This window comes from Mytilus trossulus, chromosome 8 (assembly GCF_036588685.1).
Source record: "Mytilus trossulus isolate FHL-02 chromosome 8, PNRI_Mtr1.1.1.hap1, whole genome shotgun sequence".
NCBI lineage: Eukaryota > Metazoa > Mollusca > Bivalvia > Mytilida > Mytilidae > Mytilus > Mytilus trossulus.
In genome coordinates this window covers 9673613-9745701 of record NC_086380.1, presented here as the reverse complement: position 1 = coordinate 9745701, position 72089 = coordinate 9673613, and the positions used below count along the sequence as shown (strand labels likewise).

General features: G+C 32.4%; 1 protein-coding gene across 1 annotated transcript; it reads right to left on the bottom strand.

Annotated features, from left to right (window-relative positions):
* Positions 1 to 42298: 42298 nt before the first annotated feature.
* Positions 42299 to 57692, bottom strand: LOC134728257 (malectin-A-like). Its single transcript, XM_063592801.1, has 4 exons — positions 57219 to 57692; positions 50607 to 50789; positions 48847 to 48904; positions 42299 to 46965 (listed from the first exon to the last, which is right to left on the bottom strand). Exons 1-4 carry the CDS (start codon positions 57615 to 57617, stop codon positions 46739 to 46741), a joined length of 867 nt encoding a protein of 288 aa, XP_063448871.1. The 5' UTR covers positions 57618 to 57692; the 3' UTR covers positions 42299 to 46738.
* Between the last annotated feature and the right edge of the window lie 14397 nt (positions 57693 to 72089).

Genomic DNA, 72089 nt, shown 5'->3' with positions numbered 1-72089 from the left:
TACAAATATATTCTTTATTCTTTAGATTGTTCAAAATATTGTTCACTGTCTAATCAATTGCGGAGTATTCCTGTGAATTCAATAAAACAAAAATAAAAGTTATGCATCGTTTAAAAATCTAGATTTTAAGTTTTACAATAAAAAAAATTATGAGCATATTAAAAAATATTCCAAGGATTTGTATATACATTTTTTGTAACACTTATTTCTTTTTTAAAAGTTTAATTGCTCTTGGTCTGCTCCAAATCTGCTTTGACAAACGGGAAACAAAAGACATCATCCAGGAGAAAGCTGAGTTTAGTTTCAAACATCCCTTTACAATAATATTGTCTTAATAAACCTTCGCTGGAGGTCATGAAAGAAAAGTTGCAAAATGACAGAATATTGTATTGCCTCCGTTCGGCCAGAAAATATCGTATGGTTTTACAACAGATGGCAACCCATCTACGAGTTAAATTAGAAAACAGTGAAATTTGTTCGTTAACCTCGTCCAATGTTATCATGTCTGTGTTGAAAATGAAGAGGTACTTTGTTCTATTCCAGAACTATAAATCTGATGTTATTCAACCACCAAATGCTGACATGAAAGTTTGTTTTTGTTAAATAAGAGACATACTAGTATCAGAAGCTGTGTCTGACACATTCTATGAAGACACGTCACATAGAAATAGCTATGTCACAATTAAAAAAAAATCCAGGAGGGATATTAAAACATGTAGCACCTGCAAACCAGCTTTTTGTGTTTAAAAGTTCAGATACAATGAAGTTGTGGAATCAAACAAAAATCTAGCTTCGAATGTCAAGAAAGGCACTTGAAGATATATTGACCGGTGTGGTTAACACAAGATTAACCATTAAACAATGTTGACGGACCAAAAAAAATACGCTATACTGTAGCAAAAAAGGAAGTCGATGTCTTTAGCTTTATAACATCAGACTTTTATCTGAACTTTCAAGAAAATGAATCGGGTGCGTGGTTAGTTTTGTTTTCTCAACTTGAAGTTGCAGCGAAAACAATATTTTGTGCACCCTTTATTTGACAGTTTGTAATCATTCTCTCTACTCAATACTTCATCGACTCCAATCTCTAGGATTGTCACTTTTCCTATCGGAGATCGTTAGTGTTCTCTGGCTTCCTCCACATATAAAATCTGACCGCCACGAAATAGCCTATCAGTGGCGCTTAAAAGTGGTGTTAAAACACCAACAATAAATCAAACTAAATGCTTCAATTTTGTTAGGGTCAGTCATTGAATTAAAGGAATTTCCCACAGCTGTTTTTGATAAAATCGTCCACATGAGCATGAATTGACTCGAATGACAATTGAATATCCAGATCGATAAAGATAAAACATCACATGTATTCCCTTATTCAACATAAACATGATATAGATTCATATGAATCTTTTTTTAGTTGTTTTTAATTAATTTCATTCAATCATTACTTTTAATTACTGTATCTATAGGTATGTATTGTTCACATAGTACCCTAAAATATCAAAATATACCTATGCACAGTTGTGCATAGTTACGTATCGGGGTATTAATTTGCTCGAGTAGATGCTGACGTCACACAACAAAACGTATTAAATATCAAAGGATAATTACAATAGTCATTAATTTATATCGCTGACAATGACACACCAGATTAGACAGAGGCATCGAAGAGTTGTCTAAATGTTTTTTTGTAAACGGGATACTTTAGTTGTATTGATTGCGCGAGTTAACTTGTTTATTAACCATTAATCGCTTAACATATTTGTTCACGTAAAACAAACATCATTCGAATTTTTCTTGGTTGCGTAATTGATAAGTTCTCGGAGGGACAAACCGTCACATGTACAGTTTACAACATTTCGAAAACAAAAAGGAGTAGAAAGTACACAACCAAAGTACACCGTCAATATAACAATGAAGAAATGCTATGATTGCCAATGAGACAACTCTCCACAAGATACCAAATAACACACCCATAAGTCACCTTATGCCCTTCAATGATGATTAAAGAAAGGCAACAGTAGTATACCGCTGTTCAAAACTCATAAATCCTTGGACAAATTCAAAAAAACAAATCGGGGTATCAAACTAAAACCGAGGGAAACGCTTTAAAAATAAGAGGAGAACAACGACATAACACTAAAATGTAACACACACAGACACGGACCGACCATCAGACAAAATCCCACGAGAAAAACAAATATAACATCAAAACCAAATACATGAATTTGGGATAGACAAGTACCGTGACACGTCTTATCGCAATGTGAATTTACACTAAAAAATAAGAGTAAACAAACGACACAACGTTAAAATGTAATACACACAGAAACGAACTATAATTTAACAATGGCCATATTCCTGACTTGGTACAAGGCATTTTTAAAGGAAAAAAATGGTGGGTTGAACCTGGTTTTGTGGCATGCCAAACCTCGCACTTTTATGGCCATGTGAACTATAACTTCAAAATGACAACACAACACCACATGACTACAATATAAATAAATTGGAGAACACAATTGACAAAGAAAAATACAAAGAAAATAGTTTGAAAGACGAAACAAGTACAAAGTTGAACAGCATCGAGGACCAAAAGATACAAAAAGTTGTGCCAAAAACGGCAAGGGTTTTCTGTTAGTTACCAGAACATCTCTATTATTTAGAATAATTTATACTTTCGCAAACAGTAAATTATAAAAATGACTTTACAAAAGATGTACATGATAAAACTGAAGTATTAACTGATTACAGACAACAACTGAAATACATAACATAACCAGACATTTGAAACACAAACGTAGACACATACCATCGTTAAAACCTTAACGCCAAGTGACGTCATATTTGAAACTGTAAGAAATGACGAAAAATGACGTCATTTGAATTTGTAAAAAAGATCATCAAAAAATGAAAAGTGACTTCACATTAGAATGAATAAGATAGAATTAGGATTGATTTAAGATTATATATTTGAACTTAAAGACCGTACCCTATAGTCAGTTACCATTAAAAATATGTGGTAACTTACCAAAGCCCCCGAAATGACAATTTAAAACAATGAAAACGTCCGTCTATCAACAATGATTTAGCCTTCATGGTTTGATTAGCTATAAAAGGTTCGGTATAAATGATAAGAAAAAAATCCGAAGAAAAAATCAAATCTCTAATTTAAAGTAAGGAGCAAATCTAGTGAGCATTGCAGAACACTCGATTGGCAAGAACACCTCAGGTAATCTGTCGATACATATATCCTTACTTCAGTTATTTTGGTATGAATTTTTGTCAACTCATGGTCGAAAATAGGCTGCTTGATATCTTAATATTTAAGCAAATATATGTCTTTTTCAAATTTATTTCACCTATTGATTATAGATACACAAACATTTGTATAAGACCGACTATATACCAAATGAGATACTCTCTATTGTATTTTAATTTTTCAAAGAAAATTGTTATTGTATATGACTTTCAATGAGATCTTTATTTTGGCATACTAGATATTTAGTTATATAAAGAAATAATATGTCAAAATCAAAGACAGCAAATAATGTGTAAACAATATCCAAGGTCAGACAAACAAGCTGAAGGTCAGCGTAATGTAAATATACAGTGTAATGTGAAAATAAGTGCAAAATCATACTTCCATGCAAGGACAAAAAAATGTCAACGATAAATCTAATAAGAAAATGAATACTTATAATGACTAGTTTGTAAATTTCAGTACCAGTATATTGAAGACGTTTATTAAATCTTTTGAAATCATTACATGTTTATAGTATGCAAATTAAATATCGTAGGGCTAACTTTTTGTCAGCATTTGGAAAGATGCATTTGTAGAGATTTAAAACAGACGCGTGAAGAAGAGAACCACTTATTTCGTACTTTCGAGATAATATTTGCATGCATATTGCGATGAAATGGTGAGTTTATCTGGCAAGATGAAATTCATACCGACAAATAAACTCTACCAGCAAATTGGAAGCGACAAACAGTTGTAAACTGTAATAGATTATCCAATTGTGAACTTCCTGTATGCATCTAGCCACAATACTAGTACTTGTGAAGAGTTGTCTCATTGGCAATCATACCACATCTTCTCTTTTATGGGCGTTTTTCAATAAAAGCTTAATTTTCAGACCTAAAAAAATGGGAAAATCAACTTGTCTAAAATTTAATTTCAAGAGTAATTTTGAATACTTCTATAATAGACCTGTTTGTAAACAAAAATTGCAATCTTAAATATTCTTTAAAATGATATTATTTTCATAATTTGTGTACTGTTTCGTAGGGGCCTTTTTTCCCCTACGAAACTTCTTCTAAACACATATATTGTTTGCAATATTAAATGTGTCCTATAGACATTCCATTTTTTTTACTTGAAAAACTAGAAAAATATCATTTTTTTTCTGAATTGGAAAACCATTTTTATCGATAAAGATTAGACAGTACTTCACATATGAAAAAAAAAAGTAAAATCACAAAAATACTGAACTCAGAGGAAAATCAATTTGGAAAGTCCATAATCACATGGCAAAATCAAAAAACAAAACGCATCAAAAACGAATGGACAAGAACTGTCATATTCCTGACTTGGTACAGGCATTTTCAAATGTAGAAAATGGTGGATTAAACCTGGTTCTATAGCGCTAACCCTCTCACTTTAATAACAGTCTCATCAAATTCCGTTACATTTACATGATGCGTTAAATAAACAGTCACAATCAATAAAATAGTCAAAATATGGGAACATCAGTCATCATCGTATAACAATTTAACAGGTCACAACAACATCTACTATCTACGAACACATGGATTGATTTGAGTGTCTGACGTCAGAAAAATTATATACGTCACATAAATTTGTCGTTCAATGTGCATACAATAGTTATCAAAAGTACCTGGATTATAAACAATTTTAAATTTTACATAGGCAATGAGCGCAGACAGGGTTAAGAAATCAAAAGTATGTAAGAATAAATTACAGAAATCAAACTAGTCCAAAAGGTATACATAGAATTTATGAGAATCCAAAACTTTTAAAAGGAACAATTTAACAGGACAAAAAAACCTATCCACGAACACATGGATCTACTTGAGTGTCCGACGTCAGAACAATTATATACGTCACATAAATTTGTCGTTCAATGTGCATACAAACAATTTTAAAATGTACATAGGCAATGTACGCATACAGGGTTAAAAAATCAAAAGTATATAAGAATAAATTACAGAAATAGACCGAGATTCAAACTAGTCCAAAAATTATACATAGAATATATGAGAATCCAAAACTTTTTAAAGGGAACAATTTAACAGGACACAATAACATCTACTGTCTAAGAACACATGGATTGATTTGAGTGTCTGACGTTAGAAAAATTATATACGTCACATAAATTTGATGTTCAATGTGCATACAAACAATTTTAAATTTTTTTTCCCCCTAGATGAAGGTTAAACTCATGTTACGTAGTGGACATTTTGATGCGTTTCGTAGTGGACAAAACCGTTTCGTAGTGGACAAAAAGTTTCGTAGTTGACATCAACCCTATCATATGTTAATAATAACATAATAAAAATTACATGAAACTGATCCTTGTTATTTGTTTTGCACGAATATAATTAAAAAAATATAAAAAAAAAGACTGCATGGTAGTGGTAGTGTCCACTACGAAACGTTTTTCTCCCATACTTGTTTCGTAGGGGACCGTTTCGTAATGGACGTATTTGCATGTTTTATTTTTCCCCCACAATCCCTATATTGCAATAGCAACAAGACTGAATGTATTCATCAAAGCATTTATCAAGCTGTACACTGATATTTTTTTCATAATTTTAAAACCAGATACTGAAGGAGATTTGACCCGTTTCGTAGTGGACATTATCAAAAATACGGTATCACTCTGGTCCATTTAATGTGCTCAATTTTTCTTATCAACAATTTAATTGCCGTTATAAAAGCATCACTTCTTTTGTAAGACCCTAATGTTTATATCTCTTGCAAACAAAAATGACATTGATTTTATAAAACTGTTTATTGGCAAATTTTAATGACTTCGTTTCGTAGTGGACATTTTGTGAGGGATACACCTTCTGAAATAAAAAAACCTATATTGAAAGCTGTTTATTAAAATATGTTGGCTCTGAACATAATTTTGAATTATCAAAGAACTTATGTAAATTAAAAAAAAACATTTATTTCTTCATTTTTTTACAATATTCTAGAGTATGAATGTTGAACAGGCGTTCTAGGGAACTGCCATTTTGGTTGTTTCGGACCATTCAAGAGTCAATATCTTATCAATCCCTCTAAAAAATAAACTGTTTCTTTGCTTAAACATGTTAAATCTAATTCAATGTACTGACTGCACAAAAAATTACTTGCAAAGATCAAACACATTTTTTTTAAAGTGGCTGGGACAGGAAATTACGTTTTTATTGAAAAACGCCCGTATAGTACTTATGTACGGAGTTCATAAAATTCAAATTGCGTGTAAGTAAAAAAAATCGCATCATCTACTTGGTACTGGTTTGTTAATTATCATCTGGCCTGCAAAATTTGATTTGAGTAGCCTTAACTTTACCATTTCAGAGAATGGTTATTACTGTACTTAGCGGTTATTCCAATTTCTTCCCACATTTTAGTACATATAATGTCTGCTATAAGTTTGTTTTACATTATGTCAACGGTCAATAAACATATGTATTATTTCTAAAGTTAACCTTCTTAACATTGTTGACTTGAATTGACCATACTATAAAACAATATTCAAAAACGTGTTGTACTATTTGTGAAAATAAATGGTGTTTTGTACAAATATTGAAAGAACAAACATGCCATTTGACATGACAAATATTTTCCTGCTCGTATATAAACAAAATATCATAAGTTAAGAAAAATTTAAAGTCCTGGAGGAACCAAAATTATTGACATCGATTTCTCTATGTGCAGTCCTAGTTGTACAAAAAGAAAACAAAAAACTGTTTGTTCTTCACTAGTTGTTGGTGCTCTTGGTCGACTGATAAAAACAACAAATACTGTTATCCATCTATTAGTTTCCATACACCAATACTACAATCTCAGCTGCAAAATAAATAATAGACAGTTATTAAATGTTAAATACTTGGTTGGGCAGATGATTCGTACGCATGTTACATGTAGCATCCGTCTTGTTGATCACGTACATGCAATAAAAAAATGAGTGAACCGTCTCATTCGATAATGCCACACATGAGCAAAGGAGGACGAGATTGAGGTTACGACCATTAGAAACACATATGGTATTATCAGGTTATGAGATATTTCATAATAATTATATTTTTTAATGTGTGACTTCCACTTTACCACACGAAACCTTCGTTTTAATACGTTTCTTGTAAGATCTTAGTTTTTCTATAAATTACTTTATCTTCTAAATGTTAATGTGTCCAGATGGGCGGTAAGATTGCTACATCTGTAGCTGTAATGATCTTAATGTCTTATTTTATTGTTCATACCAACGTTATGAATGTAAACAAATTGATTGATACACGGGTATTTCATGGTTTCTGACTCTCCAAATTAAACAAAAATGTGTCAATGCTGTTTATGCGACAACAGTCATAAGATATGAATGAATCTAAGGGATTGAAATGAAGTTTACAGATGCCAAATTTCGAACTAAACCAATATCTAACACAATAAATGTCACAACCTCACAGTGTTTTCCTTCGTTGCTGATCAGTATAACAATGATAACGCACTTTAATATTAAAACCTTCAGGTGTTACATAAACTTTACATTTTAAATGTCCCAAACAAATTGTTAGATAAACTCTGTCAAATCACGCCAATTAATACACCTTATCGGTATTTGTCCGCCATAACTGGATATCACACACAGGTTCCCGTAAAATATTGACGTCATGAAACAAAATATCTGACGCCACAATGGAAGTGATTGTGTATGACATCAAGGGTTCAACCGGCCGGTTCAGCCGGGATTATCGATAAGGTGAACTATCACATGAATGGTTTTACAGTGACTTGCCTATGAGTGTTAACGTTTACCTGTTCAACCAGATTTAAACATTGACAATACAATAGGGACATTTAAATTGACCAGTTGGTTTTGTAAGATTTAAATCTACCTGTAAAAATTTTATTCACCTTTTTCCTGAAATTTTTCTTGACCTAGGATTATTCTATCAAAAAATTGAAAGGGGAGAACTATTTATGGTTTTCATTGTTTTAAATCCCCAGTATTGATAATATTTCTAAAATTTACCATAAAATCTGAATCAGTTAATCAGTGTCTTTGTATCAAGTATAAGTGGTAATTTATTCATTCCATATAAACTAATTTAGATTTAATGCACATTATGTTATTCAACAAAGATAAAAATTGAAGCCTTGATGCCATATAAATATTATAAGTTTTAAAAAAACTATCTTAGTTATACCACATCAGTAACAGGTGAAGTAAAATGATAAAAAATACTTCAGGAAAAAAGCATGCTGAAAGTTTTGGTTAGGTGAATAAAAAACTGAACAGGTAGCATAAAGGTAGATTTTAATCTACCAAACCAACTGGTCAATTTAAATGTCCCTATTGTATTGTCAATGTTTCAATCTGGTTGAACAATAGCTACAGGTAAACGGTAACACTCATAGGCTAGTCACTGTAAGTTGAGTTTTTGTTGGGCTTCCAAGTGCTTCACGTAACCTATATTAACATCAAGTCTATAAGCAATCTGAACCGTGCTTCAAAGTAAAGTTATCGTGATTCTGCCTATATTAGATGTGGATACTAAACTAATTCCAAAGATCTTTTAGAGTACATACAATCTAACACTCTTTCATCTTGCAATAGTATTAAAACAATTTGAAATTCTTTACTTTTTAAAAAGACAAATTGAAAGACTTGATATGGCTTTGTTTCATAAAAAATAACGTAGATACAAGTATCTTGTCTAATGGAGGGAGACAACCTATTTTGTTAAACATCTGTTTTCTCCTCCAAAGCACCAATTCTTTTGGTGGAGTTCGTGTTGCTTAGTCTTTAGTATTTATGTTGTGTTTTTTTGTGCTATTGGAGTTTTCTTTTCCATGACGTTGTCAGTTTTTTTTCAATTTATGAGTTTGAATGACCCATTAATCTTTTGTCCTTTTTTTTTAAGTATATGGGTAACTGATTTAACCATAACTAGAGGCTCTAAAGAGCATGTGTCGCTCACCTTTGTATATGTGAATTAAACAACGGAAGCAGACAGTTGATAACAAAATGGTGTTTAGGTGATTGTGATGTGTTTGTACATCTTACTTTACTGAACATTCTTGCTGCTTACAATTATCTCTATCTATAATGAACTTGTCCTTGTAGTTTCAGTGGAAAATGTAAGTAAACATTTACAAATTGTATGAACATTGTTAAAAATTGATTATAAAGGACAATAACTTCTTAGGGGGTCAATTGACCATTTTGGTCATTTCCACGTATTTTTTAGTCTTAAATTGCTGTTTACAGTTTATCTCTATCTATAATAATATTCAAGATAATAACCAAAAACAGCAAAATATCCTTAAAATTATCTATTTAGGGGCAGCAACCTAACAATGAGTTGTCCGATTTGTTTGGGTTATAACTATTTTGATATGAGCGTCACTGATGAGTCTTATGTAGACGAAACGCGCGTCTGGCGTACTAAATTATAATCCTGGTACCTTTGATAACTATTTACCCCTTGTCAGATTTGCTCTTAATGCTTTGGTTTTTGAGTTATAAGCCAAAAACTGAATTTTACCCCTATGTTCTATTTTTAGCCATGGCGGCCATCTTGGTTGGTTGGCCGGGTAAAAAAACACAAATTTTAAACTAGATACATAAATGATGATTGTGGCCAGGTTTGGTTTAATTTGGCCTGCATGCAGTAGTTTCAGAGGAGAAGATTTTTGTAAAAGTTAACGACGACGGAGGACTGACGACGACGACAGACGACGGACGCAGACACCAAGTGATGAGAAAAGCTGACTTGAGCTAAAAACTTTTAGTTGCAATAGGTTTGGTATAGGTATAAGAAATGATTGGTAAAGACTGTTTTTTTTTACATAAGGAGGTATTTTCAATTGAACTAATTTACGATGAATGATATTGCCTAAATTGTTAGCAAAGGAAAGATAAAGGAAAGATCTTTTCCCTTTTTCATCTTTTCCAACGCAGACTGGCTTGAAACGTCTGTGACTTGCAATATCCGACATTATAGCTGTCAGTTTGTATTACTTTGAATGAGGGTTTGTAACATTGGCTTCCAAACATAAATTGAACAGAAAATGAACTTTTGAAAGGGGTAATGAATATAATTTCGTGCGAATGTGATGAATACCTGACGGCTTTTATATAAATGGCAGTACGTCATTATTAGAGTCATCATGCAGAGAAGGTGATGTATAATGAAGATGACCATGACTGCGTCTACGCCGAGGAGTAGAGTTGAAACTATTCATCACATTCACTTATAAATTATCAGTTTACAAAACTTTGATTTCTTTTTCGAAACACTATGGATTTTCTATAGCAAGACATAGATTACAATGGCTTTATATGATGAAATCTTTCAAAATTTTTGGGGCCTGAATTGAATGCCCTCCACCTTCGTATTATATTTGATCTTCAAACTTGATTCTAGCGTTACTGATGGATCTGCTGTTAGAGTCAACGTGCGACAGATGTGCACATTGTTTATACTAGTTTATTTCATATTGAAATACTTCCAATAACATGAAACAAGTGGTGCAAATTTTTGTGGATAAAGTTATATGATTTATCGTATTTTTTTAGATATAATTGCTGTATTAAACGTTTGGATTAATGTGTATGGTATTCAGGATATACTATTAATCAAAATATAGTGGATTAAGTGTGAAAATGACCGATTCTGAGATGAATCCTCTGAGTAAGCAGTCCGCCGACAATTATGTGCAAGTAGTAATGGCACCCGAAACGCCGAATCAGATTGCTGTCCCAGTTGAAATTCATGCAGAGAGACCAGTGAGTAACTTTAATATCTCAATTTCACAAGATAAACATAAAACTAGCTCAAAACGTCGACGATCAGGCGACCTTAACAAGCCAAACCTTAAAAAAACAACGAAGCGAGACTACCGTAACAGATAACGAAATTGGACACGAATCAGTAGTCGCACAGTGTATTGAAAAAGAAAATAGTGTTCAGGCAGCGATATCAATGATATAAAGGCCATGGTGATTACCTTAACGGAGACTATGAACACATTTTGTGATCAATTATCGTCAAGAATAGATAACATAGAAAGTAATATTTCAAAAACAATCGAACAAGTGGTAGATAAAAAGATTAAAAAGGTGATAAATGAAGAGCGCAAAAATACGAAAAAAGACCTACAGAAATTAGAGAAAAGAGTTGATGATGACATGTCAAAGTTTAAAAAAGAAGTTAAGAAGGATATAGAATGTGTACAGAAAGAACTTTCTTCAATGAGAAAATCCTATGCAGAAGTACCAAAACAGCCGAATGAGAGACTAAATATTGATGACCAACGAAATAACATCATCATCCGTAACTTACCGGAAAGCGATAATGAAAACGTCATGAACAAAGTCAACGGACTTTTAAAGGACGGAATACGACTAAAAGACATACGTATTCAGTCAGTTGACCGTAAGAAAAGTATGCGCGAAAACAAACCGGGTGTCATTATAGTAAAATTGGAAAGTACGGAGGACAAGCGCAAAGTCATGGAAGTGAAGAGGAATCTAAAAGACACAAGAAATTTCAGGGATGTCTTTATTGACCACGACCTACCAAAATCACAACGTATGTTAAACGCAAACCTACGGCACATTGTGAAAACGATCGGAAATGACAAGCTGGAAATCCACGGATCACGAATTCAATTGAAAAAGTTTAGCGATAATATTCACGATAACAGCAATACTAATGAAAGGAATAATGGATACATGAACACTAGATACGATAACGATAATCGCGATAATCGTGCAAATGGTCGCAGAGACTATACCCGTCGCAATAATGACTGGAATAGAGACCAACGTCACTCAAATGAGCGAAATGTTAGTAATAGCAACAGGAGTTATCGTTAGTGGCGTTGCGGGTTTTGGAATGTAAAAGGATGGAACATTTCTGAGATAACTAGGTCCGAAAATCACATTTTACGACAAACTTGTATAGAACAAGAACAATTAGACTTAATAGGAATCGCGGAGACGCATTTGACAGGAAACAACGGAATTGAAATGGCTGGATAAAAGTGGATAGGACATAACCGATCTGAGATACATGTAAGGGCGAAAAAAGGTTCCGGAGGCGTCGGGTTTCTAGTGCGGAGCATTTTAGCAACGCAATACAATATAGAAGTGATTGATTCATCGAAAGAGGGAATTTTATGGATAAACTTAGAACACAAGGATAGAAAAGTTGGCTTTAAAGCGTGTGTTTGTTATTTGCCACCGGTAAATTCGTCAAGAAATGTTGATGCAAATGAGTTTTATGATGCTTTACTGAGCCAAGTTCATATGTACGGGAAAGATTCCTTATTTGTCTTATGTGGGGATTTCAACAGTCGTTGTTCAAACTTTGAGGATTATATGCCTGGTGTTGACAAAATCCCGGAAAGAAATATAGTCGATTTTAAGAGTAATTTATACGGAGAACTATTATGTGAATATTTGATTAATTCAAGTTGTTGTATATTAAATGGACGAAATTGTGTTAAAAATAACTATACATATGTCTCTCAGCTTGGTTCATCTGTGGTGGATTACTGCATCGTTCCTTACGAATCTCTTAATCTGTTTGAAAATTTTGAAGTTATTACTATGTCAGAATTATTAGAAAAGCACAATTTATTAGAATATGCCGATCCACGCGTGTCGAAACCGGACCACTCAATGTTGATATGGAATATAAATATAGATAAAATTGTGAGAGGAAATATGAATGAAGAAATTAACACATCTGATTATAAAAAGTACGATCTTAATAACATTCCCAGCTCATTCTTAGCAACACATTTACATAAAATAGAAGATTTAATTTCATCATTGGAAGTGCAAAGTGCAAATTGTTCTGAAATTGATCAAATTTATAGTGATTTTGTGAATTTATTGAAAGTCGAAATGACGGAAATTTTAAGCTACAAAGTGATTAAAATGTCATCCGGGTTATTAAACAACAAAAGACGACGAATTGAAAAACCGTGGTGGACAGATAAACTCACAAAACTATGGAAAAATGTCTGTGTCGCAGAGAAAGCCATGCTTGGAAGTAAATCTGATTCAAGAAAGCGTCAGTGTCGCATTGAATTCATTGATAAAAGGAAAACATTCGACCGTGAAGCACAGAGGGCGAAACGAACTCATTGGAGAAAACAAATGGTTGAAATAGACGACATGGAAACTACTAATCATAGCGAATTTTGGAAAAAAATCGGACGAATTGGTGTTGGTACAGAACGAAGAAAACTTATACCTATGTCGGTTCAATTGCAAGACGGAAGCATAGCCCATGGTCGTGAAGCAGTGGTTACTGAATGGAAACGTTCGTATTGTAGTTTACTGAACCCAGAAACTGTCAATTCAGAATACGTAATGGACCAAAGACTTGATACCGAGATTGAAATGAATAATGAAATCACAAGTTTTGAAGTAGTGAACGCTGTGCGTAGCCTAAAGCGTAACAAAGCCGTTGGCGTGGACGAAATACCGGCCGAAATCTTAAAAGTCCCAAGTTTACTGAACTTTTTACACAAACTGTTCAACAAGTGTTTTTCGAGTGGATTCATCCCTACAACGTGGACAAAGGGAATTATAAACCCAATCCCGAAATCGTCAACATCAAATCCGAAAGACCCAATGAGCTACCGAGGTATAACGTTGGTACCAGTGTGCTATAAACTATACTGTCATATACTAAATAACAGGTTAGTAAAATGGGAGAACGAAAATGACATTCTTCATGACGGTCAAAACGGATTTCGAAAAGGGCGCAGTACAATTGATCACATCAAATCGTTAACATCAATAATAGAGACTAGGAAATTAAAACGTTTATCGACTTTCGTTGCATTTATTGATTTTCGTAAGGCATATGACGGGATAAACCGAGCGATGTTATTCCAGAAACTATTCGACCTTGGTATATGTGGGAATATTTATAACGCTATTTTGTCTCTGTATAAGTCCGTGGAATGCTGTGTTCGCATAAATGGACATAAGACAGACTGGTTCAACGTTCAATGTGGTCTAAAACAAGGCTGTTTGTTGTCGCCATTATATTCAACTTGTATATAAACGGATTAGCTACATATATCGAGTCACTAGATATTGGAATTGACATCGATGGGGAAAAGGTGTCCATGTTACTTTATGCCGATGATTTAGTGTTGTTATCAAACACAGAAACAGAGCTACAAACATTACTTGATGCATTAGATTTATGGTGTACCGATAACAAGATGACAATAAACGATAACAAGTCAAATATAGTTCACTTTCGACCAAATTCGTTCCCGAGAAGTCAAACAACCTTTCATTGCGGAAACCACATTTTACAGACAGTAGAACGTTACACATATTTAGGCTTAGTTTTTACAGAACACTTGGACTATAACGTCATGGCAAAGTATATTGCAGCAGCAGCTAGTCGAGCACTTGGACTTGTAATATCGAAATACAAGGGACTAGGAGGTTTATCTTTTGGAACTTTTACAAAGCTGTACGACTCTATGGTTTGGAGTACTATTAGTTACGGTGCTGCAGTATGGGGAGATAAGTCATTCTCGTGTATAAATGCCGTTCAAAACAAAGCAATCCGTTTTTTCATGGGAGTTGGTCGTTATACCCCAAACGTTGCAGTAAATGGAGATTCGGGATGGACACCACCGTCTGTGAAACAATGGCGGGTAATCATAAACTATTGGAATCGGTTAAGATATATGAATGAAAATAGAATAAATAAGAAAATAGACAATTGGGCAGAGCAGAATTTCAGGCGTCATCGAGTGTGCAAAAACTCAAACTTTAGAATTTATAGTCTATTCGAATCATGTGGTATAGCGAACTGGTTTGATGACACTGATATTGATAAGCAGCAAGTTAACAATGCTATACACGTAAAACTTATGTCTGACTTTAAACAGAAATGGAATGAAGATCTGCATAAAGACACTTCTAGACGAAATTGAGCAGGAGGTAACAAACTACGTACATATAGAACATTTAAACAGGATGTATATACAGAACTTTACCTAGATAAGCTGATTATACCTTCACACAGAAGAGCTTACTCTCAGTTTCGCTGTGGTGTTGCCCCAATACGTGTAGAGACAGGACGCTACGAGAGTCTTCCAGTAGATCAAAGAACTTGTTTTGTTTGTGACAATAAAATTGAAAACGAGGAGCATGTATTGACTGAATGTCCGTTATACGACGATTTAAGAGACGAACTGTATAAGATTTTAAACTTTGAATACGAACATTTTAGTCTATTGCCGAATTCTTTGAAACTTTCATTTATTTTAGCGAGTGATAATATTAATGTGATACAAAAAAGTGCCAAAACCTGCAAGCTTATTTTAGACCGTAGAAGACGTTTTTTATACCGATAATTGATGTAAATATGTTTTATCATTTAACTTTTGTTTTATAATTGCTTTTTGAAAATTTGTAAATATTAGTTCCTTTTAATCCGTCTCTCATAATTCTTTTAGAATGGCATTAATAATTTTAAAAAGGTTTACTTTTATAATGTGAAATGTTTATACTGTATTATTGATGGTGAGACGTTAATAAAATATTATTATATTGTTGTATATTGTTGTTGTTGTAGAAAAATCATTTAAATGATTTGTTATTTAAAGAGGAATTTAACGGGTGCCACATCTGCAGGATCTGCTCACCCTTCCGGAGCACCGGAGATCACTCCTAGTTTTTGGTGGGGTTCGTGTTGTTTATTCTTTAGTTTTCTATGTTGTGTCATGTGTACTATTGTTTTTCTGTTCGTCTTTTTCATTTTTATCTATTTTTAGCCATGGAATGGTCAGTTTGTTTTAGATTTATGAGTTTGACTGTCCTTTTGGTATCTTTCGTCCCTCTTTTACAACTGATAAGTCGAAGTTAACTGAAAACCCCTTTGCAAAACTAAGTCAATGAGTCATTATATAGGAGACAAAAGACTGAGCAATAGGAACTATAGATAGACTTAAAGATATAAAACATTAAAACCAATCTTAAGTTATTGAGAAATTACTGATCATTTATTCCTTATTTTGTTTATTGTGGGGTACTGTTTTTGTATGAATATTATAGAGACTTTTATGGTTTCTTTAACAGTGATAACATATGCGGGACATGAAGGAGAAACAAGAATAACATAACATGGATTTTCTGAGAAAACAAAATCGGTGTTTTATAACATTACAAAGACATTGATCGTTATAAAACATGACTTCCTATTTACATCTCAGCAGAGATCAACAAGACAATATTCAGTATTCATAAATCATTAAGTTATATTGATTTAGATAAAAAGATGAAAGGAAGGATTTCAGTCTATAATTATTGACCCTATTGTAAGCCTTGTGTAACCTTTCTCTGACCTAGATCATTAGTATATTGCGTACATTCTTTTGTACAGCAGCACTTTAAGAACTTTAATAGAAATATGTCATGCAGCTGCTTTGTCGTTAAGTGAGTGCACTATCAGGGAAAACACCAGCCCTTGTTTATTGTTGTTGTAAAAAAAGATTTCGTTTGACAAATTTAGAGTTATTTTCATTGACAGAACATAGATAAATAAATGAAAAAACGTGTTCTATGTATTGCTTTCAAATCTAGAACTTAAGGACATGACGACATTTTAAGTATTTTATATAATGGAAAATGTTCTTCGATCTTTTTATACATCAATGTACAGACTTCGACAATCAGAAAAAAACGAGATATAAATAATCTCTGATGATAATTGTGTTGTTGTGCTATGGTAATGTTATGTATTCTTGTCTTTCATTTTGGCTAACGTGCTTTGTCTATATATCTATTTGTGTTTCTTTGTTACTGTTATACATACCGTCATTGTGTTATTGTGCTATAATGGTTAAGTGTTGTACTCTTGTTTTTCATTTTGGCTAATGTGCTTTGTCTTTATGTCTTTTTGTGTTTCCGTGTTATAATTATACATACCGTAATTATGTTTTTGTACTCTGGTTATTTTTATTTTCTTGACTTTCATTTTGCTTATGTGTTTTGTATATATGCCTTTTTGTGTTTCTTTGTTACACATTTGTTTGTTTTTATAGTGATTAAGATTATAACAAAATGTTGACTGTGTATGTTAATTTTAACATTTTACCTTTAAAAACAAAAAAAAAGATGTGGTATGATTCCCCAAGAGAAACCAAATGACACAGAAATTAACAACCATAGATCACCCTATGGCCTTCAATAATGAGCAAAACTCATACCGCATAGTCAGCTTTAAAGGGCTCCGAAATGGCAATATCACATTATACAAACGAGAAACTAACGGCATAATTTATGTACCTAAATGAATGAAAATCAAAAATGTAACGACAATTACTGAATTACAGGCTCCTGGCTTTGGACAGGCACAAACATACAGAATGTGGCGGGGATGTTAGCAAGATCCTAGCCCTGCACCTAACCTGGAACATATGTGTAATAGTACAACATAAGGACTAACTATAAAACCAGTTGAAAAAGGCTTTACTCATCAGATGGATAAAATTTACAAATACTATAATTACAATGCAAGTGAACGTGGCCGGGTACCGACCAAGCAAGGGCTGTATAGCCATTCAAAGTCGTTAAAAACTTCCATTTGTTGTTGGCCGGGTACCTGTACATCCCAAAAACAAAAATAGACGAAATACAGATCTGAGAACACTCGCCGTTACTGACAGCTAGTGCAAAGCCACTAACAACTAATTAAAAAAATCATGCATTTTAGACTAAATTATCAATCAGTACACATCCAGCATCCAATGGATTTCGTGTAAAGACGTCATAAACAGTCAGAGAAAAGCATGACATTGTGCAATTCCAAGATACATGTATCGACATAATGTAGATCCATGAATGTGTATATGACTATAACAATAATATTTAGTTTGCTTTAAATTTACTGATATCAAAATCAATATTAATACCAATAAAAGCACTATTCAATATGATTACAGTGTTAAATGGGTAACCTTTTAGAATAAGTTTATTTAAAGGACCGATAAGTTTATCAGGATCGTTTCTAAATTTGCGGGCACGGTAAACAATATTTCCTTCAAAATGAGACTGTGCTATCCCGTATGAAATAAGTTTTCTACAGGTAAAAGCAAACTTCAAAACAAATCTTTATATCAATGGAAGTTGTTGGTAAAGGTTTATGTAATTTCTGGTAACGAAATCCATGACTTAATAATTTACCAGTAATACATAGATTACGTTCGTTAAAATAAAAAACGTCACAACAGACACGGGCATAGCGAACCAGTTGTGAAATATAAACACCGTTAGATGGTATCAAAGGAACATCAACATGCAAATCGGGAAAATTAACCATCAGGAACGGACAATCGTCTCTTTTGTCGAAAAATATAGTGTGGAGTTTCCCTTTCAAAATCGAAATATCTAAATCTAGGAAAAAACAGTTAATACCGTATAAATTTGATTTATTAAATTTAGGCAGTATATCTATAAATTTCACGAAACAATATCATCCAGATAACGGTAAGTGTTGTAGAATTTATCAATTAAAACCAATTGAGGCGGGTCTTTACTGAGTTTGGTAATAAACTGTGATCCATTACAGTACAAAAACAAGATTGCTGTTCAAGGGGCGCAATAAGGGTCCATTTAATTGTCTGTTAGTTTTGTTCACACATCTTTATCAATTTAACGGAATTTAATGCGACTGTCATACATGTGAGATGTCTAGCTACTTATGATACCAGGTTTAAACCACTATTTCCTACACAAAAAATGATACAGAAACAATGCATGCGCTGTCTACAAAATGTGACTTCATTTTGATTAAACGAATTTTCTTGAAGTGTTGTAAGCTATTTGAGAGATAACTTGTCAGGCATTTATAATGAATACAGCAAGTAAATCAGATGGCTGTGTGATAATCTCCGTATAGAGATGCACATACCGGAAGAGAAACGGTTAAGAAGTGCAAAGACTAAGTACAATATGCATCAAATTACATGACTATGTAATATCTTTAATTGATTTTGTTAAATAAGAATTATCTTTAGCTTCCAAACCCAATAAACATCTTAAGTGATTTTAAACAGTGACATATTGATACACTAAACTGAATAGTCAATTACAAATCCGTGATACTCCGTTCGTTTGTTCAGTACATGTTGAAAGGTTTTAACATTTCATTCACATGATCCCAGTTAGAAATAAGACTGCTGTTTTCCATTCTCTTGATGTGTAGATCTTTTGTCATCTGATAAAGTATTTTCTTTTCTGAATTTTCCTTGGATTCGATATTTTCACTATGCTTAAACGGTTGTGGGTATCTTTAGTTACCCACATCCAAAGATGGAGCCGCCTGGCTTCGGTTGGGAAGTTTACTCCTATTTAATTACAATACCATGAATACAAAAGAAATGTTCAGTAATTTTTGCTATTTTATTTCTGAAACACTCTGGGGGGAATGATTAATAAGTTAATTTTCATAATGTATATGAAATGAAATCATGTACTATCATAATCAGTGAAAGCCTTTTATTAGCCATATAAAACAAAAAAACGCAATACTAATCATTACTTTTTTTTTTAAAGTTTCGATTTCATACAATGCAAAATTTGATCTAGCTACTTATCGGAAGGTTTAATTAACATCTACAATATTATATTTGTGTGATAGGTCATAATCATAAATTTAACTTTTAACCAAACTGTGATTTTTTTAAATACAAACATTCCTTTCAATCAATTTAGATTCATTGAATAGTTTTATGGTTGGAAATATTGAAATTTCTTGCTTCCTCTAACCAGGGATAGGGTGGGGATGATAATTTTTGTGGCGCTAAAATGCATAATTTAAAAGATATATTTCATAAATGCTATGGTGATAAAACGTTAAGTATTTTGCCGTAGAACTGCATTTCTGTAGAAAACGGAGTGCTAAGGTTATTTAGAACAACAGCCGTCGCCTTGTCAGAACGATGTAAATCAACAAGTCAACTTCTGAGAGAAAAAAATGTTCTTTGTTTGTATCAACTTTCGTTGGCGAAAAGTTGATCTACTTCTAAGTTTTAGATATGTTTAAAAATATGCCAATTTATATTAGGTGTGTTTGTTCTCAGATCTTTACTTGTCTAATTACAATTATGACGTTAAGTTTTTCTTGTCGTCCCGTTGATTTACAAGTGTGGTGTTATTTCTTGTGACGTCTCCTGCTGTGGTAAGAACATGAAAAGGGAAATAGGAAAAAAAAACATTAGGCAAACACCGCTACCGAATTATTGTACGATATCTTTTTAGTCTCAACAGCTAGCCAATCATTATAAAAGTAAGTCTCCAATATAGAAGTATCGTATCGCAATTGATACAAATCTATTCTCAGAAGCCCTTTTTTTAATACAAATATATTCTTTATTCTTTCAAATTATTTTTCACCATCCAACCACCAGTGAAATATTTCTGTAAATTCAGTAAGAAAAAGATAAGAATAATGCATCGTTTAAAGATCTTGATTTTGTGGCTGCGTTTGGTTTTAAGTTTTACAATATTTGTTTTCTTCACATAAACATATAAAATATTTCAAATATTTTGATATTTATGTTTTTATTACACGTACTTTTTCTTAAAGTTTGATTGCTCTTAGTTTGGCCAAAGTCTGCTTTGACAAACGAGAAAGAAAAGACATCATCATGGAGAAAGCTGAGTTTAGTTACAAACATCCCTTTACTATGATAGTGTCTTAATAAACCTTCGCTTGAGGTCATGAAAGAAAACTTGCAAAATGAAAGAATATTGTATTGCCCCCGTCCGGAAAGAAAATATCGTATGGTTTTACAACAGATGGCAACCCATCTACAAGTTAATTTAGAAAACAGTGAAATTGTTCGTTGACCTCATCCAATGTAATCATGTCTGTGTTGAAAACGAGAGGTACTTTGTTTTATTCCAGAACCATAAATTTAAACGACCAAATGCTGACATGAAAAGATTCTAAAATTATTTTCTTTTGGTTAAATATGAGACATACTAGTATCAAAAGCTGAGCCTAACACATTCGATGAAGACACGTCACATAGAGATAAATATGACACAATTTTAAAAAAAAGTCAGAGAGGATATGAAAACTTGTCGCAGACAACTTTTTGTGTTTAGAGGATCAGATACAATGAAGTTGCACGATCAACCAAAAATCTAGCTTCGAATGTCAGCAAAGGCACTTGAAGATTTGAAAATATGTTGACCGGTGTGCGGACCCAAAAAAATACATTATACTGTAGCAAACAGGGAAGACGATGTCTTTAGCTTTAGGACATTAGACTGTCATCTGTCCTTTCAAGAAAATGAATCGAGTACATGGTTAGTTTTGTTTTCTCAACTTGAAGTTGCAGCGAAAACAATAATTGGTGCACTCTTTATTTGACATTTTGTAATCATTCTCTCTCCTTAATACTTCATCGCCTCCAATCCTAATTGCCTAGGATTGTCAGTTTTCCTATCGATGGTCGTTTGTTTTCTCCAGCTTCCTCCACATATAAAAACTGACCGCCATGAAATAGCCTATATGTGGCGGTTGAAAGTGGCGTCGATCTCAATACCTCAATTTTGTTATGGTCAGTCATATAACTAAAGGAATTGCACATTTTTTTTAAAATTCATTTACTTGCTTAAGCATGATTTGACTCGTATGACAATTTGATTTTGGTCGGTATCAATAAAGATAGAATATCACATGTTTTTTTTATTGTTCAACATAAACATGATATAGTTAAAATGAACCTTCTTTGTTTTGTTTTTAATTACCTTCATTAAATCGTTATTTTTAATTACTGTATCTACAAGTATGTATTGTACACTAACAAACACAATGCACAAAGTGACATTAAATATAATAATCTACCTATAAAACGTCGTGCATTGTTACATATTGAGGTAGACTCTAGTAGACGATTACGTCACACACAAAACCGTATTATATATCAAAGGATTATTTCAATAGTCATTAAGTTATATCGTTGAAAATTACACACCTGATTAGACAAAGGATCGGAAAGTTGTCTAAATGTTTTTGTAAGTAGAATACTTTATTTGTTTTGGTCGCGCGTGTTAATTTGTCTATTTAACATTTATTGCTTAAAAGAGGGACGAAAGATACCAAAGGGGCAGTGAAACTGATATATCTAAAAACAAACTGACAACGCCATGGCTAAAACTGATAAAGAAAAACAGACAAACAACAGCTAACATGACAGAATATAGAAAACTAAAGAATAAACAAAACGAACCCAACCAAAAACTATGGGTGATCTCAGGTGCTCTCGAAAGGGTTAGCAGATCCTGTTCCAAATGTGGCACCCGTCGTGTTGCTCATGTAATAAATATCCGGTAAATAGTCTAATTCGGTAGGTCACATTCATGAAAGGGAAGGGGATTGTAGTTACGACGTAAGGAACATATCCGATATCATTTGTAAAATGGTTATGCCTTAACGGTCAACCAACTCGTGATGGCGTCCGTAAAATTTACGAATGGATGATTTCAACTTCACCATTTGGAACTCTTGGTTTAATATCTTCCTTGTGAGCAGCAACCCTCTATCAAGAAAATCATGATAGGAAATACAAGCACGGGAATATCGTAGCAATTGGGAGATATATACCCCGTATGCAGGTGTTGCTGGAATGTTGCTACTTAGAAATGGAAAGTTCACAATTTGAAAGCTAAAATCATCTCTTTTGTCGTAAAGTTTTGTTTTCAACCGACCCTCATTGTCAATTTCTAGACGTAAGTCAAGATATGAGGCAGACTGCACTGTATATGTTGTTCAATGGGATAGATGCGTTGCACCGTCACCAAATTATGAATTATTTAGTGAAAGAACATCATCTATATAGCGAAAAGTAGAGTTAAAGGAACAGGATATTGCTAACTTTTATCTTTCTTCCTAAGAAGTTCCTGTATGAAGTTAGCCTCATAATAATATAGAAACATGTCGTCAAGTAGAGGGGAACAGTTGGTCTCAATGCTCTTCAACTTTGTATTTGATTGGCTTTTTAACTGTTTTGATCTGAGCGTCACTGATGAGTCTTATGCAGACGAAACGCGCGTTTGGCGTATTAAATTATAATCCTGGTACAGTTGATAACTATTGTTCCCATTTGAATGCCGACAGTCTGTTGAAGAACACGTCCTACGAACGTAACAAATATGTTGGCAATAAAAAAATCAAGCATCTTGATAATATTAGTTTTAGAATCGATACGTTCTCGGATGGACAAACCGTCACATATAAAAAGAAGATGTGGTATGATTGCCAATGAGACAACTATCCAGAAAAGACCAAAATGACACAAACATTAACAACTATAGGTCACCGTATGGCCTTCAACCATGAGAAAAGCCCATACTACATAGTCAGCTATAAAAGGCCCCGATAAGACAATGTAAAACATGTACAGTTTACAACATTTTGAAAACAAAAATGAATAGAAAGTAAACAACCACAGTACACCGCCTATATAAAGAAGAAGATGTGTTATGATTGCCAATGTGACAACTCTCCGCGTGAGACCAAATAACACACCATACGTCCTTCAAGGACGATTAAAGCCCATACCCAATATTCAGTTACCGAAATTACTATTTAAAACAATGAAAACGTCAGTCTATAAACAATGATTTAGCCTACATGGTTTGATTAGCTATAAAAGGTTCGGTATAAATGATCAAAAAAATCCGAAAAAAAAATCAAATCTCTAATTTAAAGTAAGGAGCAAATCTAGTGAGCATTGCAGAACACTCGATTGGCAAGAACACCTCAGGTAATCTGTCGATACATATATCCTTACTTCAGTTATTTTGGTATGAATTTTTGTCAACTCATGGTCGAAAATAGGCTGATTGATATCTTAATATTTAAGCAAATATATGTCTTTTTCAAATTTATTTCACCTATTGATTATAGATACACAAACATTTGTATAAGACCGACTATATACCAAATGAGATACTCTCTATTGTATTTTAATTTTTCAAAGAAAATTGTTATTGTATATGACTTTTAAATGAGATCTTTATTTTGGCATACTAGATATTTAGTTATATAAAGAAATAATATGTCAAAATCAAAGACAGCAAATAATGTGTAAACAATATCCAAGGTCAGACAAACAAGCTGAAGGTCAGCGTAATGTAAATATACAGTGTAATGTGAACATAAGTGCAAAATCATGCTTCCATGCAAGGCCAAAAAAAATGTCAACGATAAATCTAATAAGAAAATGAATACTTATAATGATTAGTTTGCAAATTTCAGTACCAGTATATTGAAGACGTTTATTAAATCTGTTGAAATCATTACATGTTTATAGTATGCAAATTAAATATCGTAGAAGGACTCACTTTTTGTCAGCATTTTGAAAGATGCATTTGTAGAGATTTTAAACAGACGCGTGAAGAAGAGAACCACTTATTTCGTATTTTCGAGGTAATATTTGCATGCTTATTGCGATGAAATGGTGAGTTTATCTGGTAAGATGCAATTCATACCGACAAATAAACTCTACCAGCAAATTGGGAGCGACAAACGGTTGTAAACTGTAATAGATTATCCAATTGTGAACTTCCTGTATGCATCTAGCCACAATACTAGTACTTGTGAAGAGTTGTCTCATTGGCAATCATACCACATGTTCTTTTTTATAGAACTTATGTACGGAGTTCATAAAATTCAAATTGCGTGTAAGTAAAAAATCTCATCATCTACTTGGTACTGGTTTGTTAACTATCATCTGGCCTTGCAAAATTTGATTTGAGTAGCCTTAACTTTACCATTTCAGAGAATGGTTAATACTGTCCTTAGCGGTTATTCAAATTTCTTCTCACATGTTAATATAATTTCTGCTATAAGTTTGTTTTACATTATGTCAACGGTCAATAAACATTGTATTATTTCTAAAGTTAACCTTCTTACAATGTTGACTTGAATTGACCATACTATAAAACAATATTCAAAAACGTGTTGTACTATTTGTGAAAATAAATGGTGTTTTGTACAAATATTGAAAGAACAAACATGCCATTTGACATGACAAATATTTTCCTGCTCGTGTATCAACAAAATATCATAAGTTAAGGAAAATTTAAAGTCCTGGAGGAACCAAAATTATGGACATCGATTTCTTTTATGTGCAGACCTAGTTGTACAAAAAGAAAACAAAAAACTGTTCGTTCTTCACTAGTTGTTGGTGCTCTTGGTCACCTGATAAAAACAAAAAATTTGTAAGGGTTCCGCGGAACCCAGTGTCTCGCCTATTTTTGCTGTAAATCGCAGGCTCAACAACAATGAGGAAAAAAATCAATAAAAATATTCCTCTTGTTACTATTTTATGATTGTAAGAAAATCTAAGTCCATTTAAAAGTAAATTACAGAAAAAACGGAGTAATCTTTTTACAAACTTTACATCTGGATACAATCTTATGATCATAAATAAGCTTCTGTCCAAGTTTGGTACAAACCCAGGATAGTTTAAGAAAGTTATTAAAATTTTAAAAACTTCAACCACAGAGTGAATGTAATGGTTCCCCGCAGAAAAACTAAGTCCATTTAAAAGTAAAATATGAAAAAAAAGAATTTATTTATTTACAAAATTTACTTCTGGATACTATATTATGATCATAAACAAGCTTCTGTCCAAGTTTGGTACAAACCCAGGATAGTTTAAGGAAAGTTATTAAAATTCTAAAAACTTTAACCACAGAATGAATGTAATGTTTCCCTGCAGAAAAATCTAAGTCCATTTATAAGTAAAATACGGAAAAAATGAAATTTTATTTTTACAAAATTTACTTCTGGATATTATCTTATGATCATAAACAAGCTTCTGTCCAAGTTTGGTACAAACCCAGGATAGTTGGAGAAAGTTATTAAAATTCTAAAAACTTTAATCACAGAGTTAATGTTTTTTTTCCCCGCAGAAAAAACTAAGTCCATTTATAGTAAAATACGGAAAAAATGGAATTTTATTTTTACAAAATTTACTTCTGGATACTATCTTATGATCATAAACAAGCTTCTGTCAAAGTTTGGTAGAAATCCAGTATAGTTTAAGAAAGTTATTAAAATTTCAAAAACTTTAACCACAGAGTGAATATTTGTTGACGCCGCCGACGACGCCGACGCCGACGGAATGTAGGATCGCTTAGTCTCGCTTTTTCGACTAAAGTCGAAGGCTCGACAAAAATACTGTTATCCATCTATTAGTTTCCATACGACAATACTACAATCTCAGCTGCAAAATAAATATTAGACAGATTCCGTTAAACGCTTGGTTGGGCAGATGTTTCTTACGCATGTTACATGAAGCATCAGTCTTGTAGATCACGTACATGCAATTAAAAATGAGTTAACAGTCTCATTCGATAATGCCACATATGAGCAAAGGAGGACGAGATTGAGGTTATGACCATTAGAAACACATATGGTTTCATCAGGTAATGAGATATTTCATAATAATTATATTTTTTAATGTGTGACTTCCACTTTACCACACGAAACCTTCGTTTTAATACGTTTCTTGTAAGATCTTAGTTTTTCTATAAACTACTTTATCTTCTAAATGTTAAATGTACATCTGTAGCTGTAATGATCTTTATGTCTTATTTTATTGTTCATACCATCGTTATGAATGTATACAAATTGATTGATACACGGGTGTTCTCATGGTTTCTGACTCTCCAAATTAAAAAAAATGTGTCAATGCTGTTTATGCGACAACAGTCATAAGATATGAATGAATCTAAGCGATTGAAATGAAGTTTACAGAGGCCAAATTTCGAACTAAACCAATATCGAACACTTTAAATGTCACAACCTTACAGTGTTCCCCTTCGTTGCTGATCAGTATAACCATGATAACGCACTTTAAGTTAAAAAATCTACAGGTGTTACATAAACTTTACATTTTAAATATCCCAAACAAATTGTTAGATAAACTCTGTCAAATCACGCCAATTAATACACCTTATCGCTATTTGTCCGCCATAACTGGATATCACACACAGGTTCCGTAAAATATTGACGTCATGAAACAACATATCTGACGCCACAATGGAATAGTGATTGTGTATGACGTTAAGGATTCAACCGGCCGGTTCAGCCGGGATTAGCGATAAGGTGAACTATCACATGAATGGTTTTACAGTGACTTGCCTATGAGTGTTACCGTTTACCTGTAGCTATTGTTCAACCAGATTTAAACATTGACAATACAATAGGGACATTTAAATTGACCAATTGGTTTTGTAAGATTTGAATCATGGGCGTCAAGTTGGTTACCTATTCCCTATTCCCTATTCGTTACCTATTCCCTATTCCCTATTCGTTACCTATTCCCTATTCCCTATTCGTTACCTATTCATTACCTATTCCCTATTCCCTATTCGTTACCTATTCGTTACCTATTCCCTATTCCCTATTCGTTGCCTATTCGTTACCTATTCCCTATTCCCTATTCGTTGCCTATTCGTTACCTATTCCCTATTCCCTATTCGTTACCTATTCGTTACCTATTCCCTATTCCCTATTCGTTACCTATTCGTTACTTATTTGATTTTTAATATCCTTCCCCCTTTTTAATTATGGCATTGAAAAGTTTAATATGGCTGCCTTGGAAACGGCACAATTGTGAAAAAAAATCTGTTTTTGGTTTTTGGTGAACTGTTTGGATATGCTTCAACTCAGAATCATCATATTTTAAAACAATGTAGGTGCCCACTATATACAGGTGTTGGATGACTTTGGCGATCATTGGAACTACAATGTTGCCATGGAAACTACACCAAAATTTTCAAAATTCTCAAAATGCTCAAAACTTCATGAAACTTCACAGTAATGATGAGCAACAATGGTAGATGTGGCATTTGGAGTTGGAATTTCCAAAATAGGTCTTGTTACCATGGAAACAATGCAAAAAGGTCAAAAATTTCAAAAATAAGAATTTTGAGTAAACTGGATGAAACTTTACAGGATGGTAACTGGCATAGGCAGAGTCGGATTTTGAAGTTAGAATTTTCAAAATGGCAGCCGTAACCATGGAAACAGCAAAAATATCAAACATTTCAAAATGTTCAAACTTAATGAAACTTTGCAAAAATGTTACTAGACATCTGTAGATGCTCTCTTTCACTTTGGAATTGTCAAAATGGCTGCCGCTCACCTGGTAATAGGGGGAAGGGTGCCATCCGTTATTGCTAGCAATTACAAATCTAGTTGTTAATACTCTTACATATGGTAATAGTTCTAAATTTGTTGAGGTAAAATGATCTTTTTATGACCTATTTATATGTGTTTGTGCTCAACCGATCCTTTTACTTCATGTTCGATACGCATTTGTTCCTTACTTGGTTTTTTTTTTATACGTTCTACTTTTTAACTGCTTTATGTCCGTATGTTTGAAGATGGATCTTGGTTCGACGGGATGAAATCACCGTGTTAGCACTTGCATAAAAATGAAGATGTGGTATGATTGCCAATGAGACAACACTCCACATTAGACCAAAATGACACAGAAATTATCAACTATAGTTTACTGTAAGGCCTTAAACAATGAGCATAGCCCAAACCGTGTAGTCACCTATAAAAGGCCCAGGCATGACAACCTCATACAATTCAAACAACAAAATTGACCGCCGTATTTCATATACAAAAAAAAACACGGAAATATGTAACACAAAAACAAACAATAACTACTTAATTTCAGGCTTATAATACGAGTATCTTACGTTGCACCTTTTAAAACATCATTTTCAATTGTTTTGTTGTCAGTGGTGGAAGATTTGGGCTCTTAGAGGTGATATAACTCTATAAGTGCATTTGTATCCGTTCCAGCGCTCGGAAAATACCCTGTTACCTATTCGTTACTTATTCGCTTTTCAAAAGTTTTTTGTACGTTGCACCTTTTAGAAAAGAATTTTCAATTAAGTTCATATCTCTGGTGGTAATAATGTGTTCTTATAGATGAAATACCCCTATTAGCACATATGTACTCCTTCTAGCGCTCGGAAAATACCCTGTTACTTATTCGTTCCTTATTTGCTTTTAATGCACGAGGTATACGTTGCACCTTGAAATAAATCGTTTTTTAATTGTGTTCATGTCTCTGGTGGTAACAATGTGTTCTTAGAGATAAGATGACCCTATTAGAGCGCATGAACCCGTTCCAGCGCTCGGTAAATAACTTGTTACCTATTCGTTACCTATTCGTTACCTATTCACTTATGATACGTTTGTTGTACGTTGCACCTTTGAGAAAAGGATTTTCTATTAAAATCATATCTCTAGTGGTAATAATGTGTTCTTATAGATGAAATACCCCTATTACCGCGTATGTACCCGTTCCAGCGCTCAGTAAATACCCTGTTACCTATTCGTTACTTATTCGTTATCTATTCACTTATAATACGTTTCTTGTACGTTGCATCTTTTAGAAAAGAATTTTCAATTGTGTCCGTGTCTCTGGTGGTAAAAATGTGTTCTTAGAGATGAAAATACCCTATTGGCGCGCATGTACCCGTCCCAGCGCTCCGTTAATAACCTGTTAATTATTCGTTACCTATTCACTTTTAATATATGTGTTGTACGTTGCACCTTTTAGAAAAGGATTTTCAATTGTGCCCATAAGTCTGGTGGTAACAATGTGTTCTTATAGATGAAATGACCCTATTAGCGCGCATGTACCCGTTCCAGCGCACGATAAATACCCTGTTACCTATTCGTTACCTATTCGTTACCTATTCACTTATAATCCGTTTGTTGTACGTTGTACCTGTTAGAAAAGGATTTTTAATTGTCTTTATGTCTCTTGTGATAACAATGTGTTCTTAGAGATGACATTACCCTATTACCGCGCATGTACCCGTTCCAGCGCTCGGTTAATACCCTGTTACCTATTCACTTATAATACGTTTGTTGTACGTTGCACCTTTTAGAAAAGGATTTTTAATTGTCTCCATGTCTCTTGTGATAACAATGTGTTCTTAGAGATGAAATTATCCTATTAGCGCGCATGTACCCGTTTCAGCGCTAGGTAAATACCCTGTTACCTATTCGTTACCTATTCGTTACCTATTCACTTATAGAACGTTTGTTGTATGTTGCACCTTTTAGCAAAGGATTTTCAATTAAATTCATATATCTGATGTTAATAATGTGTTCTTAGAGATAAAAGACCCCTATTGGCGCGTATGTACCCGTTCCAGCGCTCAGTTAATACCCTGTTTCTTATTCGTTCCTTATTTGCTTTTGATGCACGAGGTATACGTTGCACCTTGAAATAAATCGTTTTTTAATTGTGTTCATGTCTCTGGTGGTAACAATGTGTTCTTAGAGATGAAATGACCCTATTAGAGCGCATGTACCCGTTCCAGCGCTCGGTAAATAACCTGTTACCTATTCGTTACTAATTCGCTTTAAATGCGCGGGGTATACGGTGCACCTTGAAATGAATCGTTTTTTAATTGTTTTCAAGTCTCTGGTGGTAAGAATGTGTTCTTAGAGATGAAATTACCCTATTAGCGCGCATGTACCCGTTCCAGCGTTCGGTTAATACCCTGTTACCTATTCGTTACCTATTCGTTACCTATTCACTTATGATACGTTTGTTGTACATTGCACCTTTTAGAAAAGGATTTTCAATTGTGCCTATGTCTCTGGTGGTAACAATGTGTTCTTAGAGATGAAATGACTCTATTAAAGCGCATGTACCCGTTCCAGCGCTCGGTAAATACCCTGTTACCTATTCGTTACTTATTCGCTTTTAATGCGCGGGGTATACGGTGCACCTTGAAATAAATTGTTTTTTAATTGTGTTCATGTCTCTGGTGGTAACAATGTGTTCTTAGAGATGAAATGACCCTATTAGAGCGCATGTACCCGTTCCAGCGCTCGGTAAATAACCTGTTACATATTCGTTACCTATTCGCTTTAAATGCGCGGGGTTTACGGTGCACCTTGAAATGAATCTTTTTTTAATTGTTTTCAAGTCTCTGGTGGTAACAATGTGTTCTTAGAGATGAGATGACCCTATTAGAGCGCATGAACTCGTTCCAGCGCTCGGTAAATAACTTGTTACCTATTCGTTACCTATTCACTTATAATACGTTTGTTGTACGTTGCACCTTTTAGAAAAGGATTTTTAATTGTCTCCATGTCTCTTGTGATAACAATGTGTTCTTAGAGATGAAATTATCCTATTAGCGCGCATGTACCCGTTTCAGCGCTAGGTAAATACCCTGTTACCTATTCGTTACCTATTCGTTACCTATTCACTTATAGAACGTTTGTTGTATGTTGCACCTTTTAGCAAAGGATTTTCAATTAAATTCATATATCTGATGTTAATAATGTGTTCTTAGAGATAAAAGACCCCTATTGGCGCGTATGTACCCGTTCCAGCGCTCAGTTAATACCCTGTTTCTTATTCGTTCCTTATTTGCTTTTGATGCACGAGGTATACGTTGCACCTTGAAATAAATCGTTTTTTAATTGTGTTCATGTCTCTGGTGGTAACAATGTGTTCTTAGAGATGAAATGACCCTATTAGAGCGCATGTACCCGTTCCAGCGCTCGGTAAATAACCTGTTACCTATTCGTTACTAATTCGCTTTAAATGCGCGGGGTATACGGTGCACCTTGAAATGAATCGTTTTTTAATTGTTTTCAAGTCTCTGGTGGTAAGAATGTGTTCTTAGAGATGAAATTACCCTATTAGCGCGCATGTACCCGTTCCAGCGTTCGGTTAATACCCTGTTACCTATTCGTTACCTATTCGTTACCTATTCACTTATGATACGTTTGTTGTACATTGCACCTTTTAGAAAGGATTTTCAATTGTGCCCATGTCTCTGGTGGTAACAATGTGTTCTTAGAGATGAAATGACTCTATTAAAGCGCATGTACCCGTTCCAGCGCTCGGTAAATACCCTGTTACCTATTCGTTACTTATTCGCTTTTAATGCGCGGGGTATACGGTGCACCTTGAAATAAATCGTTTTTTAATTGTGTTCATGTCTCTGGTGGTAACAATGTGTTCTTAGAGATGAAATGACCATATTAGAGCGCATGTACCCGTTCCAGCGCTCGGTAAATAACCTGTTACATATTCGTTACCTATTCGCTTTAAATGCGCGGGGTTTACGGTGCACCTTGAAATGAATCTTTTTTTAATTGTTTTCAAGTCTCTGGTGGTAACAATGTGTTCTTAGAGATGAGATGACCCTATTAGAGCGCATGAACTCGTTCCAGCGCTCGGTAAATAACTTGTTACCTATTCGTTACCTATTCACTTATAGTACGTTTGTTGTACGTTGCACCTTGTAGAAAAGGATTTTCAATTAAATTCATATCTCTGGTGGTAATAATGTGTTCTTGTAGATGACATACCCCTATTAGCGCGTATGTACCCGTTCCAGCGCTCAGTTAATACCCTGTTTCTTATTCGTTCCTTATTTGCTTTTTATGCACGAGGTATACGTTGCACCTTGAAATCAATCGTTTTTTAATTGTGTTCATGTCTCTGGGTTTCATCTCTAAGAACACATTGTTACTATTAGAGACATGAACACAATTATAAAAAGATGTATTTGAAGGTGCACCGTATACCCCGCGCATCAAAAGCGAAAAGGTAACGAATAGGTAACAGGTTATTAACCAAGCGCTGGAACGGGTACATTTGCTCTAATAGTGTCATTTCATCTCTAAGAACACATTGTTACCACCAGAGACATGTGCACAATTGAAAATCCTTTTTTCAAAGGTGCAACGTACAACAAACATATTGAAAGCGAATAAGTAACGAATAGGTAACGAATAGGTAACAGGGTATTAACCGAACGCTGGGACGGGTTTATGCGCTCTTATAGGGTCATTTCATTGTTACCAATAGAGACATGAACACAATTATAAAAAGATGTATTTGAAGGTGCACCGTATACCCCGCGCATCAAAAGCGAATAGGTAACGAATAGGTAACAGGGTATTTACCGAGCGCTGGAACGGGTACATGCGCTTTAATAGAGTAATTTCATCTCTAAGAACACATTGTTACCACCAGAGACATGGGCACAATTGAAAATCCTTTTCTAAAAGGTGCAATGTACAACAAACGTATTATAAGTGAATAGGTAACGAATAGGTAACGAATAGGTAACAGGGTATTTACTGAGCGCTGGAACGGGTACATACGCGGTAATAGGGGTATTTCATGTATAAGAACACATTATTACCACTAGAGATATGAATTTAATAGAAAATCCTTTTCTCAAAGGTGCAACGTACAACAAACGTATCATAAGTGAATAGGTAACGAATAGGTAACGAATAGTTAACAAGTTATTTACCGAGCTCTGGAACGGGTTCATGCGCTCTAATAGGGTCATCTCATCTCTAAGAACACATTGTTACCACCAGAGACATGAACACAATTAAAAAACGATTTATTTCAAGGTGCAACGTATACCTCGTGCATTAAAAGCAAATAAGGAACGAATAAGTAACAGGGTATTATCCGAGCGCTAGAACGAGTACATATGTGCTAATAGGGGTATTTCATCTATAAGAACACATTATTACCACCAGAGATATGAACTTAATTGAAAATTCTTTTCTAAAAGGTGCAACGTACAAAAAACTTTTGAAAAGCGAATAAGTAACGAATAGGTAACAGGGTATTTTCCGAGCGCTGGAACGGATACAAATGCACTTATAGAGTTATATCACCTCTAAGAGCCCAAATCTTCCACCAGTGACAACAAAACAATTGAAAATGATGTTTTAAAAGGTGCAACGTAAGATACTCGTATTATAAGCCTGAAATAAGTAGTTATTGTTTGTTTTTGTGTTACATATTTCCGTGTTTTTTTTTGTATATGAAATACGGCGGTCAATTTTGTTGTTTGAATTGTATGAGGTTGTCATGCCTGGGCCTTTTATAGGTGACTACACGGTTTGGGCTATGCTCATTGTTGAAGGCCTTACAGTAAACTATAGTTGATAATTTCTGTGTCATTTTGGTCTAATGTGGAGTGTTGTCTCATTGGCAATCATACCACATCTTCTTTTTTATGCAAGTGCTAACACGGTGATTTCATCCCGTCGAACCAAGATCCATCTTCAAACATACGGACATAAAGCAGTTAAAAAGTAGAACGTATAAAAAAAAACCAAGTAAGGAACAAATGCGTATCGAACATGAAGTAAAAGGATCGGTTGAGCACAAACACATATAAATAGGTCATAAAAAGATCATTTTACCTCAACAAATTTAGAACTATTACCATATGTAAGAGTATTAACAACTAGATTTGTAATTGCTAGCAATAACGGATGGCACCCTTCCCCCTATTACCAGGTGAGCGGCAGCCATTTTGACAATTCCAAAGTGAAAGAGAGCATCTACAGATGTCTAGTAACATTTTTGCAAAGTTTCATTAAGTTTGAACATTTTGAAATGTTTGATATTTTTGCTGTTTCCATGGTTACGGCTGCCATTTTGAAAATTCTAACTTCAAAATCCGACTCTGCCTATGCCAGTTACCATCCTGTAAAGTTTCATCCAGTTTACTCAAAATTCTTATTTTTGAAATTTTTGACCTTTTTGCATTGTTTCCATGGTAACAAGACCTATTTTGGAAATTCCAACTCCAAATGCCACATCTACCATTGTTGCTCATCATTACTGTGAAGTTTCATGAAGTTTTGAGCATTTTGAGAATTTTGAAAATTTTGGTGTAGTTTCCATGGCAACATTGTAGTTCCAATGATCGCCAAAGTCATCCAACACCTGTATATAGTGGGCACCTACATTGTTTTAAAATATGATGATTCTGAGTTGAAGCATATCCAAACAGTTCACCAAAAACCAAAAACAGATTTTTTTTCACAATTGTGCCGTTTCCATGGCAGCCATATTAAACTTTTCAATGCCATAATTAAAAATGGGGAAGGATATTAAAAATCAAATAAGTAACGAAAAGGTAACGAATAGGGAATAGGGAATAGGTAACGAATAGGTAACGAATAGGTAACGAATAGGTAACGAATAGGGAATAGGGAATAGGTAACGAATAGGCAACGAATAGGGAATATAGGGAATAGGTAACGAATAGGCAACGAATAGGGAATAGGGAATAGGTAACGAATAGGTAACGAATAGGGAATAGGGAATAGGTAACGAATAGGGAATAGGGAATAGGTAACGAATAGGGAATAGGGAATAGGTAACGAATAGGTAACGAATAGGTAACGAATAGGGAATAGGGAATAGGTAACGAATAGGGAATAGGGAATAGGTAACCAACTTGACGCCCATATTTGAATCTACCTGTAAAAAAATTTCTTCACCTAACCCAAAATTTTAGCATGTCTTTTTCCTGAAATTTTTCTTGACCTAGGATTATTCTATCAAAAAATTGAAAGGGTAGAACTATTTATGGTCTTCATTGTTTTAAATCCCCAGTACTGTATTGATAATATTTCTAAAATTTACCATAAAATCTGAATCAGTAAAATATTTTGTTAACTGCATATTAATATCTTTGAAAATTAAAACTGTTTTTAAATAATAAATGATTCTTTAAATGTATAACCCTCATACAAAGTATTGTCCATTTGTCAGTGATACATGAAAAAGCTATCCAGTTGATTTCAGTTTCAATTTTCATTTGGATTATGTGCTGTGCATTTCTTTATAATGTCCCTTCAAGATTTTCATTTTGGATTGTGATATTTGCGGTGTTCTTCTTTGTAGTTTATTATAAGAGGATTTTTGTGGGGGAAAAAATGTGTTTACTGAAGGAAATTCAATTTGCAAAATATGGAATAAGTTATCTAAAAGGTTATAAAAAATCAAATTTGAATGCAAGTAGGAGAAATAATTTCAACACATTCATTATAAATTTTGGGATATCTTGTTATAAGAGTGATTCACCTGTTTAAATGGAATATATATCATGGGAATAATCATGGAAATGAAACAAAATGTTAGTTCATAAAGTGAATATAGTCTAGTGTAGTGATAAAGTGAAATGAAAAAGTAAAATATTCCAAAATATTCCTAATGTTGGGATTATATGAATGTGAAATTGGAAATACTCATTGTAAAGTTCTGGATCTAATATTGTTAAATTGGATCTGAAATAGAAATTCAATACTGTGGATATAATAAAATCAAGTGATATAGTGAAAATATATGAATAAACTTATCCAAAAAAGTTGTGAAGTGAGGATACTCATTTCAAATGAGATAATGGAAATAATCAAATATTGCAAAATTCTGTACCTGTTTTTAGGGATATATATATCAAGGGAAATTTAAAGGAATATTGATATAGAGAGAAAATCTAGTTTTACTGTCAAAAGCATGAACAAATATTTGAAAACTTTCATCATGTTTATAAAAATTATAAAAATGTAATGAATTATTTCAGATAAAGAAAATTGAATAATGGTGTAACACCACTAATTCAGGCACGGCCAGAAAGCACATACCAGAAAGTAGTACATATTTAACACAAAATAGTTCCTACGCATGAGTGTAACTTTCAAAATATGTAGAATATTTGGGTATTTTTGGTATGAAATGAAAGCTGAAGGACTGATGATCATTGTAGAACACTTTTGGACTTTTAATTTTGAATATCAAAAAAACTGCACCAAATTTTAAAAAGAGGGTACATTTTGTCTGTTTGTCAGATCTGAAGTACCTGTTTTTGGTACATCTGAAGTTCCGGGAACCAGTTCTTTCTTATATGCAATGTGACTCGCAATGTAAGGTATGTTGATTTTATCAGTACAAGACACCATAAAGTGTTGCTTTGAAATGCAATGATTGCCACTTTATTTGAACTTAAAATAAAAGAGGTGTGCCTGCTTGAAACGGAGGAATTTAACATAGAAAGCAATGGGACCATGAATTAGTGGTGTACTTCCTAATGGATGAGATATACTATATGAAGAGTAAATAAAATAGTTCATTCAAATATGGTTTTGATATTTCAATATGAATATACATTAACAATTTGTACAAGGAACATGTCAAAAACAAAATATTTTGAGTTATTTCCCATTAAAAAGCTTAACAGATATTAAAAAGAAAAAATTCAACAATATACAAGAAATCTAAGCACTCATAGTATTTGGCTATGAAAACATTATAAGGAGGAAATGTAGTGAATTATATGATATGCAATTAAATTTCTTCATGAATACATATAGACTTGATCTGGCTTGCCTTCTTCTAAAATTGTGAATGACAGTAAAAAAAATCTCTAAATGCTGTGTTTTTTGGCATTTGAATGATTTATTATTTCAGGGAAAACGTCCATTTCCATAACAAAAAGACTAATAGCAATGTTAATTTCTTTACCTGTTCAGGATTCTCTAATAAAAAAACATGAGAAAAGGATTTTTTTTATCCAATTCACAGTGCTCGTGTTTAGTTAATGTAAGAACATGAAATAAGCTTGTGTCTTTGTATCAAATATAAGTGGTAATTTATTCATACCATATAAACTAATTTAGATTTAATGCATATTATGTTATTCAACAAAGATAAAAAATTGAAGCCTTGATGCCATATAAAAATATTATAAGTTTAAAAAAAAACTATCTCAGTTATACCACAACAGTAACAGGTGAAGTAACAGGATAAAAATACTTCAGGAAAAAGCATGCTGAAAGTTTTGGTTAGGTGAATAAATCAAAGTGCTGGATAGCACCTCTGGAAAGTTTGCAACTGTAGCTGTGTATTATTCAAAAAAGGTTATAGACGTGTATTATCTCAAATATGTATTTCATCACAGCTTTGATGTTTTAAACTAAACCATTGTCTCATCAGTAAGGATAAAAAAATCACTTTTTTTTATGTTTATCATAAATAGTTTTGATATTTTCTCATGATTACAACTTTAAGCTGTAGATCTAAAATAATGAAAAAAAATACATTCAGAAAGCTCTGTTAATTTCTTTAAGTACCATGTCAACTTCAAGGGCCTGTGAATTAGTATTTTTCTATTGGTTTAGGTCCTTCATATTTGTTTTTAGTAAAATAACACGCAAGTTTTTTGTTTGTTTGAATTGTTCCACATGTTTCATATCCGGCGGGGCCTTTTAAAGCTTTCTACATGTATATGGTACAAACATTTCTCATTTTTGACAACCTTTATTGTGGCCTATAGTTATTAATACATTTTCATTCTTTGAACTCTTTTGAATAGCATTGGTTCTTTGCAAAAAATACTGCATCCTTACTTATAAATAGTTACAGTAACTTAAATCAATACAACTGCAAAAAAAGTCAATTTAAATTATAGGCTTTTATCAAAAATAGGGAACATGTCCATGGGACTCAAATGATACCCTCGCTAGCATTAACGTTATAAACTCAAGAACTGTAAATGTGACACTACTAAATTTTTTACTTGATCTGAATTATGGGTTAATAAACATTCATGATTGTGTATTCATCCTAATTATACAGTATTGCGCAATAGAATTGTAAGATCTTGACATTTGTTTTCTGTCAGAAACCTATTTGTTATGTCAACAATTTGATCGCGATCCAAATTCAGAGCTGTATCAAGCTTGAATGTTGTGTCCATACTTGTCCCAACTGTTCAACTTCAGGTTTCGACTTCTGCGGTCGTATAAAGCAGTGCCCTGCGGAGCATCTGGTTCCATTTAACAAGGCACAACCCTAGAGCAGTAAAAATAAATCCACCAAAATTCAAACTTGATCAGTGTTTGTGGTAATGAGAATTGTGTATAAGTTTCATAACATTTGGTTAAGACAAACTATACTTAGAGAACAGAAACTAAAATTTCCAGCAACTTTTCTTTTTGGAAAGTAGCATTAAACGCTATAGAATGGTAAAAAATACGCAACTTAAATTCAAACTTGACTTGTGAATTGTGGTTATAAGCATTGCGTATCAGTTTCATACAATTTGGTTCAGGCAAACTAAAGTAAGAAAACAGAAACGAATTTTGGGATATACAGAGGTACATAAGTAAGGGAAGGATGTACATACTTTCAGAGAAGAACAAGGATAAAACTCAATACGGTGGGAGTATAACAACAGCAGTATGACCAAAGGAATAAAAAATTTATATACGCTAGATTCATAGAATTATTTTGTAAGCCATTCGTTTGATGGTAATCATTGCCTCTGTGTTTGGATGACAAAGCAATTAAATTTCTATTTAAATAGGGCATGCTATGCACATGTTTGTCTGTAATCTATATAAATTTTGAGGTGAAAATGTAGCCATTTAAGTCAAAGGGTACACATCATCATAATTTCATGAACCTTAATCATTTATACAGCACTTGTCTTCATACCCTGAGCTATGTTATTCTAAGAAGTAGATGCTGACACTCGGTTGCTTTTAATACGGATGCTATATGATACGAATTTGCGATAATACACCAGAGGTGGTATGATGTAAATTATTGGAAGAAGACTGACGTTTGGTCGATGTTTTTCTGCTGTCAGTTTGATCCACTTTATCATGATGAACGAGTGAAGGCCCTTATATCCACATTGGAATGTGTTTAAATAACGGAATTAAAAGTTTTCAAATGATTTTTGGCATCAAATCATTTCGATCGATGTTTCGACAAAAACAATGCATTTAATTTTAATTTTTTTATGAAAGCCGGTGGTACCGTATTTACCTGTACTCGTCCCTTAATGAGACATTAGAGTAGACATATAATTATTGAGTATTTTATATTCTATCACCTGTGTTTTGTTTAACAAAACATCATCACTTGTCAATTATCCGACGGCTTGGCAGTCAAAATGACAACTTGCTCTCGCATTTTAATCAGTCATTCCCGATTTTTTCGATACTCTCGAGCTTTTACCACGTTTACGTACGTACATAGTAAACAGGTAAAAGTAGAGCGGAAAATGTTCATTCATGAAATTTTCATGAATGAAACTGACGCAATCTGGCGTAGATTTCTTGTGATTTTCTCTTCATCGTATGGCAGATCCGCGAAATAGTGTTGAGATTCTCATTTTCAAAATGAAGTTAAATTCATCTGAATCGTCGGTGAATATTCAATTATTTTTTATTAAAGCTGTGTCAAATGAGTAGTTACTCGAAATGTTAAAAGAACCTTCCAAGACTCATAATTTAAACACTAGTACTAGTACTAAATTATCTCGGATCAGAATAAATGGCGATAATCTGTCACCATAAGTTTGAGGCCGATGGCTATGGAAAGCAGCAATAGCAAGCTATAGCAAACTTTCCAAAAACTGAACAGGTAACATAAAGGTAGATTTAAATCTACCAAACCAACTTGTCAACTTAAATGTCCCTATTGTATTGTCAATGTTTCAATCTGGTTGCTACAGGTAAACGGTAACACTCATAGGCAAGTCACTGTAAGTTGAGTTTTTGTTGGGCTTCCAAGTGTTTCACGTAACCTATATTAACATCAATTCTATCAGCAATCTGAACCGTGCTTCAAAGTAAAGTTATCGTGATTCTGCCTATATTAGATGTGGATACTAAACAAATTCCAAAGATCTTTTAGAGTACATACAATCTAAGACTCTTTCATCTTGCAATAGTATTAAAACAATTTGAAATTCTTCGATTTTTACAAATTGAAAGACTTGATATTGCTTTGTTTCATAAAAAATAACATAGATACAAGTATCTTGTCTAATGGAGGGAGACAACCTATTTTGTTAAACAAAATCGAAAAAACTCTGATTCAAGTAAACAATTCTCTTAAACTGCCACATTTTTTTGGTGGGGTTCGTGTTGCTTAGTCTTTAGTATTTATGTTGTGTTTTGTGTGCTATTGGGGTTTTCTTTTCCATGGCGTTGTCAGTTTATTTTTAATTTATGAGTTTGAATGACCCTCTGGAATCTTTTGTCCTTTTTTTAAAAGTATATTGGTAACTGATTCTACCATAAAAACTTAACATTGACCAAAATTTCAATTTCAGATGACCACTGTGAAAAAAATATGAACATCTTACTATCTTTCAAATCATGAAAATAACGTTGAATATTTAATATACTTTCTGAGAAATGGATGTGTTCCTATTAGAATCTCAGAATTAGACTCATGTTGACCAATTGACCATCAAAATGAGGAAAAGGTCATGTGTCAACCAGACATATACAACTAACAATCATTCCATGCAACTGACCTAATGATGAATATATATTTTTAAAAATTTGTATGGGTGAACCCAGTGTCTCGCCTACTTTTGTTGTAAATCGCAGGCTCAACAAAAATGAGAAAAAAAATAATAAAAATATTCCTCTTGATACTATCTTATGATTGTTAGAAGCTTCTGTCCAAGTTGTGTGTAATATTAACTGGAAGAAAATCTAAGTCCATTTAAAAGTAAAATACAGAAAAATGGAGTATTCTTTTTACAAAGTTTCCTTCTGGATACTATCTTATCATCATAAATAAGCTTCTGTCCAAGTTTGGTACAAACCCAGGATAGTTTTAGAAAGTTTTTAAAATTTTAAATACTTTAACCACAGATGGAATGTAATGTTTCCCCGCAGAAAAACTAAGTCCATTTAAAAGTAAAATACTTATAAAATGGATTTATTTTTTTACAAATAAACTTCTGGATACTATCTTCTGATCATAAACAAGCTTCTTTCCAAGTTTGGTACAAACCCAGGATAGTTTAAGAAAGTTATTAAAATTTCAAAAACTTTAACCACAGGGTGAATATTTGTGGACGCCGCCCACGACGACGGAATGTAGGATCGCTTAGTCTCGCTTTTTTTTACTAAAGTCGAAGGCTCGACAAAAAGAACTCAACGTTCATTGATCTGGTATACCAAATATATAAATATAGTGTACATTGTAAGTTTCTACAAAAGTTTTAAGTTAACAGGTTTATATTCTTTTCAAGCATACTAGATTTAGTAACTCAAAAAGAGTTAGTTCCTGACATTCAAATAATGCTATAATTCATCTAAATCCGAAATGATACTTTGCAACAAAACAAAACTTTTTAAATGACTTTTATTCCCTCATTTCATAATATTTTCACAAACACATTCATCCAACATTTATACATAAAATATATTAGGAAAATTAGATTCACACATAATTCTGTAAAAAATGACAAACATGTGTATTACACACTGACATATACATAAAAGTGTGTTACACAATGAAATGAGAATCACACATACATTCGTGTAGTGGAATGATAGAGAAGTTGGATAATTATTATTTTTAAAAGTAATTTTCAATATATGCATATACAAGGGATGTTGAATTATTATTTTGACGACTGTCCTGGCTCCTTTGTAACTAAAAATATGAATACTGAAAGTTATGGCCAGTTCACAAGTGCAGCAAAATGTAGAATATCAAAGTTCTAGTTAAAATACATAAAAGAATATTTTCACAAAAGACCTTTGGAGTATTTAATTACCAAATTACAAAATTTTTGATCTAAATTATCAAATCTTAGTACTTAATTAACAAAGTAAGATAGTTCAATCATAATCGCAGTCATGTCTTTAAATAAAGCTAGTTAAGTTAACATTACAAAGTTAAAAAAATCTAACATTACATTTCAGTCAATAATATACAACATTCCAAAAAGTTTTGTTAAAGCTAAATCTATGTCTATATTATGCTTAAGATTAAATTAAATTCAAAGATACATAATTCATTTTAGTCTACAGAACTGGCATCATCTGTTAAATTTCTTAATATTGAAGACGACAGCTCAAATTATTGGGCAAAGCTTTCAATAATATTATTCTTTTACATCAAAAAGAATACAAAAATATCTCATCATAAAGGGAAATATGAAAACAATTTGGGATTCTCAGTATTGTGTATATATAACAAAAAACAAAATAGTCAGTCAATCTTATAATTAATATAAAAAAAACTAAAAAAATGATCTATTTTAATGGTTAAGATTGTTGCTTTGGATAGATTATAAGAAGATATGGTGTGAGTGTCAATGAGATAACTCTCTTATCCAAGTCACAATTGTAAAAGTAAAACCATTGGGTTTATATAATGATACTTATTAAAGAACTTCCATCTCTCATACTGACATATATTTGACAATCTCACCATTGTGTATAGATTATATTACAAATTTATGGTGAGATACTAAGCGCCATTGATGCCATATTTATTTTAAATGAAATAACAATGGTTTGCTTTTTAAATTACATTTCCAGACTGTGCTTTTACAAAATATACATCAAAATCGTTCAATCCTTTACATCATATCTTTAACAATTATCAAACTTACAAAACTATAAACATTCACCTCAAATATCTATTTACAACCACACACAATTGGACAACACTCATAATTGGTGATCATAGAATATACCATTCATCACTTCTTTATAAAATGTGATTGCTTTATGATTACTTGTTAATTATAATGCCATGCAAATTTTGAAAAAGGTACCCAAATTAAGGTAAACAAAATGTTTTGTTTTTTTATAATTCACATTGCCTTATAAATTACATGATTAAAAAGTGTAGTGCCCTTTAATTTTCATAATGAGTTTTTTTTCTCTTGCATATTAGTGAATATCTAATCCTTAATTATTTCCAACTATATAAAAATTAGTAGATGTGGCATGATTGCCAATGAGTCAATTATCCAAAGTTAAAAGAAGTTGTTGCATTAATTCGGTTATAATGCATCAATGTACAAATAATCTATTTTTGGGACTCGTAAAAGTATATACCAATAGATAAAATATCATTTTATTCATTGCAAGTTTCATGATCTTTTCTTTTTAAACCTATACACATACATATATTTATACTGAAAGTTAGGTCACACATGCCACATTTATTTACACTGAAAGTGATATCAAACACCCATTAAAAACTCTTCAATGCATTGCACAGTGTTATAAGATAATATGACAGGCTTAAATGTAAAATGGATACTAAGAAATAAACAAACAGGAAATGTGATTTGATTGCCCTTTACAACAATTGGTGCATGCTTGGAAATTTTATTAAATAAAAAACTTGCTTTGGAATTATGAGGATTATTAAAATAATGGATGCAATCAATTTGGTATGACATTTCTGAATAAATAACATGGAAAATATCCCTAGTTGAATTTTTTAAAACGCAATAGATGATTTTCAGTGCTTTTTACAGCTAAGAAAAAAATCACTACAATTTCAATACTGAAACAAATTAAATATCTAATAACAATATAAGTAAATATATGTGTATTTTTTTTATTATTTGTGTGCATATGATGTATACAGATGACAAACTCTTAACAAACAAACACACTACATTAACTTCCAATAACTTCATACACAATAGAATTCATATATACCACTACTTCTGTATCAATGAATAAGTGTATTGTGTAATTATGCTATGAAATTACTTCACTAACACAGTGTAAGGGACAATACTGTTATTACATATAATACAAGTTGTCTACTATACATATACTATGCCAGTCCATTGATGACAACATTACAGAATTCATGTGCACTTCCTACAAACAGTACAAAGAATAGGTTAAATTTTTAACCAATTATTTAATTTGCATATTCATTTTTCAACATTATGTAATATCTATAACATTATATAAGCTTATAAAAGAGAAAACTAAAAGTAAACAAATCTTATTGGAAATACAGATCATGATAGCAACACATATCTAAGAACTGTACATGATTGTACCGCATTATCAATTTTTATGCGATTTACTTTCATACTTTTATTAGATCATGATATATTTTTTTTTATTCAATGAATTATTAATATAAGCAGCTTTTGGTGTGTTTTTAAACACAACTGTGTTTTTTTGTACATTGGTGAAAATTAACAAAATTAAGTTTCAAACATACAGTAACAAATATTAAAACTTTCTTTGTGCCTTTAAAATCTACTTGCAAGTAGCCATTACAGATTTTAAAAACTGTGGGTAATTATTTCAAAAATAACATCCTACCATTGTGATTGGATAACAACATCATAAACAATAGAAATTCAACCAATGATGTTACTTTATTTACATTTTTGGTTTGAAAAATAAAATTACCCATTGTAATTTAGTTTTAAAAAAAAATAATGATATTACATGTTATAATGTTATTGCTATGTATAAAGAAGTTGATGTCGTTATATATTCGATTTGAATGCTAAAAGCATTTAGTGGGGGATTTTGAATTTGGTACATTACTGAATTCAAAATTAACATAATAGACCTCAGGTAAATCAATATGACTAAATAAAACGTAAACAAATAAAATAAAATTGATTGAAAAACAGAATATAAAACATTATTAAATGTTAGATAGGATACTTTGTTTTGGCATTATTTCTTGTACAAGTGGGATTAGATTATACCTGAATTGACAGTTTCAGATTCTAAATGACAGTGAGTAATGTTATTGGTCATACCCCCAAAATAAAAATATTGCCACCTCATTAGATTAGAATGTTTGTAAAAAATCAGAACGCTTTAGGTGTTTGTTCTCTTTTGAATATGTACCCCATAATTCATTGGATTCTGAAACAGCAAATCAGAAAACTTTTTTTTTACATCAAAAACAACAAACTATGACCTTATAAATGATTGTTTTTATCCCATTGTTCGATTCTTGATAGTCTTATATTTATTCTACCAAAGACATTTTTCGTGTCAATGATATACAAATTGTTAGTACTTTTTTCAATATATGAAGTAAATAGAACTTTAGAAAAATCTTATAGTAAATCTAGAATAAATATCAAACTGCACATCATCTACAATTAACAAAACAAAACGAGGATGGTTCCATCAAAACATATAAGGTACCAGGAAAGGCACTTTGAAAATAAGAGCATCTGCTATTCACTTCCATGACATCAAAGCCTAGTTAAGATTTTGAATTGCCTTTTCTTGGTCCCACATAAGTTTATCTAAAACTATTCTTATTAAGATAACTAGACAAAACCATCTTATTACGCTAATAGGTAAACTATGGACAAACTAAAAAAAAAACAACAATAAACATTAACATTGCACAATAAATTGAAGATGCGTCATATCAGAAAATTTCAATCATCAAAACAAGATAAAAAAACACAAATAAAGCAATATTTCTATTTAAAAATTGTATCAATTATTAAAGCAAAAATTTTCAATTTGGTGAATAAATTGAATCATAAGTGTAAAAAAAATGCAGTAGATTTTCCTGACATCCCAATAATTAATCTTGCATGTTTGTCTTTTCTTTTAAAAACAAAGTAATAAATGCATGCAATAATTTCTGATCTTAAAAATTATGCAGAAAAAAAATCCATGGATGCCTTTGGTTTTTTTTAATTAATAACAGAATTTAATAAATTTACTAGAATAAATAACTTAAATGGATTGCAAAAGATAGAAAACAATGATTGAAACAAAATAGATAAAAAACCTAATTTGGAAATCATCACAATTTACATAAACAAAACAATAAAGGAAAGAATGCTCCAACTGCCACAAAAACAGGTAATAAGATACTACTGGTATCATCCGCTGCATAAGGATCTTTAACTTTGGGCCCTGAGGGTTTTCTTTTCTTTGGTTTCTGTTGGTCAACTTCTTCCACTTCTTCTTCTTCATCATCGAAGTCTCTTTGTGTTTCAGTTCCAGGTAAGGGAGGTAACTTTGGAATATCTACAGTAAAAATATCAGAAACTTCATAAAAATGAAACTAAGACATTTTCTGTAATTAAACATCAATATCAACCCTCAAAGTAACTTCTGAAATGATGTGGCCAATTGGCCACCCGACAGGAAAATTAAGTGGCCAACTAAAAATTTCAGTGGCCAGGAAATAATTTCAGGTCGCCTACAATTTTTCTAGCTTAACAATCCATGCTGAATAAGCATATTGTTTTTTGGTTTTGTGTTTTAATATTGTCGAGTTTAGTATAAATCAACTGTAAAATAACCATGATTTTTTGAAGGGGGATCATGGGTCTAAATAAACTTTTTTTTCTAATATAATATTTTGCTATTTTTTTCTATGATTAAACTTTATCTTAAATCTTATATTAAAAGATATTTCAATTAAAACATAAAAAAATGTCATTTTTGCACAAAAGGGAGATAATTGGAGCTTTTTTCAATGATTTAAATATTTTTATAGTAATCTGAGGCCAAACCAAATAGATTTGTTTGGGTAATTTTTGTACCATATATCATAAAGTAATAACTAATAGTGTAATAAACAAAATTTGTGATGAAAAAACAAAAAAGTTTAATTTTTTGCTGATTTTTTATACCCGTGAGCCCCCTTAATTACATAACAATCTGTGACCTTTAGCTATAGTCTGAAGTCCAGTCAAAAAAAATCTCATAGGTCAAGTGAACATCTGCAATCGTTTGATAAGTGTAGCCTGTATTTTTTTGAATCTATGTGGTAGACTATGAGAACAAGTTACAAAATTGTCGCTGACCTTGTTTCATCTGTTTACTGACAAAATTGAGTAAAAATAAATGGATCTGTGCCACTTCAGTCAATGCTTACAAATGACCTACAACTGCTTGATGCAATAAAGCGTTGATAAGATCAAGCTTAAATCAAAACGGCACTTGAAATACAGTACATTTGTGTTACTGTCAACCCCTCAGTCGATTTTTTAAAACCAGACTCTGATCAGGGCAAATTTCCAAAAACTTTCAAGATCTTCAATATAACAATAGCCCAAATGGCGACCAGATATGAATTTTTGGTAGCCAATCAGCTTTTAAAGTTGCACAGACAACCATTTCAGTAGACAGCAGTGAGGGCTGAATATGATTTGAAACTTCTATATTCATAAATTAAGACTTTCACATTAGGAGCAGTCTTTATAATTACTTAGTACACAAATGCCCCACTCACTATTATTTTCTATGTTCAGTTGACCATGAAATTAGAGTCAAATCTCTAATTTCGCATTACAATTAGAAGGATTGTATCAAAGGAAACAATAACATGTGTTGTAAGTTTCACAATTAGAAGGATCGTATCAAAGGGAACATGTGTTCTAATTTTCAAGTTGATAGACTTCAATTTCATCAAAAAATACCTTGACCAGAAATTTTAACCTGAAGCAGGCCACAGACGGACTCTTAAATGCCTTACGACTTGTGAGCAGCAGAAAATACCAATTTTCCATGTTTTTGGTTTGACCAGGCTGAGCATTTCACCCACAACCTCCTTGTTGAGAAGCTACCACACATGCCATAAGACCACACAAGTCCTTTGGTATATGAAGTTATTTTGTAATGTTCATATACTGTAAATTGAGAAATAAATGCCAGGTTTTTATTATTGCGAAAAATGCGATGGAGTTGTAAACGCAATAATTTAAACTCGCATTTTGAAATATTTAACAGGATTTTTCTCAAAATCGCAAAAATTAAAATCGCATTTAAGTCTAAAATGACAAAATTGCAATAATAAATGCATGCAATAATTTCTGAAATTACAGTATTCTACAATATACATGTGCCTTTGTTCTTTAAACAACACAATGTTAATGCCTGCATATATTTGCATACACCTACCATCAATAGTTCCTTTCATTACAAATACTGCATTTACTTTTGGATTGTCAGCATCACCCTAAAATGAGATAGAACAATATGTACAGAAGGTCAATTTATATTTATGGTTTATTGTGGATTAAGGAACAGTTGAATTTTTGTTTTGTTTATGCCAATGCCTGCATACAAGATTACAAGTCTTCACATACTTAAAAAAATTTGTTGTTCACCTTTACCAAAGAAATACAAGAAAATGTGTATCAAAGGACCATTTAACAATCCACAAGTAAGAAGCCATGTTACGAACTGCTTAGGTCATGGAAAATTAATTATAGGTTTCCCCTAAAATGGAAAAAATTTGAAGACCCTGCAGGCTTTCTTTTTTTTGTAACCATGCATTATTTTATATCTATATATGTTATGTTTCTATAGTGGAACTATAATCTTGCATATTTTCAACACTTTAAGTTGTCTCTACAGAAAAATTTAATGACCCGGCAGTTGAAAAATGACCCGGTCGGGTTTGGGGAAACACTCAATTATTTTTCCATGGCCTTAAAAATGTCATAGGGTGAACTTAAGAATTGAAATGGTGTCCCCATAACAGCAGTTATATCCCCGACCCAGTTAAGATTTTTTCCCAAAAAAATTTAAAGTTATACTGTTATTGAGATGTCAAGTGTTTTAAAAATGTACTAGGTAGTTAAAAATGGTTGTTGAGGTAAGGGTATATTTACTCCTTTTTAGGAGCACCACTAGCAAATTGTTTCATGTCAAGAAAGATCACTCAATAAGTTTTAAAACTGATCAAATAAATAAACTAGGTCATGTAGGTGGTGATAAAAAAAAAAAAAAAAAAATTTTTAAACACATACAAATGTTTGGGGCCATATAAAATAAATCAAAATAAAAGTTAAATGTAAAAATAAAAGATTGTTTATACATGTATGACACAAACTTAATTAACTTTATTTAAACTTAGATGATCATGATGATCAGATACATTCACACTTGAATTATTGCTTTCTATACAGCCAGCAGGAAGATCAAATTGAAATATGTCCACTATTCCATTATTCATGCTATTACATATAATTAACATGATTAACTTGGTTATAATTGGTCCAGATTAGATAGGTTAACATACGACAGAGACTTATGTGTTCTGATTAACTGGATTATCATCTGTGTTCACATACATTTAAATAATTCCATAACATTGTTAACCTATATGCTTTTAGAGACTTTAGTTATACATGTTATACATTGATTGTAACATTTGTGTAAATATTTTTAAGATGTGCCCTAAATGTTGATATGTGTAATAGGTCATTGGACATTGATAAAAGTCATTCTACACAGAGGTTTTTTTTACGATCATAAGCATGACAAGATTGCTGATCATTTAAAGTTACAAATTCTTTTTATCATTTGTCACAAATGTTTGTTAAAATACTAAAAATTAAGGCTAAAGATGTTTTGCATAAAACATATTATACAGAAAATGAACATACAATGTATGGCCTCCGAGTGCTAGATTTCTCTCTGCATTGAGAACCCATTGGTGGCCTTCGACTGTTATCTGCTCTTTGGTTGGGTTGATGTCTCTTTGACAGATTCCCTGTTTCTATTCTCAATTTTGCATAAACTGAGAAAGAATACAAGTTCATTGTTTTTCATGTTTGTGTCTGCTCAATAAATAATCACATTTTGAGGTCTATTTCATCCAAGATGCTCCTTAGTAGTAGTACATTGCATAAATACATTTTTGATCATCATACCTTAATAAAGTCTAAGCTTATTTTCTGATCAATGATTGTTGATGTTTCACCGTTAACTTTCAGCTTCCCACTTCTAACTGAAAATGGAATGATTTCATCATGTGCAACCCCTCGTCCAACTTTAGAAAATATGTCCAGCTCATGTACAACTGTGTGTTCACCATTCAATGCTACATCAAAAACCTGAAATAAATGTTCTAAATTAAATATTATTCTCTTAGTTTATCATTATCATGATTATATCAAATGCAATCTTTCCTTTACTTAAATTGTTCTTTAAAAAAAATCTCAACTGAAAGCAAATTTTTAAAAATACATTTCTAAAGATTCTGTTCCTTTACCATGTTTACTCCTGATAAAAAATACTGGGTATTTTAACAAATGTCTTTAAAACTTTAAATTGTCTATGATTAATCTACAGGCAAACATGTAACACTAACATGACTAATGGGTTAGTGGTGTGGATCAGGGCTCCCAAATTTTTTTTGAGCCAGCCGGACATTTTATTTATGATACCGATTTTAATCTCTAAGACTACGTCACAAAAGGCAATTATGGTAATCAGACGGCCATCCCAATGATTGACATTAGATTAAAAAAACATTATTTAACCTTTACTTTGATATGAATTCGATGTTCTGACTTAAACTGTTAAAATTTGTGGTGCATCATTCAAAGTGTGCACATCAGCGTGCTCAAATCAGCTTTAGGCTCTTTATTTGTACAAAATGAAGTTGTCAAAATCTTTATTTTAGTTTTTAAAGTCACATTTTCTCCCAAACTGGATGTTGACTTGACAATGGTAAAACACGGACCATAAACGGATACGTAAAATCCGTGTACGTTACAAAGCATGACTGAGTGAAAAGCTCTTTCCACTTTATTTCTTCAACAAAATACTTGAAATGAACGTTAGATTCAGGTATCAATGATAATTTTAGCATTTTTGAAGAAATGTAGAATGCATAATTAAATTTCCCTAAATTTCCCACCTGTGCACATGCCCGCAAGTGTTCTTGTTCATGCAACGAAGTTCTGACAATTTTTCATTTAAAACCTTTTTAAACAATGTTAAATGATTCATCAAATCATGTTTATAAATGTATATTAAATTCTAATTCAATCTTTTGGACTAAATCAATTAGAATGTTAGATACAAACCACTACGAAAATAAAAGTGAATAGACCAATTAATTTATATGATGTCCGGTACTGAAAATTACAGTTTACCTGTCACCTGAACAGGTAGTTTTCAGCTGTCCAACAACTAATTAAATTAGCCTTGATTAAAATCAGAAAGTATTGAAGTAAAGGTTATTTTGATAGTAATTATAATTAACAATGATTAATCACCAAACATGTCACTTTTATGACCGGAAATATGGGGCTGTTTCAGGCAAAAGTTTGGGTAAAAAAGACTGTGAATTATGTTAAAATGACAGGAAAACTGAAAAGCCTTGAAAAAAAAAAAAGTAGATGACCGTTTAATGCTTTGCCCAGCCGGACTTTTAAGGATGTATTCTTCTGACGTTTTAGTCTCATTCAGTCTCGTTGAAATCTCGTTCTGTTATTTTTTCTAAAACATGGGTCACAAGTGGAAAATAGCAATGAATTTGATAAATAGCATAACTAAAGTTAACTCTGAGAAAAAATTGGGTATTTCCAATGAGTAGTTTTTGAGTAATCAAATTTTTAAATTTTATTAATAATCAAGTTAGTCTTTTTAGCCAAAATTTTGATAAAATGGGTGAGGGATACAAAAAATGATTTTACCAGAAACATGTACATCCCACATCCATTTTTTCTTTTCAAATTTTTTGGATATATTTTTCATTCATTGATAACAAAGAAGTTGAAAAAATATGCAATTTATAATTAAAACTGAGAAAAATCACAAATTTACAAAATAAACAACATGATAAATTTGACACAAAAAACCATCAAAATATGATAAAACTTTCTTATATTAACACTTACCTATAGTTTTTTCAATTCAAATGTATTCAGATTGGTCCCATACATCTTTATTGAAAGTATGACAACAAGTTTAATTGTGGAATTGGGATTTTTTCATGATAATAGCCCAAATATAGGTTAAAATTGATGCAAAATGGGAAAATGATCAAAATTGGGTACTTTCAAAGGACCGTAGCAAAAAAAGAAGTGCACCACCATATGATTTTTTCTTCACCAATTAGTTTTTTACAGTCATATAAACCCAAAAATCAGGTTAAGAAAAAAAGTTTAATTCTAGAAATTTTTGGCTCCTCAGAGGTGTACATCCTTAATGGACATTATACAAATGACTGGAATATATGACCGTTTTGGAAGCCTTGGTGTGGATGGCAGTTGAATATTAACAACATAAGCAAAGAAATGTTTCTTTTTGACAATGCCAATTTTTAAATATGCCAGGAATATGGCAGTTGTTTTCACTTGTCCTGTTGATTTATTGCATTTTATTTTTGTCGCATTTCTAATAATGAACTTTCCCTTATTCAAATTGCCTTTGACTCTGTACTTTGGGAGTTCTGTATTTTAGTTGAGACTTTTTAATATAGCAATGACCAATGATGACAGGGAATTTACTTTGAAGTTTAGTCATCAATATTGTCACCTGCTGTCAGTTTGTATTCTGTTTCTTTTTGGTGTCAAGAGGCATGCTGTGATTATGCTGAAGATGGCGTGATATACATCAGTGCCAATAAATAAACTATAAATCAGATAATAATACACAATAAATCAAATCTTAACATACTTAAGATACAAAGCAATAGTTCATGAGTTCCAAAAAAATATTGTCTCTCAATGCAATTTTATGGTTGTACTTGACCATATGACCATATTGACTGAACTTGCTTTTGAGCTCTGACCCTACAATGTAAATCGTTATTTTTGCAGTCATAAAGTGAAAAATTTATTTCAACTTTTGTCAAAATTGAAGTACAATTGTAAATGTAAGACAAATGAGCTGCCTATAAAATAAGTCAAATGCCTGATACATTCTTACATGTATATGGCAGATTTTACAGTATTGTGTTCTGTCTCCTACTTTCATGTTGCTAACGTGACGGAGACAAAAATAAGTAACGTTAGCGACATTTGGACATGTAACATGAGCAACAACATCTTTAAAAGTTCAAATGTATGCACACAGTGATGTTTAATATATGCCTGAAGTAATAAAATTGTACAGTCTGGTTTAGAATTTCTAAATATACAGAATGTCATTTGCAGGTGTACTTTATATCAAATGAATACACATGAAACCAATTCGTAATAGTAACATTAGCAACATCTACTATCATGACATTACGTTTTGTTGCGAACGTCTTTTTGATGGACGGAATACATTTAAGGTCCTCTTGTAACGATATTACATACAACTAACCTTCTTTGCTACCCCATCATGTGAAGGAACTGACTCCGAATCTAATTCTGCAAAGGGCGATATCGTAACTCCTATACAGGAGAGTTACAGATCTAAATATATGTTGCTCACGTGACACTGATTTGGACGGAAACCTCAAGTAGTAACGTTCGCAAAAAATAAAACAGCCAATGATATTGATTCCTCAAGTCCTTTGACCCCCTTACGTCATCCAAATTTAATATGATTGCTATTTTCAATTATTTATAAAACCCGGGATAAAAATAACTACAATTGCCTGTCTGAGAACCAACAAGAAAATTGCGATCGTGACATACCACAATGGACAGATGGACGGAAAAGACGTGACGTTAGCAACAATATTATTAAATTATTAAAATAAAATGATGGATACAAAAAAACAATAATTCCTTCTTATTGTAAAATCTGCCATATATTCCCAATCAGAATATAAAAGCATTTTAAATAAATTGGTGACTCCTGTGATGAAATAAGCACACTTTCCCTCCATATATCCCCAAAAATAATAAAGGGAATTACTTCAACCATTCAATCAATTAAAATATACCAGGTAGGCAAACATGCCCGATGGACAACTCTGACCATGGCAAATGAAAGTGAGGCAGGGACAACTAAAACATTTGGACAGTATCAGGTCCGTTCAAACCCAATTATAAATCAAGTTCCAGTTGAATAATAAGAAAAATTAAAGCAATACACTAACCAAAAAATTATTTAAATGTATTCAACACAAAAATAAAACGTCAGAATCTCACTTTATTTGAAACAATGAAATAAATTTATAGTATTAGTAACCATAAAATGATAAAGATTTATTCAACACAAAAAAAAAGTTGACAGAATCTCACTTTATTTAGAAACAATGATTTTTTTTTGTCAATACACATACACTATCCAAAACATGATTAAGATTTATTCACTACAAAAATAAATGTAGTCTCATTTCATTTTGAGACAATGAAAACAAATATACATGTACATGTACTTATATAAATACACTTGCAAAAAACTTGATTTCAAAGTTATTTACTACCACTGGGTCTATGCCACTGCTGGTGGAGATATATTTCCCGAGGGTATCTCCAGCCCAGTAGTCAACACTTTTGTGTCCTGGTGTGGAAGCAGGACAAGTCGTCCCACTGGCAAGTCGCCCCACACCTAATCGCCCCACTTTTTCACCAACTCGCCCCACTTTAAAAAAAAAACACCGAATCATAATGCAATATATCATAATAATTAACGGATTTCAATTAACAGCAATAACATCTTTTTCCATAAGTGGGGCGAGTTGGCATTACTACATTCATCCTGGTTAATAATATATTAATCTAGATATTATCGTTTTCCATAAGTGGGGCGAGTTGGCAGGAGTAATATTCACGGAATTTTAGTTATATACAACGGGATAACATCTTTTTCCATGAGTGGGGCGAGTTAGCTTTACTAAATTCATCCTGATTAATAATATGTTAATTTAGATTTTAACGTTTTCCATTCAGTGGGGCGAGTTTTCAGGAGTAATATTAACGGAATTTAACACATTTCACAAGTGGGGGAGTTGGTTATCAAGGGGCGTCTTTTTAAGTGGGGCGATTAGGTGTGGGGCGACTTGCCAGTGGGGCGACTTGTCATGGATTCGTCTGGGGCCAAAATAAAAAATAGGTTTGTTTGCCCAAACGCTACCTACCCAGAAAAAAGCTGCCTACTCAAATTCTTTTATTGTCCTGATTTGAAGAAGTTTTTTTTTAATCAAAAAGGCATGAAGACTTACTAACATCTGATACTTCAATTTCTTTTTTTGAAAAAAAAAAAAGAAAATGCCTACCTACCTACCCACTGTCTCAACCTTTGGGTAGGGTTTGGGCAAACCAAAATATTTTTAAGTGTGGCCTGGCGTACATGTATATACAAAATTGAGTACTGGTATCTATGATGAGTTTATATACACAAAACTAATAAAATATATGCAAACATGTAGTTTGAGAAAGTGAAAAGGGGCGAACGTGATTGGTCGTGAACTAACCCGATCACTATATCAGGAAAATTAACTGGGATTTTACAATGAGGTATAGAATGCAAGGTTTTTAAAACGGAACATTTGGTAATGTCTAGGTAAATTTTGTCATTGCTTAAATTTGTAATCATGGGGATACCTGAAGGGTGCGCTTCTAAAAGCAACTACAAACCATGGCTATTATATACAACGGAAGTAAGTTAACTTGTACCAAAAAAGTTAACTCGTACCACTGGGAAGTCGTACCACTTCAAACTCGTACCATCAAAAATATATTAAAAATTACGAATATTTTATGGTATTTTTTTGTAAACTTAATAAAACTAATGTTGAATTACTTGAATTTTATACTGGAATTTAATCATGTTAATAGACAAAATACGAATGTTTTTCTAAAAGGTTTATTTTTTGAAGCTGATCTTTCAAACTCAAAGAAATTATAATCCAGAAGAAAGTAAAAACATTGCTTTAACTGTACCTTAAGTTGAATATCTATATCCAAATTAAACTAATTAATGCTGTAATCCACGATCACAAATCGAATACTATGTTTACAATTGTTGAAAGCCTGGCGGGAAAATTCGGAAACAGGAAACAGTAACATTTCATTGTAACTTATTATTTATAAAAAGTAAGAATTTTATTTTTGGAAACCATTTTGATTAACTGCTAGGATTTTTTCATGAAAAATTAATTTGGAATGATTTAAATTTAAATTCAATAATAATAAGTAAAAGTTTAAAAAAAAGTCTATTCAAAGGAGACATCAAAGCAAATCTGCCACGGTATTTTTTATCCAATAGACAGGGAACATTAGCTACAAATTGGTCATTGTACTATAAGTTATATATATTTTACCGGCTTGAGATGTATTGAGGGAAAGTAAATTATATACATCATTAAACACCTTTTAAATGCATTTAAAAAAGTTGGTACGAGTTAGCAGTGGTACAAGTTTGCATTGGTACGAGTTTTTGTAAAGTGGTACGAGTTGACGTTGGTATGAGTTTACAATGGTACGGGATAACTGTAATTCATATACAACAACTGCCTCAAAATCAGACTATAGATGTTAATGATGTCCATGTATTTACATTTGTAAGTCAAGTACATGTATCAGTAATTTTACATTTACACACAATTTGACTGTCACAATATGTGAAGTATTTTATTTATTATGAAATACCTTTTTATTGGGTGATGTGAACCAGACTTCACAAAATTTCAAAACCAAGGTAAAATCACCACTTCCTTTTATTGGAATTTCATATCCAAAATTTGACATGTGATATCGCTCTGTTTGATATAAAATTTGATCTTGAGGGTTTACACGGCCTATCATCAATGTTTTGCCATAGTCTGAGGATATGCCAACTTTGTCTTGCTCCAGTGGATCAGCTTCATAAACAATACCGTGAACATCGGTGTGGGCTTCACCTCCTGCATTCACAGCCCATATGACCTCACCAATCCCAATAGATTGTGAAATTAATGCAAACAGTGTAAGAATTATTGTCAAGGACTTAGAATTGTGGCCTAGTGATCTTTTAAAGGATGCCATTCCATGCAAAAGAAGTGAAAACATCTTTTGACTGTGGCAAACGTGTGGTTTCCAAATCCCGGTGCTTTCAGGAAGTTGATAACGGTGATGCCCTCTGTCGTCAAGAAAGAGCTTCCGGTGCCAGCTGGATTTACATGATTGGATCGCTACATATTTAAACGCGGGAAATTTAAATATAGTTATTGTACCGAGTTGGTTCACTTGAATCGTTAAAAAAACCAGGAAAAATGTAAAATTACCCATGTAAAAATAAAAATACTTGAAAATGGACAAGCTTGTTATTCGGTGTGAGCCAAGGCTCCGTGTTGAAGGCCGTACTTTAACCTATAATGGTTTAATTTTTAAATTGTTATTTGGATGGAGAGTTGTCTCATTGGCACTCACACCACATCTTCCTATATCTAAGCACAGGTAAACTCTGACCTGGTAAAGTTCTTGTCATAGTTTTTTTTATTTATTTTTAAAAGCACATACAGGACACACGTACTCAGCGGCATGGTCAGTTCCGTCACGTAGTACTGTATAGCATCAATGAATTTGAGGAGGATTTTTTTTTGGTCGGTTATCTATTTTTGTAAACTAAGAGGACAGATTATTCATTTTCTTTAATAATGAAGCTAGATTTTTCATTTTCAACATATGATTTTTAAATCACTTGTATATAGTCAAGTCATTATGCACCATTTAATCAGAACAAATCATCATCCGCGGCAGAAATGAATCTTGTATATTCCCAACTGCATATACTTCTATTGCATACATACATACTTTTTATTTGTATAAAAGTTTGGTTGTAACTAGCCCCTTTTAAAAGTATTGGCAAAATAATTCGGCGAGCGGAGCGAGGCCAAAAACAAAATTGAAGGGTTTTGGAGCCACTGATCCGAGGCCCCAGTAGCTTTGGAACAAATGATGCAAAATCATGCTTTTTGGGTGTTCCAAAGACCCTTTCTTAATCTGAAATTGCAATACACGAACTACAGTTGCTAAATTTTAAGATGATTTTATCACTTGACTGCATGATTGGATTACAATAAATCATGAGTAATAAACAAAGATGTTTGACCATACACACAAGCTTAAGCCCACGACAGGAGACTGTTTTGACAATAGACTCGTGTCTAAACTAGAAACTTAAATTAATTACTCTATGATGTCATCACCCTGACGTTTCTCAATTTCAGGTGTCAGTAGAAGAGCTATATAACCAATCCTTTTTCAAAGAATCATCGGAATTTGTTTCAACTCTTATAGTGCTAACAACTACTACATATTCTTTATTAATCATGGAAGCTATAGTCAATACAAATGAGAAACCTCAACATGAGGGCCAAATTGGTTGAGAGTGAACATCGATTCAAGAAAGCCTGTGAACAGATTGTCCAATTGAACTACTCTTTAAAAGAGACACAACAGAGCCAAGACTGACAACAGCAAGTCTTTCAGATACTCGCTACGTCTACGCATAGCAGTTGTTGATGGAATGCGCAACATGTACTACGACTACGCTCACCAGAACCCGTATAGCCGAACTGAGACAAGAACTGTTCTTACTGAATTATACAAATCAATTAAAATCAAAACATCTTTTTCGCCTAATGCATAGAACATTATGTGTTATATTTGAATAAAACAAAAACATGCCAAGAAATCCTAACTAAAAATTCCGGTCGACCTCCTACGGCACCCATTTGGGGACGACCAATTGATATTCTGGGGTATACCCAACAATTTTACACAAACTTACATGTAGGCACCTTCTTACATTTAAAGACTGTTACAAATATTAATTTTTCGTATACTATTTCACAATGGAATGTACTACATTCGAAGGTTCTCTACAATAAACCAAGTATAGTTATTTAATCACATGTCATGTTGGTTTGTTTGTTTATTTTTGGCACTATAAGTTATCGGTTCCACGATTTCCCGAGACTTTATAATACTGATATACCTCTATAACAAGAATTTTATTTTATAGAGTTATGCTACTAATGCAGAACACACCAGCGAAATCGTGGGCATTTTTAACGCTTGATTGAAAGTTTGTAAACTGTTGTAGGGAGAATTTTTGTAAAATATTGTGTGTCTGGAGAATTTCAGAAGATTTTTGTAAATTAAAGATTACTTAGATTTACGAAAAATTGTTAAAATTGACTATAAAGGACAATAACTCCTAAAGGGGTCAACTGACCATTTTGTTCATGATGACTTATTTGTTAATCTTACTTTGCTGAACATTATTGCTTTTTACAGTTTACATCTATCTAGATAATAATATTCAAGATAATAACCAAGAACAGCAAAATTTCCCTAAAATACCAATTCAGGGGCAGCAACTCAACAACAGGTTGTCGGATTCATCTGAAAATTTCAGGGCAGATAAATCTTGACCTGATAAACAATTTTACACACTTGTCTGATTTGCTCTAAATGCTTTGTTTTGCCGACGTAGTCGGTATAGTTTCGGTTTGTGCCCTTTGAACTTAAAGACGCTCCGCTATGGCAACAGAATACGCATGCTCGAAAATCCTTTCTGTGATTGGACAAAAAGCTGCCACGGTGGGTGAAAAATAATCAAAGAAACACAACAACATGAATATATGACGTCACCATTACCGCGTCACGAACCCCCTATGAAACTTTCTAACCCCCTACGGTCTCATAGGGGGTCACTACGTGACGGCGTTAAACCAATCACAACGACGCAACGTTAGATATTGCTACCACTGCGAAAAATAGCGTAAAGTAAATATTTGACGGGATATTTTTAATAGAAATGCTGAAATAAATATTTCAAATTATACATGAAAATAAAGATTGATTCTAAAATTTTCACATTGTGATAGAAAAAGAATAAAAATTTAATATCCCTAGGCTTAGGAAGACACAGATTATCCGAAAAAACGTTAACTTAGCGTTGTCCCATGTAACAAACTCGAAACATAAAACTCGAACAATTCGCGAAAAGTACACGCAACTCTTCGAAATTTTGCATGAACATTCTATGACGTGATATATTTCAGTATTTGTTAACATGGCTGTCTCCATTTAAAATTTGCATACATATTTTCAAAAGAATATAATGTACGGAAATGTCCCATCGGAAATTAAATTCGGAAACTGAAAACATTTCAGTTCAAAAATAAAATTTTAACAAGATAATTCATTGAATTGTATGCACGATCGTTTTGTACTAAGTGTTTGCTCCCGAAATTTGAATTGAAAAATAAATGGAGCTACATCATAAATTCAAAACAATAGATTTGCAATGTCTTGCGGAAATGTCTGAGTTCAACTTTCATGCCTTCACAAAACTTTTACGGAAAAAAAACGAAGATTTGATTTCGTGAAGATTATTTTTCGGCCTTGATAACTATACCAATAAAAAGTACTTTTAAAGTTGAAGTTGGTACACCAAATAACATTAATATTACAGGGTTATCTATAAAAAATACGGATTAATGAAACTGTCTTGCAAGTTTGTCCATTATCATAATTTGACGTCGCTACAAGCGTAATATGCTAGGAACGGCATGCCGACTGCGTGTTCCTTCCTCCACTAGATATAAATGTCTTGCTTTCAACAAAACGAAATGATACACACATTACAAAAATACATATCTATAAGACTGTCAAAAAGTAAGAAAACTTCAGTATCATTAGTATAAGCTATTGTAAGTCACTGCTTGTATAAAATCATACTCGGGTTGAATATTATGCAGCAATATTCCTCCAAAAACACATAATTACTAACAGTAAAATTGAATATCCTATGTTAATTATAAAATCATATTGGATTTGATTCTCACGGCATTTATACCTGTGTTTTATAATTTGCATTTACCCAAAAAGGAAAGCAGGAAGAATTAGATAAAGCGCGTTTCCAATTTAACGTCATTTTTATGTTACACTAAATGGTAGCAGTATCTGACGTTGCGTCAACGTGATAACTTACCCGCGGTACGATAATATAAGTTATATGGTTCGCTACTGACCCCATACGGATCCATAGAGGGTAAGTAAAATCCATAGAGGGTGAGGCCGGAGGCCGAGTCCCCTATGAATTATATTCACCCTCTATGGATCCGTAGGGGGTCAGTAGTTAACCGTATAACGAATTTATCGGACGCTGGACTTTTTCTGCGTCGTTTTGTTGAAAAATAGACAACGAAACGCAACAACATTAATAGATGACGTCGCCATTAACGCGTCATGAACCCCCTATGAAACCTACTAACCCCCTACGGTCTCATAGGGGGTCACCACGTGACGGCGTTTAACCAATCACAACGTGATATTTTATCAATGGTCCGATAAGTGCATATGTTACATAATTATGTAGATAAGAATCTCTTTCTTCTCTTTAAATAGGCTCTTAATAGCTTCCCATGCATCTTTTTGACAATAATTTTTAATTAAATCAATGTTTACAATTGAGTCCAAACAAGAAGAAGTTAAATGTTCAGGTCTTCAAGTTGTTTCAACTCAGTGTTCCTTGGTTATCAAAATGTTGTTATTTACAGCATTTTTTGCTAAATCGCTTTCAACAAACCATTCTTATTTAAGGAATCCAATTTCTCTATAGAAATTTTCTTATGAAATTGTTAACAATTGCTTTTTCGGGTACGCTTTTTGGGAAGACCAATGACTGTTTGGGTCAAACCTTTTGACCTTCCACGATTCTTGATATTTAAAGGCAGTAATATCAGTGTATGTAAAGTGCGGATCCTAAAATATCATTTTTACTGTATATGCCATAAATGTCTAATGTAGAATGATAAATAAACAGACGAACTTTTTTTAATTTTTGAAGAAAATGAAGAAAATGAGTTAAAATGTATATGTTCAGAAATACATAATACTAATAAAACAAAGTAAGAGATGCGAGCGGGGTTTTATCGCGCCTAAAGCCATCTAGCTGTGAAATATATACCAAAATAGGTGAATATTTAGGACATTTCACGAACAGATCGTGCAGGTGCTTTATAACTAACAGGTGATATGTTGTTGCAGTAAAAAAAAATCATTTTAATACAATTATTAAAGTTGTATAACGTAGAATATGTTTTGTCATTCAGTTTCTTCATATTTAACTTAATTCAACTATGATGATTTCGTAATGCTAGTCATGTTTACTGTCGAATAATGATACTATTCTTTCATTTTCACTGTGGAGCGAATCATTAGTATTGTATATGCGGTACATTTTCACTGTATAATATTTTTTTTTTATCTATTTCAGCTCATTTCTTTAAGCATGTAGAGCAAGACTTTAGTTGATTTGCTTGCTTTTTTTATTGGATAATCATTATGATAACACCGAATTTAATTCAAATATTAAAAATACAGGTTAAACTATGCCTATTCATATTGTTTTAAAATGTCAATCTTATTTACAAAGTTTGTATAAACAATTATACAAACAAAGCAAGCAAGCCAACCAAAGTTTTGCTTTACATGCATTAGGAAATTAGCTGTAAAGCCTTAATTTAGCCTACTTGCTCAAACAATAGATAAAGTAAGAGAAAGATTTGATAAAATTTAACTTACGGAGGAAAGTTTGGTTTTAAAACACACTAATAAATTCAATAGAAATAACATTTATTTCAAATGTATTCCATTTAATTTCTTATAAAGCGTCTAGGGATCTTTATCCTTATTTTTTTTATCCATTTCCATGACACTTCACCACTAATTACGTATATCTTGATATAGATTGCACATTTGTTTTCCCGTTTAAAAGGTTTTACACTGGAGCCCTTTATAACTTGCTGTTCGGTGTGAGCCAAGACTACTTTTATAAATTGTGACTCGGATGGAGAGTTGTCTCATTGTCACATACGACATCTATATATGGCTCAAAAACGAAACGCGACGGGATAAAAAGGGAGAAAAAAATCTACGCTACTTTTTTAATATATTTATAATGGGCTTAATATGAGTCAAAATAGAGTAAAATAGTGGGTCGCATTTGGGTATAAGCGTCACGCCGGATTGCCGATTTTTTGCAAGCGTGACAGGTGAAAGTCAAATAATTGTGTAGTGAAAAACGGGGAATGAAGTCTAGCGGGACACGGATAATTACAACAAATTAGAATTGCATAGTATAAGCGGGATACGAGAATCTGACAAAACAATAAGCTGAATACGGGAATCTGCCAAAACAGTAAGCGGGATCCGGGATCAGAACCCCCCAATGAGACCCAAGAATAAGATATTTTTGTATATTCATCCTATTGTTGCAGTCATGCCTTCAATAACAAATGTATCCGATGCATGCATTTTTTTTTATATTTTTGGTCCCTTTTTCAATTTTGTGGGGTCCAAATTTATAGACAAAAGTCCTTTAATATAGATATTTGGAATTCGTTGACATGCTGAATCTAACCGTGTATCTAGTTTGGGGATTTTTTGCCTAGTTGCTGAAATAGCCCACATAAAGTTCCAAAGGGTCTAAAATCAACAAAACTGAATTGTAGCATGCATTTCGTGTACAATAACCCAACTGTGCATGTTTTTACCTCTGCGGTAGTATCCATTCGCGGATCTAGAATTTTTCATAAGTAGGGGCCCACTGACTGCCTAAGAGGGCCCGCTGCTGTCATGCTCCAGTGATTCCCTATATAAGTTTAAATCTAGGAGAAACGTAATCTGAAGAATACAATATGACATTTTGAGAAGCGCTTTTGTTACAAGTTTGAAAAGCTATATTTTTTATGAAGAATGAATGAGGAGTTTGTATTTCAATTTGAAAATACATGTATCATAAATCCTAAAGTCATCAACTAAGTTTTTTTTCATTTTTTGCAAGTGCATTTATCACATAATTCTACAATAAAAATTCCTCGCATCTTTGAAAATTCTACATTAATAATGACTGCACTAACAGTGATAATTCATCGCATCTATAGTTAAAATGGATCGCTTTCAATAATCGATATGCTATATTATGATGCTTTTATAACACTTATTTGAACTTTAATGCTGTTTGTATATTATAAAGACATATCACAATGAAAATATGTTAAAACTTAACTTAAAATCCTTTAACTTGATATTTTCAAAACGTAAACAAATACAGTTTTCCCATGATCCTTTATTTTACAATAGACATACCCGCATATAACAGTAAAAATGAACTAGCTGGATTCGCACTTTATATACACTGAATATATGATTGTGCGAAACACGCGATCCACACAATTTGGAATCCAGTAGATGTTCATCTTGTTGAGCTGTATCTCATTCTTCTTCTTGCGAAACAAGTTCCCAGGAATCTTTGAATATTTGGACATTATCACCGTATCATTTTCCTTACTATCTGTTTCATTTAAATAATCATTTACGTCTTCAATATCCTCAATTATCATTAAACATGCACGTCTGGTTTTTTTTCGAATATATTCAATTTGATAGTTAAAAGTTTAAGTGTTTATATGATTAACAGTTAACACAAGTGTTTAAACATAAAATTGAATTTTTCGGAAATTTTTTAAATAATATTCTGTGACATTTTAATTCCAGTGCTGAATATTGTGATAAATGGTTTGAAATTATTGTTTAACTTTTTTATTCTCTACTAATCATAACAATCAACAGTTTTATTCAGTGCCGGTAAAATAAGCATTTGTACTATTTTGCAGGCACCGGGTAAATAGCAAATTTTCTATTTTGCCGTTGCCGATAAATAGCCACTGCCTTATTTTTTTTAAAGTCCGTTATTAATTAGTTTTCTGTTATATATATATTCCATTATTTTCATGTTCATTTCTGTATACTATGATCATACGTATCTATATTATAAATATTAAAGTGTCATGTTTTGTCAGATTTCGGATACCTGTGGTTTTATCAAAGCCATTTGAATGCCTTATAAAAAATGCTCATTGACCCCCTATTTCTTTTTATAAATCTTTTACATGTAAATTGATAAGGCATCTTTAAAAGTCTTATACAATTTTTATTATGTTTTAACAGTTTTTGAGAACTTAAACCCCGCCAAAATTCCAATGGCTTATATCTCGAAAACAAGCACATTGACCTATATTTTTTTGTTTGCCCTTTTTGATCCCTTCATCATAATCCCCTATCAATATAAACTAGTATTTTGAAAAGTTATTTATTTTGAAACTGAGAAGCGAACTCTCTTAATCATAGTATACGTGCAGATAAATACGAAAATAAGCTAAAACACTAAATAGTCAGTGACATGTACTAAATTATGAGGAAGAACTGGCGCTACCTTTACACTATATATTGTGACCCAACTCACTTGCAACATCTTTTTGCAAACTACAGATATATATATATATTGCCAATAACCCAGACAGCTAGTAGGGCACTGAATTTTAATATTTATTAAAACAATATACATTAATACAACTCATAAGCATAGGCATAACTAAAATTATAACAATTATTAATAAGAAAATGTATTCAAGAGAGAAAGAAATAGCAAAATTGTTAACATCCACAATCCTGCTGGTCAGGAAAAACCAACAAAAACAAGTGAACTCGTGGAAAAATTTGGAAACCTGTGTCTTATTAACCTATTAAATGCTTTAATTGTATTAAAAAATCTATTATAAAAAAAAAAGAAAGCTATTGTCCAGCTTGCACATTTTTGTGGGAGGCATATACATACATTTTAATTAAATACAAACAAAATAAGCAATACGTATAGTATGTAGTTAGGTGAAAATTAAAATTTATACTATAAAGCAGAGGGGAGCATAAGTTAAGGATCAAAATAAGCTAAAGATATTGATGATTGTTGAACTCCTTTTAGAGATATTTGATATGATACATGAATTTAAAAATGAAAAGAAATGGCTGACTCAGACTTTTACCTTCTAATTAGCACTGGCATTCTTTGGGTCTAAAAAACTTAGGAAAAGAAATATAGAATCTGTGTAAATTTTTGTAAATGACCTTTTATGAGCTTAAAATTGAAGTTTAATATGAAAAGAAAAGTGGGTGATATAGTGCAAACATATTTTACACTATCATAGGAAGAAACCATAGGAGTTCAAAAATAATAATCTGACAAAAATTCCTAAACCTGACATGATTGTAAAAGGGTTTCAAATCTCATGAATTTTATTTCAACACTAGAAAATAAAAATGTATAGGATATGATCTTAGTAAACATAAAGTTTCATAACATTTTTGACATAGCAAATCATTTTGGAATAGCAGCTCATATCTATATATAAATTTTCACTACAATCCTATTGCACAAAAATAATATTTTTAACAAATACTAAGCTTAATTCATCAAATTTGACACTGAAAATTTACTTGTAATGCATAGTGTATTATGTAGATATATGCATTTTGATTACAATCTCAGCATTTTTTTATTTTCTTTTAACAAAAGCTATATTTTTACTTAAATGGATTATTCCACTTTTTTTATCCTTACTTATGAAGTTATCACTTAGTATCATAAGCTTTAGTAATGAAAAAAATAGAAAATAGATTAAAAACAAAATTAAAAGTTTAATGATAACTTTGTGTTGAAAGAAAAGAAAATAGATATTTTTGTTCACAAACTATCATGACTGTTGTAATTTGCATACAGACAAATAAATTAAATACGATGAAAACAAAAACATGCAATAAGGATTTTTTTGACAGATACAGAGCTCACGTATTGTTTGTTATAATAAATAAGCTATTTCATACTTTTTGGTGCCATATTACAGAAATACAGTACAAAATACAGTATTTTATGTTTCTATTCAAATCTATATGGTGTTAATTTAAGTACCTATAAATAACAAAATCTATTTGGTGTTATATTCAGTACTTTATGCTTCTGTTCAAATCTATTTCGTGTCACATTTTAAAAGTACTTTGTTTCTAGTAAATTCTATTAGGTGCCTTATAATTACTTTTATTTCAAGGATATTATGATTATTTATCATTACAAATGTTAATAAAAAAACTGATATTTTTGCACAATTTGTTCTTATGAATTCGTAAACGTGAGAAGATTGATTGATTGTTGTTTAAAGCAACTATAAGCTCTGTTGCCTTCCTTATGACAGGATGAAAGGAGAGAGTCGAGAAGACAGAAGTATTGACTTGAACGCACCACCTGCTACGTGGATAATGCATATCAAATAACTTATTTTTTATTTGAATGGTCTATAAAAGATTCATTTATGATAACTGTAAATTCCTTATAACAATATGTCAGGGATTGTTGGAGTAGTTAACGATGTTTGCACGTTTTAATTTCTAGGACACCTTCATCAGAATAAGAACTACAGAGGAGTACAAAATGGTGAAGTGATAATTCGCACTTCAAAGTGTCAACAGGGGGAATAATCATAAATAGAAAATGAAAGTATTTGTGAAAGTAAACTTTAAAAAGAATGCTAAATAAAATTTGTTTAAAAGTGTTTAACTAATTTTGCAGAGGTACATGCTTCCAATTGGCTTCGCTCAGAGTTACATGCTTCTAATTGGGACCACTCTGCCAGTGGTACATTACTTCCAATTGGCGTTAGCAGACAGTTATATATATGCGCTGCTTCCAACTGGCTTCGCAAGGACAGAGGGTACACTCCCAATTAGCTTCACTAAGAGGTACATGCTTCCAATTGGCTTCGCTCAGACAGCCGTACATACTTCTACAAGTGTTGAATTGGTACGGTACTGCAAGTCTGTACTATTTCCAATGTAGGAAATGATACATAATTGCAAGTAAAATGTCGTCCAAATTTATAAAAAAAAACATATTTCATTTAACATTCTTGATCCAGTTAACTTTCACATCTACTTTCACTCCCTATTTATAATTTCTCCTGATGGTGACATTGTGAAATACAAATTTTCTCTTCAGGCTTTATTATACCTCTGTAGTTTTAATTCTGATTAAGGTGCCATAGAAACCAAACTATGTCTATCTTATCAAATCACTGCAGCAATCCCTAAAATCTTGTTCTTATAAATAATTTTATTCTGTGAGTTATCAAAACCCAACCCTTCATACATGAATCACTTTCAGATTATACATATTGGATTTTTGGATTGATTTGATTGTTGGTTGCTTTACGTCCAGTGTCATACATTTTAACAGATCATAAACAAAGAAAAATCTTAGCTTGCAAGTTCCTTTAATTAATATTTATATATGTTAGATTTCAAAATATCATTTAAAAAATTGAAACGGTTGTCCGGGGGAAAGGGCTATTTTCAAATCACACATAAATATTTCATGAGTGAGCAGATAGAAATTTTGAATAATCTTGTCACTCAACAAACTAAAATATGGCACATCAGATACAATAAAAAAGTTGCGCGCATTATACAATAATACTTCATTAAATTACATAAATGAACAATCATTTCAACTGTGTGAAAATACATATATTCCTTATTAACAAAGGCACATTACACCCTTAGATTCAACAAAAGCATTTTTAGTTGCTTAAGAGCGAGCGAAAACAATATGTTCAGTTTTGTCTTGATGAACTAACTATAAGCATATTTAATTTGAACTCATCTATGCAATTATATCTGTCAAACCAGCCTCTAGTCTTTAGTTCATTCAAAATACACCTCGTTATCTTCAGCATAGGAATATATTAAGTTCACATTGTGACTTCTGTGAATTTCATCAATAGGTGTAAATAAACATACAGCACATTTACAATCATAATAGAGAGCCTTGTGGTAATCCTAATAGAGAGCCTTGTGATAACTCTTATAGAGCCTTGTGGTAATCATATTAGAGAGCCTTGTGATAATCCTAATAGAGAGCCTTATGGTAATCCTAATAGAGAGCCTTGTGGTAACCCTAATAGAGAGCCTTGTGGTGATCCTAATAGAGAGCCTTGTGGTAATCCTAATAGAGAGCCTTGTGGTAATCCTAATAGAGAGCCTTGTGGTACACCACAATGTAGCTGCATATCATCATTATCAATATCTATTAGAGATAAGTTATGTTCTGTTGCTTCAGTTAAATCTTGTCAAAGGAAGGGCATTATCAGATATTCTGTAGGAGTATTCAAGATGTTCAATCAGAATCAGCTGGTCAATAATTTCAAATGCAGCACATAAGTCTACAACATTACATGAATAGCACAACAGTTGTTATCAAGTGCTAGCACAATGTTGTCATGAATTTAATTGAAAGCTGTGTCCTTTGAATGATAACATGCACGGTAGGCTAACTGTATGCCAACATTAAGACAAAATTAATCCCAAATTCTTTTATGCAGCCACAGTAATCATGGTAATGGTAGGCTGAAAAAGAATTAAGACACTTTTATTTTTTCTGGCATCTAACATAAGCAAGAGGTTCGGTTAGCTATAACACAAGGTTCCATCCATGATTATTTCCTAAAAAGTTCTGTACATAGTCAGGAATATGGCAGTTGATATCAAATAGTCTTTTTCTATGTATGTTGGTGTTTGTTTTTGTTGCACTTCACACCTCCGTGGTTCTGTTGATGTGTTTTTTTTGTAACCCGGAAATGTTTTCTCTCAATCAAATACTGACTTTTGAACAGCGATATTATACTTATGTCTTTATTTCCAGAGATTTAATTTAACCATTACAATTAAAGAGAAGTGTTCATCAAATACTCTTAAAGTGATCCATTTAATCCATATTGAACTGCATGCTTTTATAACCAAGAAAAAAGTTTTCACCAAATAAAAACAAACTTTGGATAACAAAAGAAAGAGACACTTCATGTAATAATCTGTTTTGCCTTCCTAAATCTTGGCACATTAAAAACATTAGATTGTAAAAGAGGGACAAAAGATACCAAAGGGACAGTCAAACTCATAAATCTAAAACAAACTGACAACGCCATGGCTAAAAATGAAAAAGACAAACAGAAAAACAGAAAAACAATAGTACACATGACACAACATAGAAAACTAAAGAATAAACAACACGAACCCCACCAAAAACTAGGGGTGATCTCAGGTGCTCCGGAAGGGTAAGCAGATCCTGCTCCACATGCGGCACCCGTCGTGTTGCTTATGTGATTACAAATTTTTAGAAGATAAAATCGGCAATCCTCTAGAGACTCTGCTACTCTCCTTCAGAATCGCTGAGTTGTGACAAATGTAAGAAGATTATAAAAACCCTGATCTTTAAATACATACAATTATACATCTTTGTAACATCTCTTTCTTACCTGAAAAGTCAATGTCAATGACCATTTCCAACATGCATCCTTATGGACAAGCTGTAATCCTGTACCCTGGAATATGAAATGTCTTGATCAATCATAATTGTTTAAAATACCTTTGTAGGTATATTTCTGTACATTATATAGAAATAGGTGAATTATTGCGTGCATTTATTATAAAGATTTTTTAAATTTTGACTTAAATGCGGTTTTTAATTTTTACGATTTTGAGAAAAATCCTGTTTAGGTCATATGAAATATTTAAAAATGAAAGTTGAAATTATTGCGTTTTCAGCTCTATCACATTTTTTCGCAATAATAAAAGCCTCGCAATAATTTCTATGTGTTATGGGCTTTGTTCATTGTTGAAGGCCGTAAGGTTACCTATAATTTTTAATTTCTGTGTCATTTTAGTCTCTTGTGGAGAGTTGTCTCATTGGCAATCATACCACTTCTTCCCTTTTATATAGTCACAAAATAATACTGAAATAAAAACAAGTTTGCCTATGCTATGGTGAAACGTCCACTGCTATGTACATGTATAAGTGAGGAACGGATAGGAACACAATTGTGTCACAATGTGTAATTGTGGTAACAATAGACAAATATGGTTTAATTTCTGCAAAAATGGTTGGATCATTATGGTGATCAACTACACACAATGGCAGTTAGACTATCCTACCAAATATGAGGGCTGACTGTCAAATGGTCACAGGAGTAGTATTCACAAGGTGATACTATGACAATACTCTTTCTTACCTTTAAAGTCAGCTCCAATGGCTATTTTAAACATCAATCCATGCTGACAAATTATTCTAAATGCTGGCATAAAAAGTCATTCAAAATTGTTAAAAAAAATATATCAGTGTTCAAATATTGTAAGTATATTATTATTGCGGATTCCTTTAATTTTTTGGGGAAATAACTTTAAAAACTGGAACACTTCATTTATTTTTTTTTAATGCTGAAAATAAAATGTGTTTCACTAGACATACCTACTTATATATTAGCAGAATTCGACAAAATCTTACTCTACATCGATGTAAACATTGTTGCTGAAATAAAATACAGAAGAATTGAAATTAACATGAATATATATTTTACAAATCTATTAAATCAGCAGCCTAAAATTTAGTTTCTAGCATTTGTTTTAATTTTGATTTCAACCTCAATTTATTTTTACTATATGCTTTTTCAGTTATCTTTCATTGAATTAAAACTTCACTTTGAAGGCAAATCCCATCTCAGATTACTTTTTTATGATATACATTTTATTCCTGAAAACTGGTTAGAAAAACTCAAAAATGTCAAACCAGAAAACATTGTGATCAAAACC

Excerpts from the sequence above, each read along its gene's own strand:
- LOC134728257 (XM_063592801.1), bottom strand. The coding sequence starts at position 57,617 with ATGTTTTCACTTCTTTTGCATGGAATGGCATCCTTTAAAAGATCACTA. Across the intron at positions 50,790-57,218 it reads TCACATCACCCAATAAAAAG|GTTTTTGATGTAGCATTGAA; the intron begins GTATTTCATAAT and ends CATTTATTTCAG. Across the intron at positions 46,966-48,846 it reads AATGAAAGGAACTATTGATG|ATATTCCAAAGTTACCTCCC; the intron begins GTAGGTGTATGC and ends TTTTTACTGTAG.